Raw genomic sequence first — 72,089 nt, 5'->3', positions numbered from 1 at the left:
CATAGGAAATGCAGGGCTTTTCACATAGTGTATGGACACCTAAAATGCAAAGAATGCTTTACACAATGCATTTCTAATTAACTTCTTGGTACAGAAGATTGATCTACACACCAATGGCACTCTGGTGATTTTAATTCACCTTATCTTGTTAATTCCACATCCTCTTTAAAACAGTTTCCAGCCACTGAGCTAAAAATGGATTTAAAGAACTCAGGATGATAAAACAAAACCCTAAATATTTATCTTGTTTACATGACTCTTTCCTCCAGGAAAGGGAAAAAAAAAGGGAGAAAATGGGAGAAGAAAAGATTTTAAAAATAACAAGTATCCTTATAAAGAAAATTAATAAAGATGAAAGTAAGTAATTTCTTTTTATTCACAAACTTAGTGGGACTGTGATTGCCTTTTTTTTGTTTCCCAAACAGGCCCTTTGCAACAGGGTGGAAAACTAGAATTGAAAGAAGGCATTTCACAGACATTTTGCAGACACTAAGAAAACGCAATGAATCCTTCTTGACAATGTTGAATTGCATACTTGGACAACTATTACCAGTTTGATTCAGATCCTTGTACTGGATCCAGCACAGTACATTCCATTTGCATGCCAAAAATGTATTGGGTGTCAATAGCAATAAGGTATAACATGTCCTTCTTTAATGCACACATGTAAATTAACTGTGTTCATATTTTAAGCCAAGATCTGAAAGCAAGGCTGATTTCTATGCTCAGTGTTAAAGATGTTCATGTGTAAAGTAGCATCCTGCCAGTTTCTGAGATAGCCTATTATACAGAGGCAGAAGATTTTTCCTTTATACTGGAAGATAAATGAATTAAACCTCCTTTAAACTGAGGAAAGAGTATTCATCTCCAATATTATAGCTAAGTGACATTCTGCTTTAATACAACAGTAGTAGAACTCTTATTGAAGAATAGGTGATGACTTACCCTTTGCCCCCTTGAACAAAGAAAAAAAAAAAAATAAAAGCAAAAAAAAATAGTCCAAATGTGGATTTTAAATTTTTTTAAGTTCATGTATGTTTTAACCATATGGCTGGCATGTAAACTACTGAAAAAGAAATTGATCCCTGTCCTGCTATGAAGTCAAAACCCCAGCATGCTGCTACTCAGAAAACTGCTCTGTAAAACCTGCATTATGAGGATCTGTATTTATTGCCTCAGGAACTGCAGAGAAAGTTTTCTTAGGTATTTCCTAAATGTCAGTCCTGGAAGCCATGAGAGCTGCTTTGATTTCTTTCTGACTTATAAAATAACAAAAGTATTAAAGACCCTGTCAAACCAAGTCTACTGGGAACATCTTTCTCTCTTCAATTTCTGCCTCTGCTTTAAAGCAGGAAAGTATAAAAGTGAGGGAAGAATATGGTGCTGCAGCTGAAAATTTACTCAAATCCTCAGATTGTAAAACAGAACAACTTATTTTTCCACAGACATTCACTCTTCAATGTTTCACTGATGACCAAAAGCTCATTTTTGTCACTTACGTGTTCAGCTCTAAATAATTATGAACAGGTATATTAGGTTTTAAAAAGAAACATTTTGTAATGTTTTAGTATGAGGATTCATATATCAAAAACTACCTGAAAAAAATCTATCTGTAAGCCTAGTGACTGGGAGAAGTAGAATATCATCATAAATATTTTTGTTAATGTTTTATAAGTCATAAATACATCACATATTTGCATCATTTGTGTACACGTGATTTCATATTGAAGTTTTTTCCCTAAACTTCAAGAGTTCTTTAAGGCTCATCAGATGGTCAAAAGTATAATCTTAATCACCAGTAGTTTAAACAGAATTTGGAGACTGCACAAGAACCCAGACAAAACCCATGATGAACATTTTATGCAGAGAATAATGTGAAGGCACCAAGGTGCCTGACATGGTCTGGAACAATGGAACAGATCTTGGGAATGTGATGTCCTTCCTTTCATATCTCACAACACAAACAGCTCAAGCTCAGAACAAGAACATGAGAAGCAGCTAAGAAAACCAGAGAGGACAAGCATGAAAGGGAATATTGAAATGGATGAGAGTGAAAATCACCAGTAAGGGAGAGGTTTTATGTTTGACTAGATCCAGAAGGGTTAGGAGAGTAAACAAAATAGCTGGATTGGAGAGGAAGTGCAAGCTATTGAATCTGAGGTGGAAAAAAACTCCCAACATGAACACATGGGTAAAATTTTCTTTTACAATTATATCTTACAAATAGTACATACCATGTATGTGATGAGTAGTCAGGAACAGTCAGGGTTGAGGTTTATTCTGACTGAAAAGATCTGGTAAAAGCCTGAAATTAGTTATGACCATTTCTCCTTAGAGGTGGTGCCTTGCTACTTTCAGGTCACCTGAACAGCGATTTCCCTTTGCCTGTGTCAATAGAACTTGCTCTGGGAAGAATGGTGATTCATAAAAATGCTGCAGCCTAAGAAGTCTCTAAGAATCCCACTTCTGTTTCTATATATCTGAGGTCAATTGAATACAATGTGTCATTAACCCACAATACACCAAAACATGCACTGAAGTTGGAGAGCACATTGAGTTCTTTGAAGGGAATGTAAATGCACTCATGTTTGAATAAAAGCACCTGCTAAAGCACTCTAAGAAAAATGTGTTTTGCTTTTCATTCTTTCTCCTCTCCATTGTCCAGCCTCCCAAAATTATTACATTTGTTATCTACATTATCAACAGTTGTTAAAACAGACACATAGGAATGGAATTTATCACGCTCTCAATTCCCTACAAGAATTAAACAATGTGTAATACTTTGCTTTTTTCCAGGGTTTTGTCATTCTGATATCAACATTAAACCATCTGAATTAATAGATATGCAAGCTGAAATGAATTTGTATGATAAACACATCATCTCTCAGAGTTTCAAAGTTGTATAATGAGCCCTTACATGTACGTGACAAACAATTCTTTTATGTGTTGGAAGTCAAAAGTGTAAATTACATCTGTTTTATTTAAGGGATCTTGTGCTTTGTCAAGGTCACCAGTGAATAATAGACACAGAAGATAATGGTATTTATGATCTCTTCCATCTCTTTTTATTGATAAACAATCTTTTCATTCTCTTCTCATTTATTCCATCTTTATGAAAATCTGTTTCCATGAAATTTAGTAAAAAAAATTAATTATATTGACATAAAGTCCTAGAAACATGGCAAACAAAAAAAAAAAATCCTGAGATCTGATACACCTAGACATCCCCACTGCTCTAATTCCTTAGCAAAAAGAAAAAAAATTAGTTAATTTCTTTGGCATTTTTTATCATCTTTGACATAATGTCTCCATGAAGGAAAGAAATGTATGTGTCCTATCTGAACTCTTAAAGAAGAAAAGTACACTGGAATTGCACCATTTCTTGGAAGTTATCAGAGATGGTATTACTACTTTTTAGTACTAAAGTATAGTTTCCCCTTATCATATTTCCCTATTCACTTTTTTCATCTTATCAGGTTCAAGTCAACCTTCAGTCATAGAGAAATTTTAGTTAGTTAAAGTGGTTTACTTTAGCATATGCATTGTTCAATTTTTAACCATTTCAAAACAAATATATTACCTTGAATCTTAATGAACTATATGTCTTATTATTTTTTCCTCCAGAAAGGAGTCACTAGGAAGTGCAGGATGCAACTTTACTGAAACTTGAATAAATTAGCCATGGCTGCATTTTGCATTGTTATCCACTATAGAAAAAAATTTATGAACTTTATAATGGAAACTTTCTTTTTCTTTTTGTGCAGTTCTGGGGTTTATATAAAACCTTTAATTGCTGGACTTAGTGAACCATTGTAGTATAATCTTGTGCATTGGTGTTTGTGCTTATAGGCTTTCCAAATTGCAAAGTAAAACCCATTAACTTGAGCTAGAGCTACTAATGAGCATAATTTAGATTAAACACACTTTATTTCAGACCTCAGGTGAAGGAAGAATATGCACAGTCAGCTCCTGTTGCACAGCTGATGAGTGGTAACTCATTAAGATGAAACTACTCTTCACTGTGTGGCAAGACCTGAGGGAATTCTTTCAACCCTTACCTGGCAATAACCCTTTGCATACATCTTTAATTTCATAAATAGTTTGAAAGAAACTAAAAGGGTTACTTAAAAATGTTGAGCATAAGGAAAGTTGTAGAAAAAATTCAGGAGTGGAAATGGAATAGGACTATTATTTCCAAAGAGAATATATTTAGAGATTCATGGAGTAGAGCTCATTTTTTCCCCCTTCCAGACTGCTCTCCATGAAAACATGCACTTTTTATACAATATGTAACATCATGCCACAGAGCTCAATGATCTACTACCTATTTAGAAACAACAGAATGGACCATTAATATTTTATGTAGTAACCTCTGAAGAAACTTCCATATAAAGCTAAAGCTTTATAACTTCAGAATAAAGTCTCTTGCAATCCACTTTAAATATTCTGTGGAATCCATAACATGACTAGTACATTTAGCTGTCCCTGATCCAGAGCTCAGACTGACACTTGTAGAATTGACAGATTCTTCTGGTGATTTTAAAGGTTCTCCTTTGTGGTAAAATGTGAGGGGTTTTGAAGGGTTGATTGTTTAAGAATTTTGTATTGTACCTTAACAAACTTAATCGATCTAATTTGCTTTTTCTTAGCAGGATAACTCCCAATTCTTAAAAGGGTAAAAGAATATCACATTCAGTTGTTACTCTATGGTTTTTGTTTTGTTTTGTTTTTTTCCATAAAAGTATGCAGTTGTGCAATGAATAAGAGGTAAAAATTGAGGAGAACTCAATTTGGATTTGATGAGGGTACACAATCAGAACCCTTTTTTCTTGAACAAGGGATTTATTTATTCCTTTGAGGTTTTTTTTTTTCACCCTTGACCTTGTTCCTATCTTGGTCCTCCTGTAACATTCCCCCAAGTTTTAGGGCTCAATTTATCTTCAATTTAGACACTTGTGTGCAGCATATTTCAGTCATTAATGTTTGGGGTTATTTTTTTCTTTCCTTTTTTAAGAAGGCTACTGAGAGCAAGTGGCTTCTAAACCTCATCCGGGCAGATCCCATTCAGCTCTGACATTCCTTGTGCCTTTCCTAGCACTCTTCATGCCAGACAGAAACTGCAGGGCCAGATAAACCCAGCAGGTCCTGCTGGGAATGTGAGATGAGTAAGAAGATACTGGTATGTCTGCCAGATTTATGGCTGGGGTTCACTTCAGGGAAATTATTGTATCTCAGCCAGGGCAGTGCATCTAGGCTTCTAACACGCTGTGGCTGCATAAATATTCCCCATGAAGCCAATTCCCAGTGTTTTCCAGAGGGAAAATCCTGTCACCTCAGTGTGTGGAACGTCAGTAACGATGATTGTTAAAACAGAGTTTAATCCCAAGACTGAAACACATCAGTGCTCAGTATATGACATGCAGAACAAAAATGCAATAAAATCAAAGTTGCATTCCTGGATTAAGGAAGTTTTGACAAGTTCTTACTTTTAAAAATAAATAAAATTAATGAAGATGTAGTTTATTTTTCCAATTATTTCAAAATTAGTGATGTTTATCTTGCACTTTAGTGCATAGCTATTTCCTTTAAATTCACAATAAGAACAAAATATTTTCAATTATAAAAAATAGTCTAATTGAATGTAAAATACACCAATTTTCAGTGTTGGTTTTTCAGAGATAGATTGATATATATTATTGTGTAGGGATATTTTTTCCTACAGAACTCAAAAATTTAGTATTTTTATGACTACTCTGTGAAATTATATTAGCTATGCATACAAAGACACATCAAATGTATAATTTCCTGACTGGGAGTTTAGAGTCTAAGCTGTGGGCTTGTAATGCACCCATTTACTTCTGATCTTATTGCTCTAGGCTACTTTTCTTGTCAGTAGAGCACAATGGGCAGTTTGTGGAAACAATCTGCTGAATAATAAGAGCTTCACTGAAACACCCTAAGATTATTTATTTTAGAATTATATTGTAGGTAAACTATGGTAAAAAAAAAATAAAAAAAAAAAGACATTTGCATTTTTTTAAGTGCAAATGTCTATACTTTATGCATAAACTTATGTAGTCCATAGGGAAATGATTTTACACTGTTTTTCTAATGTACCAGTCTTGGTGTGACATCTATTAGAGATATTCTATCTTAAAAGTGAATTAAATCTGAATTTTAAAGGCAAATTAATGTAGCAATTTTATTTCAAATGCATTTGCTTTTGAAAATTTGATTGAAACACTGCATGGTCTAAATGCATTCATGTATGAGAAAAGAAAGAAATATATATATATATATATATATATATAGATGAAAATGTGAAAGCATGAAGGAAATATTCAGCCTATATATATATGCATACGTGAAGGAATTATGCCTATATAAATATGAACTAATCTCTATATATAGTGTACATCTCTCCTTCATAACCATTGACCTTAGGCAAATCTGTTTATATTGGCCATTTGGTTTAGCCTGTATGAACTATGCAGCAACTGTTTTTAAATATAACTAAATTTAATAGGATACTTATTGTAGAATAATTACATTCCAAATGTTTACTGAAAACATGTATGATTTACAGAGCTCTGATGATTCTTTTGGAAAACTGTATCTGTTAAGTTTCAATAAATACTTGTTTAAAATCAGACATTGGATTTTCATATACATTACTGCCAAGCTCCATATTAAACATATTCTGGCCATGACTGATTTATCTCTTTTATTTTTTACAGATGGAGGGTACTGCTTATTTTCCTGTGGCCAAGATGTGTTCAAATGAAATAGACAATTCAAGCAAGACAATAATTCCTGCATTATATGTTGTTAATTTATAGTAATTAAATGATTTTTTTCACAAGTATAATAGAAATTTTAGTTAATATATTCAGTATCTCTCATTAACTCTACCACAGGTTGTATAAATACACTGAAAATCGACTGCAAAACACCTGTCCTGGTTTCTGTCCAATGCTGCACTGCACTGAGCTACACTCTGGGCAGATATAAAAAAATCAGTTAAAATTTACAAACATCCAAAACTGGATAGAAAGTTACATTAGATATCATAAGGATTGAAATTCAACTGATTACATGAAGAGATCAAATCCAGGTTTGTTGCTCTTTACCACTCTAATAATTTCCTTAGAACAGACAATAGAACAGAAAATGATTCCTTGAAAAGAAACTTCTGTTGTCACTTTATCAACAGAAAATACCTGATTATTTCCATTTTATTTGGCTTCCTGTAAAATTTCTTACATCTTCTGTTCACACATAATGGGAAACACTTTCCCAGCCTTGATGGTCTTTTACAAGCTTTCTGTACATTTTATTTCTCTAAGTGTGTGAAAAGATAGAAAACTGATACATTAAAAAAACCCAAAAAGCACATGTAAAATTGCACATTGTTGAATAGGATATTTGGTTTATTGTATTTAAATTCCTGAGAGAAAGAAAATGTTGTTCTGACTGTTTGTATTACCCAATTAGTGAAACACTCTTCGATATAATTTAGAAATAGTAATAAAGGAAATTGACATTAGTTCAATAATTGGGTTGGCAAAGAAATTGTTACAGATACAGTGTTTTTTTGTATTCTTTAATTTTCCCGTTGAAATTTCTTCATCAAGTAATTCTTTGATTGTATTTTTTCTCTTAAAACCTGATATTCTTCCAAAATAAAGACAAACATAATGTAAAAGATAAACTGATTTCAGCTTATAATTGCTTATAATCAATCATTTGTTAATAAGGTATTCACATGTAGTTCAAAACAAAGTGTAAGGGAAAGAAGTGAAAAAAATCTGATAAGATTAACAAGGTTTAAAGCTCTAATCAACTAGGAAGGCAGTAAGTAAGTAAAGCAGGCAAAGTTACTCGAAGATTTAGGTGTGGAAAAAGTTGGCAATTTCTCTAAAGCAAACATGCTCAAAACATCTGGAATTATCACCAAACAGAGGGTGAACAGAGTGGAGAGGAGGGCTCCAGGCATAGCTCCATGAATCATCTCAAGGAGGATATCAGGAGTGAAGAAGGAATGTTACACATGAGAGATCAGGCAGAGCATCGAAACCATTCATTACAGAGGAATAAAAACCAGTGACAAATGTTTCTTTAGTAGTAAAGGAGAGCCAGAAAGCAAACAGAACAGTTCAAAGTCAGGATTGGGAAATTTTGAGATAGTTTTGATAAGATCTATTACCTTTTGGTCTCTGTGTCCAATGAGAATGCTACTATATGACGTGGGAGTTAAAGCAAGCTGGCTGATAGAAATGAAGATGGAAAAGTTATATTAAATAATCAAAAAGCTCCAAAAAAACCAAAAGACAACTTAAAAGATTGTGGCTAATGGCCCAACAAAGAAGGTGAGCACCCACACAGACACTTAATCTCTTCAACCCCTGTAGTGGATTGACCCTGGATGGATGCCAGGCACCCAAAAAAGCCTCTCTAACACTCCCCTCCACAAGTAGACAGGGGAGAGAAAATATAATGAAGAGTTCATGGGTTGAGATAAGGACCAGGAGAGATCACTCACCAAATACCATCATGGGCAAAACAGACTCAAGTTGGGGATATTAATTGAATTTATTACTAACAAAACCAGAGCAGTATAATGAGAAGTAACATAAATCTTAAAAACACCCTCCTTTCACCCCTCCCTCCTTTCCAAGCTCTACCTCTTCACCACCAGAGCACTGGGAGACAGGGAATGAGAGTTCCAGTCAGTTCATCATGAGCTGTTTCTGCTCATGAGAGAGGAGACCTTCCCTTGTTCCAGCATGGGATCCCTCCCACTGGAGACAGTAAGACCCAATACCAAAAACTGTGCCTTTATACACTGTATATATGGGGGAGGTGTATATAGATACACACCAGTGAACAAAAAAAAAACCAAAAAAAAAAGAACTATTGTTTTCTATTGCTTACATTTTTTGTTTCCAATAAATTAAATTTGACACACACTAGAAAGAAAAATTCCAACAACTATTGCCCAATATCTTCAGCAAAGTCTTGTTTGCAAGAGAAATTTAACTGTTATTTTGCTTCAGATCCTTTTATAGCTTTGGCCTACAGAAGTTTTCTTACACCTAAAATGGCCAGGAGTGAATAGGTCAATCCTTCAAACTCAATGGGCACATTCAACATCTAAGGAGAAAAGCTATTAAAAATTCTTGAAGAAATTGGAGTATTCATGGAGGTGAATTGTTAGACAAGAGGGAATTCTGTTCCATGTTCTCAAGTTCTGCAAACATTAGAGGACAATCTAATGGCTCCTCTTTTACGAGGAGGTTGCTGAGCTAACCTGCTCAAGATAGATTTGATGTTTGCTTTTGGTGGACGTCAAGCCATGAGGCCTGTAAAAAGAATTATGATGTTTCAGCCATTTTAGTATCAACACAGTTGGTGTATCTATTACCTTGGCTTCTTTGATGGGAGCTTGAGGGCTTCTGTTACCAACTTCCTCATATTTCAAACACCGGGTGAGCACACATCGACTGTGGATTTCCCCATCTGTGTATTTTCATAGCAAGAGAAAGAGAACTCTGTTTTCTGGTTCACCTACTGAAGAAACAAGATTTAACTAGTGGAAAATGCTGCTAAATGGAAACATGGAGGAATTAGGCATTTTTGGGAAATGTGCAGATTTAATTATAATCTCTCTCAGAAACTCTGAGTAGAACGACCAAATTATCAGGTGTCCCTTTTTTGTTATGTCATATCATAACATTTCTAACATGATCTGACAAATGCTTTGAGGTGAGTAGGTCTCCACAGAGCATTTGTTTCAAGAAGGGGCTTTGCTAAAGGATCCAAAACTTACCTACATTTATATAAGACAAATAATTTACCTACATTTAAAGAGAGAATTTGGCATGATAACATTAAAAGTGTGAACTGTATGGAGAATTACAATATTTAAGACAGTCAGTGCTCCAGATGTCATCAGATATCAAGTCATGTAAGCAGGGAGAGTGTGAGGTCCTCAATAGGACCTACCAATAGGAGTTGCATACAGTAAAGTAGGAGTGTAGTTTGGAAGTTCACATAATAATCCATGCTCTAAAAAACAAGCTGATTTTTGTCTGTTGAAATATATTCTTTTTCCTTGTTGCTAATAAGAAAAAATAAGTTTAAAATTTATATTGATAATTATATCCTAAAGTTTATTATAGATGCTTATTATACATGCAATATAATACATGCAAATAATACAGGGAAGTTGTTTTGTTCTTGCCATTAATCATCTGGCCAACCTCCATATGACCAAAACACAACTTTTTATTTACCTGTTTTCTCATTTCCTACTATATAATGTCGGTAATTACAGATTTTCATTTCCTTGCAAAAAAAGGCCATGTAAACTCTTTTTACAGATTGGATATATGATATTGTAATGTCCTGTTCAGTGTCCTTGAAAAACAAATTCTTCCTGGCTAATATTGTTATGCTGCTTTTGTTTGAATCTTTTTGCTCTTTCCCTTTCCCCTTATGCATCCAACATATTCAGCAATGAGCAATCAATCTTAGGCACTTAACTGAATGACTTAAGGCCTTTTCATTCTCTGATCATAGTCTCTGGTCCAGTAAAAAGGGTAAAACCATCATTTACTGCATTAAAAAATTAGCCTAAGGTTTTTTGAAATAGAAAATTAACTTGTGATATAATTTTCTATAGTTCTCTTGTTCACGTCATGAATGAAAATAAAAACTTACTTTTAAATAAAGAGTAATAACAGTCATTGATTTTTCTGTTTAGAGTTTATGTTGAATCCATGAAATTTTGTACTTTGAAATGTCTTTAGTGGATTAAACACAAAACAGAAGAAATTAATATTGCAATGCAATGAGAGTACAATTATTTGCATGCTTTTAAGCAACTAGTTCTTTTGGCTTCATAAAATAATAACTAAAAATATAGTGAAGGCAAAGAAATAAAGCCAGGGACTGGTATTATTGTGGAGTGATTTTTTTCACTTTTGGTCATACAACATGAAATTTTTCTTAAATAACTAAATTGAAACTGAACTTTTTTTTTTTCCTGAACAGCTGTCCCTCCACATAAGGAAAGGCTGATAACTCTCCATTGCTCACGTCGGTCTCTGGTCCAATCCTTGAGATGATGGGTGGAATTACACAATGGAGGGAGAGCTTCCCTCTGTGACTGACCTTTATAACCTGGCCCAGCTCCACTTTGACTAAGCACATGCAGTTTGTGTGTATTACTGAGGATCAGTGCTCAGGAAATGCATGCAGGAAGCATGGAGACAGCTAATCCTGAATCATTCCCAGTCATTGCTCCAGAGGAGCTCAGTGACTCAGGTCCTTCAGCCTTTCTGTTCAGATGCTGACCTTGGATAACTCCCCTCCTTTGATTTATGCTATTGCTGCTGTTTACTTGCTGGTGTCACCACAGGTCTCTCTCCTGCCATTTTTCCTTGGCATAAAGCAGTACTTGGAGTGTGGAACAAAGAGACACTGTCACTTTCATTGTGGGGCTCTGTTGGGTAGAGTGGAGCCTCACAGCTCTAGCAAGGGAATGGACCTTGATGCATCTGTGAGCATCAGGAGAATAAACTGCAAATGGGGAAAATCAGTAACAAGTCAGAGAGCCAGTCTGACACCATAACAATGGTAGGAGTGTGTTAATGAAAATAAAATAAAACTTATTGCTCCTAATGTAGTCACCACAGACACATGCAAAATGTATATTTTATTCTCATTTAAATCTTCAAAGTAAAGCTTAAATAATAGTTTAATAATCCTTCTTCCCAGTAGAATTTCTCTGAATAGATAAAAGCTTTCTGCTGCATGACACAAAGTACTGTAAACTGATTAACACCTCTCAGTATCCTGCAAACAAGCTATATTCCTGTTATATATATTAATGATGGAAATTAGGAGTTGCTTTTCTCTCAGTCTCTTGCAATGGATGCAGTCATTTAAAGTGCAGCTTGTTAAAGGAACTATTTCTTAGTTGTTCTTTTATTTATAAAAGTTTCTCAGCCATTACAAATAATAAATAAAAAAGGCAAATAGGCTGAAAATTGATCTACACTTACAGGTTATAAGTGCAGCATTTATGAATTTTATTTTTCAGACACTTTGAAGACTGCCATTAGGACAAACACACCTGTTAGAGCTGAAAATGCTGCATGTTGCAATTATACTTCTATACTTTAAAAAGCTATTTTGTCAAGAATTGATACAAAAATCTGTGTAGTCTTTCAAAGAAAATCTTTTAAAACAAAACTTGCTGAAACAAAATTTGATGTGTTTCAATCCAGTCTCCATATCATATATTGAATTCAAGATCAGTAGGCTGAGTTTATTCAGGTATGGACAAGTAACCTGAGTCCCAAGTGGCATGTCTGATTTACAGAGACAGAGGGATTTTCTGGAACTACAAAATACTTTCCAGACCTAGTGCTGGTGGTATTTATATTGTTTTCTTAACAGTTCAGATTTGGAGTGCTGATCTCATGGTCAGTGTTTTTGTGGTCTTGTGGTCATTGTTAATAATTCAAATGTAACTTTTTCCTTTTTTATTTTCTCCAATTGTTTCATTCCACATTAATTCTTATGATATTTGGATTGGTTCAGATGATTTCTTCACCTAACCCACTCATTTATTTGCAGAAATATTCAGGATAATTAGAAGAAAAAAATGGACCAGTATGGAATTGGTTGTACAACAGTGCAGTGCCATTAAAACAGATAGTATTGTAGCCTTCATCTTCATGATTTGTTTGCATTTGCAAGGGAAAAGGTTAAATATTTTTCCCTTATGAATAGATAAGTAGTCTGCAAGCATTTAATAACCCTTCTGGCTAACTGGCTCAGATAACTGAAGTCCATTAAAGCTGCTGCCAACAGTTCCATGCACAGTCAAGTTTTGTTGATCGGAGCAGATGAATCATTAATAAACTAAGGAATCCATCAAAAAAACGAAAGTACAACCAGCTGGTAACTGATTCCTGGCTGATCTACAGTGTCTGCTGGGTCTGGGGGTTTGTGTTCCTGGTATAATTCAGTGTAAGACATGGCAAGAGTGAGGAGTATCACCAGTACCTGACCCACATAGTGTGATTAAGGTCTGCATTATGTACAGCAAGTTATATGGGATACTCACACTGCTTTATATAAATCAAATTATGTGGTTAACCTTTCAAAAGTCCAGCTTTATATAACAGCACAGGTAATATATGCTGCTTACTACCTTAATGCATAAAAGTAGAATGTCTGCAATCTGTAACATATGTCCTCAAAGATCTGAAGTTTCCTGATTTTAGGGTGTATCACATTAAATTTCCCCCATGTAAATTCCAGATGCTGCTAAAGCAACCCTTTATAGCATGTCCTGGAGCCTTGGCCAGAGTTTATTTCTGCTTGGAGCTGAAATAAACAAGGTTTCCTTTCTCTGAACAGAATGATCTTTTCTAAGTGTTTTTCTGCCAGATTCTGAGTCTTGGTCCCAGTCCAGTGTGATGGAGATCAAGGGAGGAAGCTTTTCTCTCAGCCAGTGCAGGTTCCTGCTGTTTTGTCAACTCACCAAGAAAGGTAGAGTTGGTACAAAATCAAAGTCTATAACAATCATGTCTGTGACAAATACTGAATTTCCTGCTACTTGCTGTGTACTCTGTTCTATGGCAGCAGGATGGAGCTTTGTCTGGAAGTGATGGAACTGAACTACTTTAATAGATGCCTGCCCCTTCTCTTTTAACTATTCTGGTTTGATTCATATCTTGTTCCAAGCATTATTCAGGATGAGGATATTATATGTCATTTTCTCCAAAAATACCAAAATAATAATGCTGTATTTACTCTTGATCATCATATTTCATAAGTGTTACCTTTTTTTAGATTAAACTTGCCTCTGTCCTTCTCTCTTGTATGGTAAAGCTGCCTGTTAGCAAATCCATCAAGAAATGAGTAAGCAACAGTCTTGAGTTAAGGTCCCTGCCTGAGCTATGGAAGGAACTGAAGAAGGAAAAGGATATCCAGCCTATTTAAAGTGTGTTTTTGTCACTAACACAAAGGCCCAATTCTTACTAAGAATTTATTCTATGATAAAATAGAGAGGAAAGTGACAAATATCCTGGCTTTACTGTGATAGAACTGTGCTTCCCCAGATAACACCATTTCATCTTCATAGTCATTATCACCTAAGCTATTCCATTCTGTTCCAGTTTTTAGAGCTACATTTTGTTTCCATTCAAGGTGAAGTCTTAAAAAAAGTAAGATATTGTCCACAGCCATGATCCAAGATCAATAGCCACTATTTGAAATATAATTTTAGGCTCAGTAAAAGACATTTGCTTGAATCTGATATTGTTTGAAATTTGAATATTTTGTTTGAAAAATAATCCTGAATCTGGAATTTAAAAGAATCCTGGAAAATAAAGAAGGCAATAGCTATTTAAGGAATATATATTTCACATTTACGTGACTCATGAGTCCAAATAATGTCAGTGATATAAAAACCACTAACAATTACCATTTTATGATCCCAGTCTGCCCCATTTTCCTTTCATAGTGTGCATGTTCTGATAGTTTAAATTCAAAGTAAAAACTCCTGTTACATATGAAAATTAGCTAAGGAAAACCTAGGTTAAATATCAAGAGGCATTTTAGCAGTTAGGAGACCATGATCTTCCCTGTTTTATGGGGTACTTTTTAGCACAGCAGCCCTATAAAGAATCCAATATGTAAAGGAAAGGGAATAATCATTCCTGGGGATGTTCCTTGTGCTAGGGATGTGTAATTGGGCAAGTGCTGTCCACTCAACACATTATCATTCATGGTTGAAATATATAAAAAAAAAAAAAAAAAAAAAAAAAAAAATATATATATATATATATATATATATATATATATATATAATGCTCTTTGTTCAGCTCTGGATGTTTCTATTCCCTGTTCCACATCCACATTTCTGCCAAGGTGCCACACAGCAGATTCTGCTGGATGATATCAAGTCTGAAATCTAGCCCATTCTTGAAAATTAATGAAAACACATGTGTTATAGTTTGCACTTAATAAAAAACCCCAGCTCTCAAAACTTGGTAGTGCAATGTCCAGCTTCAGTTCAGAGCTCTTGGTGAAGATGGTAGGACCCAAAGGGGGAAAATAAATTCCATAAAATGAGATCTGAAGTAGTTTCATTCCTGATCTGGGAAAGTCCAAGGGCAAGGAGCTGGAAAATCCACATTGTTTGAGTGTGACATGCTTGATTGAGGGCTTCAGGAATCTGTCCTTATTCATTCAGGATTATCATCTGGCAGTCCTCTCCATATGAAGCAAGACTCTCCCTTTTGAAGCATGGCTTACAAGAAATGAGCCATTTTCCAAATGCTGTGTGCTACAGATGTCACTGACACCATCTAGAAATGAGAGATTAATACCATCCACAAGCTAAAGGAGTTCAGACACAGCACTGGCTCACCTTCAAATTAAACCACACTGGGCAGAGCACCTACAATAACTCTAGTTCCACAACACCAAAAAAAAAAAAAAAAAAAAAAAAAAAAAAAAAAAAAAAAAAAGTGTTGAATGGCAAAAAATAACCTAAGATGTCATTTGTGTTCAGCTGGAGTCACCAATATATGACTTTTTTCTAAAAGACATTGTGTAGTTTATCAGAAAATCCACCAACTGTCTATGTTTATGTCAAGAAGGATTTTGTTCAACCAGAGCATGTGCACAGTCAGAGGAATATTTCTATATGAGAACCTTTCAGTAATTTTTATGATATTCAGGTCTTTCTCCTTGGAAAGATCCAAACTGCCCAAAATGTATTGAATGAATCAGAACAATTTTATATTATATTTACAGTGTATTTAAAAACTTTGTATTTTGTGGTGCTTCTTTTTCTAAAGCAGTTCCATTACAAAAGAAGATCCTTAGTTGACAACAGATCAGAACTTCTTTTGTAAGAATTTCCATTACTTGCTTTTATTTTGGCAATCAGGGCATTTCAAAGTGTATCTCAACAGCCAAAATCTACAGCTCAGTATTTGTTAGAACAAATTCTTCTCATGCAAGGGTACAGCAAGCCCATATGATATTGATCAAATTCCTGTTTCTTTCAAAGCCCAGATAAACAAGCAAATAAACAGAAGAGTCTTTGATTGTTCACATAGTTATGAAATAGTTCATAATAGAATATTTTAAAATTATCAAGATTTAAAATGAATGGCTTTAATGGTCTGATAATGAGACTAGAAATTGTAAATAATGAATGAAAACATATGACAGGTAGATGGACTGCAATGGAGAGATGATTCACTTCTGTACAAGAAAGGAGCACAGTTATTGGGAGAAACCCTCCCACGAGTCAGTTTTATGTTTTTGATACCTGGCCTCAGACAGGGATAAAAAAACAAGTATTGTTCATGTCCAGCCCCATCAGGAAACAATCTCCTCTTGAAAAAGTTTCTTCTGTCCCCACCCTAGGGTCAGAGCACATCTGAGCACAGAGTTATGCTGAAACACTTTGATACAACATCACCACGTAATTGTAAAAGGCTCTAGCAAGTTCTAAGAACTCCAGTGCTCTGTTAACATTATTAGAGTGGTATGCCACTAAATTTGTCTTACCAATATAGGCTTGGAACAGATTTCAGTGTTTAGAGAGCCTGACATATAACAAGAGAAAGAGAGAAAGAAATGCCATGTTGCCAAGGATGCCAAGAGAAGAAAGAAAAAGGCAAAGAGAGAGCAGAAAGTAAGGTACAAAGCTAAGTTTATAGTATGGCTGCCTGCCTACTGCATGCTGTTATTTTTATTCCTAAGTACTTTGACAGTACATAAACATTTATATGTACTTTGACTTACTTCAGCAAGGAAAACTGTGAACTAAAGTGTCACAGCTGATGGCCTGGCATTGTGCTTCCTGCCACAACACACAAAACTGTGGGGAGGGAACTTGTAAGGTCATTGAAACATCAGAAACAGCCCTAAGCATGAAAAAGGCAGACTTCACGTTCTTGCACTGATAATAACAATCCAAAATATTTTCTTATTTATAAGGAACACCTGTGATTTACCAGTGCAATAATAGGTCCTAAAGAAGCCAAATGTCTTCTATAACTATTCAGTCTAGTGTCACTTCTTGGGTGTGATTGTGGGAAAGGGTTAAAGCAATGAAAAAATAATTATTGCAAATTTTCCCTCACAGCCAATATGAATTCAAATGTAAATTATCCTGGCCACAGACAGTCCTGATTTACCAGCTTAATCAGTGCTCATTTTTTCAATCTATCCTTGAGATGGAAAGAGTTATTTCATTCCAAGGGAGCTCAGTGGAATTTAACTTTAGGTCAGTAAATCGGCTGAAAGAACAAAACAGAGCCCTCTGTCCCTACTTTTAAACATTCCCTTTATTTCTACAAAGTGTTAAATGCATGGAAATGGGTAACTTGGAGGACCATGCATGACTGTTCCATGCCTTTTTTCTAGGACTCCTCTATATCACTGATTTCATACACTCACCAATAGTCTGCTGTGGCTTTAGGCAGGAGTCAAAAGGAGTAGAAGAGAAAATTCTGAGACTCAAATAATTGTCTCAAAATTTGAATATTGGAAAGATGTCATATTGGTATACTATTTTGCCCTCTCACAGAAATTCAAGGGAGAAAAAAAAAAAAAAAAAAACCAGAGAAGGTTTTGGACTCTACGTTGAAGAAATAAAAATAGACACAGTAATTTATTTCTCTAGTAAGATGTAATTTCATAAAGGGTGGTTATCTTTGCAAATTTTCTCTTTTTTTTGGGATTAGTGTGTTCTTTTTCCTGTTCTTCACCTACCCACTTTTCTTCCCCACTGATCTGTCCATTACACAGTTTGTTCAATCAAGTTCCCCTCCAAATTTTGGTGATATTCTGGCAACAAATGGCTCTGGATTTGGTTTCTAAAAAAATCCATTTTTTAATTTGACTTTTCAGGGAGATTAGGTTAGAAAAATAGTCATTAAAATACTTCCTGAACTGGAATGAATGCAGCTCAGATTTGTCCTGATAGCTATAATCAGAATGTAGTCCAAATTCCATTGCTATCTCTAGCACTTTTGGCAGAACAAAGATTGAATCAGAGACAAAAAACAGGATGCCATCAAACACATAAACGTTTTTCTTTTTCTGGATGTGTTCGTTTAGCCACAGATACCTAATCAGTGAGCAAAACTGGCTAAATGCAATATTTACATAACAGCAATGACACGAGTCACATTCTGTGGTGCATTTATGCAAAAAAATGGATGGCCTCTATATGAGTAATTCCAAGATATTATTCCTGAAAGTACCATCCATTGACCATATTTTCTTCATGCAAAAACTATAATTTTTTCCTGCTATCCAAGCAAAATATATTGCATACAATTAATCTGAATTAAAAATTTTAGATGTTACAAGTTTTCAGCTGTATAACAAGTCTTCAGAAGAGTGTGTTAGAGTACCAGACCAAATAATTTCTTAAGGTTTCTGCAGGAGACAGCCATATCTTTCTTTTGAGAAGAATTTCACAGCTGAATGATAAATCCTTCTCATACTGCTTGTTTCTTCCATACATAAATAAAAAACTCCACAAATTTAAATAGCACAAATTTTCTTGCTCTTTAAAGCCAAAACTTCCCTAAAAGACTTTGCAACACTAACAGAAAAACTGTAAATTGTACTTCAGCACCTTCAATAACTTGTTTCTTGATTTTTCCAGTGGTGTATCAAGCTGTGGTGGAACCTTTCTGGATATTGATGGCAGCTTTGCAGAGAACAAGGGAAAGTTTTCTGCTGCAATGGGGACTTAAGTGCACTGATCTCCAGTAAATCTCCTAAACAGAATAAGAAGCTATTCAATTTTTGGTCACTATTACTGACTTGGAACTGATTCTAACAAATAACCCATATTTAATTAATAAATATCTGAAACAATCAGTCCTCAGTTTCAATACCTTTACCATATATAATCTAAAATATTGAGAACATATCTATAATTGAATACAGTTATTGTGATTCTATGCCAACTATTAGCTCATGCATAAAACTTGAATGTAAAATTATAAAATAACCCAAGCCAAGGGAAAGGTAGATGTTTTACCCAAAGCATCTCTAAAAATTATAAATTTGTGTCACACTGTAAATAGACCTATTTTTGTTTTACACCTAATATAAAATAAGAGTAATAATATTTATGTTAGAGCAGTGCAAAAAAGCAGGAAACACTGCCATCATGTGAGTAGACACATACAAACAAAACATTTAGCATAACATTGATCAATAACATTTTTCTGCCTTCAATGGTAAAAAAAAATCTATAAAGCAACTAAGGGTGCTTTGATAAAATGCACAGTGTACTTGCATTTTGGGAGGTAACTAAGAAAAGCTGACTGAAATGTGGATGTTCAAGTAAAACAGGATTTATTTTTTGCTCATGCTCATGCCCATTTCAGGTCCATGGTAATTTTTATTTTGCCTTCACTGGAGCCAAGATTTTATCCAATACCTCGAAAAGGAAACTGAAGAATGTAGCCTGGCTCTCAGCACTATGGATTGTCACACAAGGATGATGGCAGCAGCAGCACCATTTTGTTGAGGACTATTCTAAGGAATCCCAACAATCTAGACATGCCCAAAATGTCACAGCTGTTGCATCTGTCTTTACCAAATATATTTTCACCATGCAAAATGCACACTGCATTGTGCAAATTGCCTTCAAATTAGCAGTTGGAAAAGGCACTGCAACTCATTTATAACACATTTCACTAAGCACAGATATCACTAATTTATTTTAGTTTCTGTATCAAAACAGGACTTAGTTTAGCTTCAGCAAAATTGCAGATTAGAAAGCTGGAGAAAAGAGCATTCACTTGCTGGAATGTTTAATTTGTTCAGCAAAAGCAGTACAGATTGTAAATACCATATTGATTTGCTCCAGTGTTTAATGCATTTAATTGCTTGAAACTTTTTTTTGTACTTGGTTTTAATTTTAAATAAGGTCCTGCAATGCAGAAATCAACAGCTTCTCTGAAAACACATCCTTAAAAGTTAGAGCAGAAGGGTCAAAAGCCATACTGATGTTGCAGAAGATAGTTTAACCTTGAAGTGATGAGGTTTTTTCCTAATTATACACCCAGTGACTGAAATGCTGCTTTTACTATGTATCATGGTTTTTTATTTGTCTGCTGGAAATCCCTTTCTAGTTCCATACAATACTTTCACTGGTCCTAAAGGTGCAGATTGTCCAAGTTTTGATTCTGAAATTACTTTCCTTATTTGAATATGAATAGCAGATATGCAGTATTTTCATTTATGTAGAACATTAACTTTTTCTTAGTGTAGAGCTTTTTCTTCACCTCTTACAAAGTCATTTTTCACAACATTTACAATTCAACACAGGAGGTTGGGTGGCCTGATAGGAGAAATTTGTTCTCATTGAATACTGGAGAAAGGATAACAACCAGTAGTATGGGAAATTGGAATGTGTGATTTATTCTCTCTCTTTTTATTTTTCCATTTTATTCAAGGATTATTGTCATGATAAACCTCCTGATTACTGTGTTTTCTTATGAAAAATAAGTGACAGTAGGCATCTCAAAGCTTCCTCTCACAGTTTGAATTTGGAGATCCTGTTTCTATTTCTAGAGTATTCATTTGCCAAGGATAATCTCTCCTAGTTCAAACCTGCTTTGGTACAAGAGGGTTTTCTTTTCTCTTATATACAACTTGTCTATAACATCTTATTTATTTTGTTTCAGTGTTGAGGTTACAAAAAATGTATTGAATTTTTTGGGAAAAAATCTATACTCTTTTACTCTAGAAGTGCATGTGATTCAGCTCAAATTCATGCTGAAGGCTGTAATCATTGTAGCATTTTTATTTATCTTTCCTTTTCTTTAAAAAAATATCTTAATTTTCAGTGCAAAATGTTATTTGAAATCTCAACATGCTCTGGAAGCATACAATCTCATTAAACTTTACAGACAAAACTGCCATTTCAAATATTTCTTTAGGACTGAAGTTGAAGAGGAGGAGGGCAATTTGTCCCTGGGTGCCTGTGAGATGAAGAAAGCTTGAAACACATTATTGCAGTAGTGCAGATGGCCATCCACTGCAAAAGGTGTACCATTTCCACAAGGAAAATTCTTCTGAAACTTGTTTTGAAGTAGCTCAATTAGGCTCTGAGAAAGACTGATGCAAAACAGGGTGAGACTGGGCTTGGGACGTCTGCAGATCCTGCAAAGAGAAGAAATAGAGATTAAAAACCAAACCTGGGGTCCAGGAAAAAAAAAAAAAAAAAACATTGCCAAGGGGAAAACAGGGTTATAGCATGAGCTGCCAAAGATTTAATGCAACACAGAATTTCTTCAGCACAATTCTTCATTTGAAGAAATGTGAGGTTCAGGTCATTGATCACATTGCCCTGTGGTTCCCTGTTTGAACAGGTAGGCAGAAGTTTCCCACTGCTGCATGACACGGGAGCCCAGAGCTCTCTCAGGTGCCTCAAAGAGCAGGAGGTTCATGAGTGTGGGCACCTGAGAAAGGTCTGAGAGCTCAGGTTCAGGTCCAGACTCAGACACATAAAGATGTCCTTGTTAATGTGTGACAAGTGTCACTGGAGTCCCCAGACCTGGCTGTACCAACAAAGGGTTGGGCTCTCTCGCGTGGGCTGGGCAGGCAGTGACATTTGCTCATTCTCAGCACCACAGCAGCTGCACAGGAAGGGCACACAGCAGCACACAGCAGCACACAGCAGCACACAGCAGAACACAGCAGCACACAGCAGCACACAGCAGAACACAGCAGCACACAGCAGCACACAGCAGCACACAGCAGCACACAGCAGCTGCACAGGAAGGGCACACAGCAGCACACAGCAGCACACAGCAGCACACAGCAGCACACAGAAGCACACAGCAGAACACAGCAGAACACAGCAGCACACAGCAGCACACAGCAGCACACAGCAGCTGCACAGGAAGGGCACACAGCAGCACACAGAAGCACACAGCAGCACACAGCAGCACACGGCAGCACACAGCAGCACACAGCAGCACACAGCAGCACAGAGCAGCACACAGCAGCACACAGCAGCACAGAGCAGCACAGAGCAGCACACAGCAGCACAGAGCAGCACAGAGCAGCACACAGCAGCACAGAGCAGCACACAGAAGCACACAGAAGCACACAGCAGCACACAGCAGCACACAGCAGCACAGAGCAGAACACAGCAGCACACAGCAGCACACAGCAGCACACAGCAGCACAGAGCAGAACACAGCAGCACACAGCAGCACACAGCAGCACAGAGCAGAACACAGCAGCACACAGCAGCACACAGCAGCACACAGAAGCACACAGCAGCACACAGAAGCACACAGAAGATGCCACACAGCAGCACACAGCAGCACACAGCAGCACACAGCAGCACACAGCAGCACACAGCAGCACACAGCAGAACACAGCAGCACACAGCAGCACACAGCAGCGCACAGCAGCACAGAGCAGCACACAGCAGAACACAGCAGCACACAGCAGCACACAGCAGCGCACAGCAGCACAGAGCAGCACACAGCAGAACACAGCAGCACACAGCAGAACACAGCAGCACACGGCAGAACACAGCAGAACACAGCAGCACACAGCAGAACACAGCAGCACACGGCAGAACACAGCAGAACACAGCAGCACACGGCAGAACACAGCAGCACACAGCAGCACAGAGCAGCACACAGCAGAACACAGCAGCACACGGCAGCACACGGCAGCACACAGCAGCTGCACAGGAAGGGCACACAGCAGCACACAGCAGCACACAGCAGCACACAGCAGCACACAGCAGCTGCACAGGAAGGGCACACAGCAGCACACAGAAGCAGCACAGCAGCACCCACGGACCGGCACACAGCAGCACACAGCAGCACACAGCAGCCCTGGCCTCTGCAGCAGCAACAGAGACCAGGCACAGACAGCCATGGACCATCTCTGCTGGCAGCAACCATCTGTGTGCTGGAACTGAGTCATCCCCACGGACATCCCCACTGTCTCCAGCAAGAGGGAGGTGTCTAACTTGCATGCAAATATCTATAAATTGGCATTTAAATGCAGGCATTTTTCTTTGCAGGTGAATCCTGACCTTGATGTTTTCTCTTCATTATTTGTTTGCACTGCAATTCAAGCACCACTGAGCTTGTCAGGCAGTCAGTGTAGCCACATCCTACCTCTTTTTATTCTCCTAAATGACTATGATCTGCTTGCATTGTGCTGCCATCATTTCAGCTCCTCTTTAGAGGTAAACATAAAGAGTTCCCCTCTGGCTGAAAACTGGATCTGACAACAGGCTCTGGCACCATTGGATCTGATTGTTGGGTGCCTGTTTGGTGTAGGAAGATAATGCATCATATCAGAGTGGTCATAACATCACAACAGGAAAAGGCCAGTGCTGTCCCTGTGTGTTTGTTCTTTTGCATTGAGTACAGTGCTACACTCCTTCAAAAACAATCAGTACCTTAATATGAGCATCACTGGGATAATGGATGCACAGAAATTTAAGAGAGCTTTACCTCCCATTTGATTAGTGCTGCTCTGAACTCCTTAGAGTTAGATTTGGACGTGTACATTACAAAACAATATTTAAAAATCCTCAGATCTTCAGAAGCTGCACAATGTCATTGTGGTTTTTTTTTAAACATAATATTCATGAACATTTTCCATGAAAAGATTTTTCTACCTTTTGATATAAGGAAAACTGACATGTTTTTTTTTAATAATGGAAACATAATATTTTGTGAAGAGGTAAATGGATGAAGAACTGACAATGATTATTTTTATTTACATAGATAAGGTTAAAAGATTTTTAAATGTCTCTGTTTTGGTGAAGGGAGAACTGAAGTGATCATTGACTCCTTGTTTTTCTTTTTTTTTTTTTTTTTTTTTTTTCCTCTAGCTATATCTTCTATTCATTACTGTTTGTTAAAATAAAAAAGCCCATCAAGGAGAATAAGCAATAGCATGTGGCTTGGCTTGTCCTTTGCTGATGTCAAGCCAAATACTGAACTGTAGCAGTCTAAATAAATAGTTTGAAAACAACCATTCAGCTCTGAAGAACAAACTCTTTGATATATACCATTAATTATTTGATATTACATTTACACAAGTAAACTGAGCATGCAGGAATCTGAGTTCAAGCCCTGGAACAGGGTACTGATGCTGGTGCACATGCCCTGTGGCACAGTTTTTGCTTATCCCAACTATCATCCTCCCAGACAGTGCTGAGAACAGGACTTCTCCCAGAAGACAGCACACATGGGAGGGCTCTGTCTAGCAGAGGAAAAGAGTGCAGCAGTATGGACATGCACTATGTAAATTTGGTGCCCAAGGGCCAAATGACCCTTAGACTATTTAATTTTCAAATACAGATGAAGTTCAGTGGGAAATCAAAGAGGATAGCTCAGGCTGCAAGTAATAAAACTTCTACAAATAAACCTTCACATAATCAGTATTTGGGTCTTCATGCAAGAATTGTTTGAAGGAAACTCATGCTCAGAATAAAATCTGCATTTATCAGACAAAACTTTCTTCTTTGTAATTTAGCCAATATTAAGTGAAGTTCTAAGCTTCATCAGGAATTAGGTTTGTTTATCTGAAGATAAAAAATTGCAAATGTTCCAAAGAACTTAGTGAAGGAGAATTACATTACAGAAATGTTAAACACATTATGCTTCCATCATTATCACCAAAAAAAAAAAAAAATGCATGAATGGTAAATTTTACATTAGAAAAGTGATTCTAGGTTTTAAAATTTATTTCCCCTATAAAACACAAAATAAATTTACAACTTTCAATTAAAGTAAGTTCTAAATAATTTGAGCATGATTTATTGTACCATATTCATATGTATAAAAGGCTTCAAGGACTAAAGGAAATAAGAAATGTATTTAAAGCCTAAAATTCTTCAGTGTATTTAAAATATTCGTGGGTGGCAGATGCACTTTGGGCTACAATGATCCTAACAGCTGGTTACAACAGCTTCCTCCAAAATTGAGGCTTTTTTTTGTTTTTCAGTCAGATGTGTTTTTCTCTTTTACCTAAAGACAAAGTTCTTCCAGATTGCTGTCTAAACTTTAGAAAAGTTGAGTAGATGCCAGTGGAATTTAAAAACAAACAAAAAAGGTACACATTTTTTCCTACCTACTTCTTGACTGTTTATCTTGATAGCTGTGGTTAATCTTCATTGAAAGACAGCCATTTTTAAAGGGAAAGTCAATGTTATGCATTTTTAAATGAGTCAAATATTGAACCAGAACAATTCATGTCCTATTCCCAAGAACATGGTAGTGGGTGAAAAGAGTAAAATTATCAGCTGCTATGGTATCTCTTTTAAAAGGCTCTCTTAACAAGATAAGTAAATAAATCAGGGAAATAAGTACCTTGGGATATTGTGAAGTTTAAAAGAATAGCAATTCCAGGAGGAATCAGAAGACTCATCCAGGAGCAAGGGCTCTGGGGACTATAAAACATGGGTCACATTTCCTTTGAGGAACTGACCAACCCAACAGGTGTCAGAGAAATGTCAGCCTATGCTTTCACTGTCCTTTTACACTCTCCACAAACACTGATAGTGGCACCATTAAACATAAGATACCAGAAGATGTGGACCTTTCCTTGAACGGAATAAAGTTGATTTATTCAGTGAAGATGCTCATCATTTGCTGTTTGCTTGCCATCTGTTATAGGATAAAATGCATGAACATATTCATTTTGAGCAGTGGAAAAATATATACAAAATATGGTACAGCAGACTCAAAATCCCCTTCATATTATTGCACATCTGATTCTATAGATATAGTAATTTTAAAAATGAAAATTTAAAACCCTTGTTTAGGAAAAAAAATAGTCAGAAAAAGAAATAACTAAATAGGTCAAATATTTGTGTAAGGTAGGGAAAATGCTGAAATTTACTTCTACCTGACCACCAGTGGCAACTCCATAGCACAGGACAAACAAGAGATTGCCAGAAAAGTTGCAAAAAAATGAAATTTAATACCATTAATAATTTACCATTTTTACTCCATCAAAATGAGGAAGCCAGCAATAGATTCTATGCAATCACATAATGAAAGCAACTGGGGATCACAGTGGAGGGAACTAGTTAAACCAGAACTTTTCACAGTGAGAGATTTTGAGCACATCTGCCTAAAATTTAACTGACCACAGAGTATGGGGTATATAAACAAAATCAAGAAGAAAATTCCAGAAACAGAGCTTAGCAATTACCCAAGATTTCTATGGGCACCCTAAAAGATGAGATAGTTGAAATGTTAATAGTAATGTGCAATCCCTTGTAAAAATTGCTGTGATATATGATGACAGGAAGTGGCAAAAACTTCCAGAAAGCCTCCAGGCAGTTCTGAAGGATACAGCCCTCCAAGACTGATACTTGGTCTTGGCAAATTACTAGAAACTGCAATAAAGAAAATAAGCTATGGATACCTTTAGATATAGCCTGTTTAGGAAGTGTCATTAATACTTTTACAAAAAGATTTCATGTCTTTAAAACCCTACAGAGTATCTTAAAAGAACCAACAAAATGATAGGAACAAAGGTGTTTTGCTGATGGAGCTTTGCTTGGATTTCCAAAGGCTCTTGGTAAAGCCTCTCAGCATTTGAATCTAAGGAAACAAGGAGAAAAACATAAAAAGAATGTCCTTGCTCAATAACTAATTTTCTGAAAGGATGGCAAACGTAAGGCTGAAATACATGACCAGACATGGCAAGAGAGGGATGTTGGCACAGTTCTGTAACAGCTGTACTGAGATCTGCAGGTTTGTTTTAGAAATAACTGATCCAAGGAGGATCAGTAAAGTAAGAAAGCTTGCAAAGGTAGCTAAATTAATCACATAAATAGAGATGGGCAGTGGCTGTAAAGCCTTGCAAAAGAACTTTATGAGACTGAGCTGTAAAGTAATAAAATGGGAGAAGAAATTCAAAATGGGTAAACATAAAACGATGCACTCAAAGGAAAAGAAGTCCAACATCACATATAAGAGGATGGGCTGCAGGTTGATCATTGCAACACCAGTTGTAAGAAGTTGGGGTTATGAGAGTCATAAAAACAGAAGTTCAAAGCTCAGTCAAAAAAAAAAAAAAAAAGTCAAAAGAACAAGCAATTAAGAATTACTGGACAGCAAATAGAGAACAACAGAAGACACTCTGTACATTTGTCTTGAAATCTGTATATCTAATCTCCATATCTCCAAAATTATACTAATAAAACTGGAAAAAGTGCACAAAAGGGCAACAAAGGTGTTCAGCGGACTTATATGGTTTCTAAGATAATTTTTGTCTCAAGAAATGATGACTTGGATGTATAGCAAAAGTCTACACAATCAGGAGTGTAGAGAAAAGCTTAGGGATGTATATTTCATTTTCTTCCAGGATAGAAACAAGACAAGACAAGTGAAGTAAGGAGAGATCAAGGGTAAAACAGAAAAGGTAACACTTCATGCAGAGGAGAGTGGATGTGTAGAACTCCTCTCTAAAAGATGGTGTGCCTGCCAAAAATTTACAGAATTACTTGGAAAGTTCATGAGAAAAAACCATCACAGAATAACTAAACTTCATATATCTTAGTAAATTCATTGAGCTGAAAATAGCTAGGAGCTGGGAGGGACTATAGAGGAGTTTCCTTGTTCTTGCTGTTATCTTGGTTGGTTTCAGTTTGTGTCCATTGCTGGAGGCCAAATACTGGGTTGGGGGAATAGTTCTTCTAGGCTGACACCATAATTCTCACGTTTCTTTGTTAACACATATTTGCAAAAGGGAATAATATGGACCTAATTCATGAAGACAATGAGATACTGTCATCAGCAAGGAATATTCATGTTGCACCACTGAAAGAAGTTCTTTTGGTAGGAGCTCCTTTATCTCCCACAGAATACTCTGCAGATGAATGAACAGAAATTTTTGACTTCTGAAATTTCCTGACATATTTTTTTTAATCAGGTCTTCTTAGAAGCAGATTCACCAGCTGCCACTGTTGGTATGACAAATTTCACTGTAAGTCTGTTTAAAGTGTGTTTTGCTTGCACTAATCAATGTAAAACAAAGGGTAACTTTCTTACTTCTTGTATATAGAACTTCATATGCTGATTTATTTAATTGTATTTTAATCCCATTAGCCAACATTATAATTTTTGCTCTCTCATAAGAAAATAAATTGGTAGCAGAGAACATAAAAAGAAAATTAATTGACTCAAACCTCAAAGTATTTCAATGTCTTGATTGTTTTTTTTATTATTTTTTTCTTTCAGTTCAGGCACACAAAATACAGGACAGCAAACAATGGATCAGACACCAAAGCACAGTAGTGCTATGAAAACTTCAGAAAGGGCAGGCATCTAAAGTCTTGAAAATTCTCCACTATTAAATAACAAAATTTAAATGTCTTATGTTTCCATCACTCTATTTTGTTTTTTTTCCTAATAGTGGGGAAAGGTAGTAAAAAAGATTCAAAGGCAGGAAAATAAATTTTTTTTTTTTCCACTATATATTTTAATAAAAGCAAAACAAACATTAATTCTATTATGGTCCTCACTCATTCAGAGTGCTACAATACTTGTTTTTTACAATGAGATGTTTATGTGCATGCATACATATAGATGTCTGTTTAAAAAAACTGTATGTAAGGCCATTTTCACCATTTTTAATACCTCTGCAGGAGTAAATGGCAATTGTGGGAAAAGGCAGAATCAATAATTTGTTGTTTAAAAGGCATTACATTTGTGCTTTTCCTTTTTAACTTTACATCACTTTTCCAGATGCAAAGAACTACAAGTGACAGTCTTACCAATGCCTTTTTAGTGGCCATAAAATTTGGTTTTCTTGGCTATTTAGAGGTAAATGTGCTAGTAACATAAACCTATACCTAGAACCAAAGTCAGCTGTAAATCTGATCAGAATCAACTATTTTTTTTATTCATTTTTAACTGTAGAAATTGTACCTCTAGTGTAAGAATCTGTGGCTGTTTGACTCTTTTCTGGAACACTTAGTGCCTTCACTGACCTAATATTAAACATCAGGAAACAGCTATGAAAGCTGTGGATGTAAATCTGTATGAACCTTCATGTCACATGAATGAGGAGAGAAATATCAGCAATCTGGACAGCTGCCTTGTTACTGTCCTTTCCTCATCCCTGAGGTACAGTCCAGACTGTGGTATCAACTCACTGAACAGCATTTTTAAACAGCACTGTGTAACTTATCCCACTTCCATGTGTGCAGCAAAAAAAGTCTGGAGTCATGTTTCTTTTTTTAATTCCTTGGTCCTCATGGGTCGCTTCCAGCTTGGGATATCCTATGATTCTATGACTCTATAGCAATATTTTTCATTTTTAAAAATAATTTGAGACTGGAGAGGTTTCAAAAATATATGGAAAACATGTATGAGTTGGACATAGAACTCACAGGAGAAGACTCTGCAGTCTGTAGCATGCAAGAGAGGATATTGCAATTGCAAACACAAAACAAATCAAGCAGTCTCACTCTCCTGTCCTTGCTGCAATCCCCTCTAGGCTCCAGATGCAGCTGAAATGTAGCAGCAGTTGAGAATACATCTTTTATGATCGTAACATATAATTATCTAATCTATGCTGTATCAGGTCCAGTCAGTATGGCTGACTTTAAAAAAATCAGAAATAGATATAGCTGCCAGCAAGGCAGTCAAATGAGATAGCAACATGCACACTTGTAAAGATCTGCATGAATGGAACATTTCCAACAGTGTGCAAAGTAAAAATAAGTTCTACTCATGATAATCTTTTCTCCATTCTGCATTCATGCTTATCTGAATGCAACAGGTTGAGGAAAATAGTTATTAAACTCCATTTAAAATTTCTTTATAAAATGTAGGACATTTTTTTCTACCAAGTAACTCTTCTGTAGCAAAGGAGTAGGGAGACAGCCCATCTGATTGATAGAGACCAGAGAGAGAATATGCACACAGAGCATGCCAGGCAGCAAACCACCCTCTCTAAAGCAGGGAAAATTGCTTTCTGGACACTTAGCTTTTGACTGAAGCAGACGTACTTTGAAAATACTGAAATATTCTGCTTTTTTCTCTTTAAATGTCTCACTGCTGGACTCTCCTTATTTTAATGATAATACTGCACACAAATTGCACCAATTAGTATCCATTAATATCCACCTCTACTGTCACTAGTATGTGCCTCATGCATAGCCTGTGTCAGTTCTCTGATTATTGATTGGCATTTATTACCCTGAAAGACATCACAAGCAGCTGAAATCAGCCTATGGTTCCTCCCAGATTTTGAATTATTTTACTGCCACAGAGTATATGGCCACTTTTCCAACTGGCAGCTGTGCAAAGCTCAAGCACACAGCAGTAATTTATTTGGAAATTGTGTTCTCTGTAAAAGGGATTAGTCTAATTCAGCAGAGAGAAGTGAGTCCATGGTATTGCCTGTTTCTGAACCAAACTGCCTATGCCTTGTGATTTTTTTGAGGTTGGAGCATGTTTCACTCTTGCTCAGCATGTTGGTTTTTCTCCCTCCTTCAGCTCCTTCTCTCTGAATCTACTGCTTCCCATTCACCTTTTCAACAGCGACTCTTTATCCTGATCCACTTATCTTATTTCTTTAGATGTAATGTTTGTTGTACTGAACCATGGATAACTGCATTTTTACAAAGTGTTTGTATCTTTCCTTCTTTTGTAGAATTCTTCTATTTTGAAACATTGCAATAATTTCATGAAGGGGTTTTGGGTTTGGTTTTTTTTTGTGTGTAATGATTATGTTTACTTTTTGTTTATACTTGTGATCAATATAGAATATGAGGTAAAGGGATAAAGGATGTATGTAATATTTATTTGTATGCCCTCAGAGAGCTTTGCTTTCTCTCTTCTCCAGCGCCTTTACCAATCCCAGCTTTATTTCAAGCAGGCTTCCCTGAAGTGCCATAAAGAGAGTGGCTTTTTAAAGCTGGATAGATAAAACACATAAATCATAAATGCTTCTGAGACTTCCCTGCAGACATTCACCCAAGGAACACAGATTTTTGCATGGGGAAGTAATTTGAGTGGAGAGCTGGCCAGGTCAAGTCGAGAGATCCTTCCCGAGCCTCTGATGACATCATGATATTAATATTAATATAGGGGACCTTGGAGAGATCCTGGCTTGCATTTAAATCTGGGGGTCTTCTAAGGTTTTGGGGGAGAAGACAATGAAGTCATCAGACAAGCTCCCATCTCAGAATTTTAGCTGGAAATCTGTGTTTAAGATTTAGCTTATTTCTCAAGATCAAATCCTGCTGTGCATGATGTTAGATCCCTTAAAACCCAACAGAAACAAAAAAATTCACTAGAGAAATTATCCAGCCTTTTTGGCAGGACAGGACCTGCCTATAGTGTCAGCTTTGAGCAAGTTAATTGGTTACCCAAGATTTCAGAAAAAAAAGAAAAAACCTGTTCACAGCCCTGTGACTCTCTCCTGACACCATCTGACCCCTGCCCGTTTCCCATTCCAAAGAGAGTGGAGAGATTTGCCTCCATGCTGAACGAGTTTCTAAGCATCCTTCTCTGTCTGCATCACCAGCACAGTGTGTGCTGTGACCCTGCAGCTGGTGAGGCAGCTCTGCTCTGCCAACAGCACATTTGTGTCCTGCAGCATCCTGACAGAGGAGACTGATCCTAGCCTGGGGAGAAATGTAGGGTATGGAACACACTCATATTTCCATATGTCTGCTGACAAGACTTTTTGTTTCATTCTTGTATGAAATCATCACATTCATAAGCATGAAAATGAAATGCCAATATGTTTATCATTTTTAACTCTCTTAATGGTATTAGGCAATGTCTAGACACACAAAAAAACTGCAATGCAAACTCCCTCTTCTACAGTGGCTAGTTCTCAAAGTTCAGTAACAGCTTTAACAAACTGTAAGATCTAATAGCTTTTTTTGAGGGCAGCACTATTAAACTTCCACTAGCTGATGGCAAGTAAAGTTGTACTACTGAAGCTTCTGAAGGCATTAATTTCCAAATCAATTTTAGTGATTTTCTCTCAGCAAGTTTAAAATTAGACACATAAATATATTGTTACAAATGCCATGTGTTTTGGTCTGTAGGAGAGTTAAAAAAGAAGAGCAGCTGAGTGAAGCAATTACAAAGGACCTAAATTGAGAGAGGGTGAAGAAATGGGATGATAAAAAGGCATCTGAAATTTAATATTAGAGGGGTAATATATCTAAATCTATCTCTCTCAATATGTGTGCATATATGTATAGATATAGATACAGATGATACAAATATAAATAGATATAGATATATAGATATATATATACATGATAGATAGATATAGATTAGATATATAGATGATATAGATATAGATGATATAGATATAGATATAGATATAGATATAGATATAGATAGATATAGATTAGATATAGATAGATATAGATATAGATATAGATGATATAGATATAGATATAGATTAGATATAGATATAGATATAGATATAGATAGATATAGATATAGATAGATATATATATATAGATGATATATGGCTCACATATTAATAATGCACATGTACCAGTGTTGGAAAAACAAAGCCTGAACTGAAAATCAATCTCTGATAAAAAAACTGTATTCTACTGATGTTATGAGAAATTTGGGATTCAAAGATGATGTTGAATAAGGCAGCAAATCCAGTATATATTCAACACATATTGGCTCAGAAGTTACTAATGTTTAACTAGGGATGAGCCCACTGAAAAAAATCTTGATTTCCTGGTAAACCGTTGAGGAAAGGGAAAATCTTTAACAGAACAAGAGCATTATGAAATTAGTCAGGCTTGTTTTAATAGAAGGTGCTTCCATCTGCAACTGCAACATTTGTATCCATGCTACAGTGACTCAAGATCTCAGGGTTTTACATTAATGTAAAGTAATGTAACAGTTAAAAAAAAAAAAAAAAAAGAAGGCAATTTTGGCTTTTCTTTTTGCAAAATTCAGTATCTGATGAAGCATCTGATGTACATGAGTGAATAGAATGTCAGAGAATGAACAAATGTTGCATTCAAAATTTAAAACGTTTGCTCTTTTTTCCCAAAAGCATCAAGATTTTTGAAAGAGTCTGGGACTGGGGGCTCCTTAAGGCCATCTGCTTTCCTGTAGCAGAGCCCAGAGGCTGCTGCAGTCCTACCCAGCCCTGTTCTCTGAGGAATGGTGCATCAGCTGGGAGATGACAAACAGACCCATGTACACTTTCATTTGTCCCAATGTAAAGAATGAGGGATTGGCTGTTTGCCTAGAATATCTTCATAGAGAAAAGAACATGGATAATTTTTGTTTGTAGATGTGACCATGGTAAATTAATACTCTGGAAGAAGACAGGAGCAGATATCATATGACACTGAGGTTTAGACAAGACTGCACAGTGCTCATTGGAATATCACAAGATAGCCATAAATATTTACTTTCAAAAAAACATTAAATGATAAATAACAAACTCATTAATAAGTAATTGAATAATGAAACATTCATACCCTACACCTTATTCAATACCACTTTTGCTTTGCATTTGCTGATATTTGCTAAGATTTAGGATAAAACTGGTGAAATGTAAAATCACCTACAAATGGTTCTGAAAACACATTTGATTCCCATACCACTGACCACTGGAAAGTTTCATAGAGAGAGAAAATCTTGTTGACTAGGGATGGTATTGGTCTTCATCATTTCTTCAAACTAAAGATGATTCTGTAACATTTACTTATGTTCATTACTTTTTCCCCAGAAACAGTCCCTTTGAGCAATTATATTTCTCTAGATTTTCCTGAGCACAGTATTATATGTAGCCATGTATAATGCAGCACTGTTTGCCTAACCTCTCCCTGTCTGCTTCTGTTGCATTTTTTTTGGAAATCTTCCAGAAATCTCTGTTAAGAACTGTGTACAAGATCAAGAGAACACTTGAGCTTTGTTGGACTACTGGTTGGGAGGCATGCATGAATTGCATTCCCTGTATAAAAACATGTTAAATATGAAACTCAATAAAACAGAATTTCATGATGACAGTACACAGCCACTCAGTTGAAATCTCAAAGGTACAAGATCACAGAAACAGAGAAGCTGCTAATGCCCCAAGTACAAAAGAAAGCACAGAGTGCTGTCAATGAGTAATCCCTGGTTCACATTTTTCTGAAGAACATGATAGAAAGATAGAAAGACAGAAAGATAGAAATTGTGCATGGGCAAACATATGAAAGAAATAAAAGTCACTTTTAGGAAAATAAGAAAAATTAAAATTGATTACTTACTTGTATGCTGTGGATCGTGATGGATCATTCCATCAAATGCTAGAGAACAACCTGTTAAAATAAAGGATGGGATAGAATTATTGAATGTTGCAATAAATTTCATCAAGCTCAAGCTTTTGTTAAAAATAATAGATGATGGGTTGTTAATCACTTAATGAAGAGTTCAGCCACTCTAAAAATATCCAAATTTACCATTCCATGGACAGTCACCACAGTTCTTAGACACCCTTGACAAATTACAAAGCATCCATCAGAAAAGGAGAGAGGATTCCTCTGATCTAATTCAGCTGACTAAAAGTTAAGCATCTTTTCTAGTCTTGCTTAGGATCAGAAGTCCCTCAGTACACCGAAACAGGCTTCTTAAAAAGGCTGAGAGGCATCTAAGATTGTCCATTACTTATTGTCCATAAATAATTATCTGGAGCTACTCATGGAGATGATATGGTTAATTTAGCCAGGGCAGTTAAACATGTCCAGAATAAAGTAATGAATGAAACCCAGGTGAATATTTGACCTCTCTGTCTCTACTGAGTCACTGAATGCAGGGTGTCCTCATCTTTCATCAGAGTGCAATAAATTGGGTACTTCAGAAGTTTGCCACTATCTACTATAATCTGCTAGCTCACAGAATCAGTTCCTGTTTGCTCATATCACAATTCCAATATAAATAGAGGATTGATTCCTCACCAGGGGTATAGTTTCCTAATACAATGAGGCAAGAAAAAAACCCATCATCTTGAAAGCTTAGAAAATGAAGAAACAAGCTACAGAGTTTTGTACATTTCATTTTGAAACAACAATGGAAAAAAGTTGGAAATCTGTCCAAAAGACCAATATAGTAGTCTAGACAGGAAATATTTAGGGCATGAACCACTATTTTGGCCCTTGATAAAGTAAAAAATCTGAATTGTTGCTTTACTAAGCTTATTTAATGTGAATGATTTGGCAACTGCACCAGTAAGAGTAGCAACATTTAGCCTGGTGTGAAATTGCAGATTCTTAAAGATGAAACATGAATTAGGTGTGAAGAAATGAGTTTGAGAAACTGTCTTTGACATTGCTGGAGCCAGGATTTCCCCTGTGAGTGGAAGCAATACCACAATCTTACAGAAGCATTATACATCTGCTTACACTCATTTCACCCAGGTGTGAACTGATTAGAGTTGGATTCATAAGCATTTTCTAGGAAAAAATGTACACTCAGCATTGCAGAATTGCTTTGTAAATTTAGATTCATCTCGTTAAGAAATAAATTGTTGTTTCAGTGCTCTAAAATAAATCCTTTTTAAGCAGCTTTCTAGCTGAGTTTCTTAGAAGTTTGAGATGCTTTTAAAAGCTAGAAGTTTAAACAAAACATTTGTTCTTCACAAAACAGAATGTCTTAACATATTTTAAATTAATCTTTCATTCTTTTGCTTTGTTAGAAATCTCAAACCGCCTGGGTTTTTTCCAGAAGAAAAAGTTTATAGAGTTTGAAATCAACTATGAATCTCCTAAACAGTTTTTTTTTTCCTTTTTCAAGAGTTATACCAGATATTAAGTATCAGAAATATCTGGCTTATAATAGAGACCTAAAATTTCCTTAACTTTTTTTCTTTATTTTTATTTTATGATCTAAATGAAGTTGCAGCTAGAATTATATAGATTTTTTTTTCTATATGTGGAACTGGAACAGAATGTGCAGCAAGTACCAAAAGAAACTTTTGAAAGTAGTTTAACTTAGTATCACGAGCACTATTATGTATTACTTATTTAGCATTTAAAGTATCCAATTTACATAGGACCAAAATACATTTTCTGTGGAAATCTCACAGCGAAAGCAGTTTCTAAAGAGAGGTTTTGTAGTTAAAGATTAATTGGATGTTGGCCAGAAAGTTCTAAGAAAACACTCCTGTGCATGTGCATACATCTGTGCAAATAACAGCCTTGCAGCAGCTACTGAAAGACCTTGCCTGACTGAAGGGCCAGGCACAGGGTCTGGTTTCAAGGTGGGGGATGTGGAGCTGAGCCCAGCTGAGCTGAGCTGAGCTGTCCTGAGCTCAGCCCTCCCCAGCACAGGGTGTCCCTGGGTGGGTGCTGAGACACCAAGCCCTGCCACCAGATGGACAGGAGGACTCAGCATCTCCCACCCTCGAGCCCAATTCTATTAATAGTGGAGTATTTCTCTTAAAACCACAGCAAATAACAGCAGCTCCCTGTTCACTGACACTCGATCTCTGCAGTAAAGCAGCAGCAATTCCACCTCGGTGGGATCGAGTTTCAGCTGGGGCATGTGAGCTGTGCCAGAGCCCACCATATGGTGCTGGGGCTGCTTTTGTGTAGCTGCAGGAGAACAGATGATACTTGATCTGATCCTGGGTCTGCCAGGACAAAATTACCCCATCAAAATATTATGAACAAGTTTGAAGCAGTACTATGAACTTGCACCAGTTCTGCACTTGGTGATGTGCGGCTTCAGCTCTCTCAGTTGATTACTGGAAGCTGCAAAACCATCTTAACATTCTTTGAAGGGCTATTTAATTCTTAATTCTTAATGCTGAGTTTCATGTGTAAAAACACAGAATACGATGTTTTTCATTGTAGAACTGGAAAATGAGAGAATACTCTTGATCTAGCTAAGCTACATTTTCATACAAGAAAAAAACCAAATGAGGACTTCCCACTAGATACATATCCAAAATGAGAAATTCAGATTTGAAACCTAGATCTCATTTCTTAAATGGCATGGCTTTCAGAACTGAGTCAGATCTCCCGGAGATAAGGGAGGATTTTGGACTTGCTCTTGGGTCTATCTCCTTGTAAAGAGTTTAGGGAAAAGAACCAAATTAGTATTTTCTTCTTTGCCAGCTGTTTCTTCTTTTTGCTTTTATGCTTCAGTAAGGACTGCAGAATGAGAATGTGGAGGCATGGAACTACACCTGCAGCCCATGGATACAATCTCCTCACCTGGGATTTCCAGACCAAAGAGAAATTCTGATTTCTTTTGTCTGACCCCTCGAACTCATTGAACTTGTGTTTAATTTCAAAACATTTCAAGCAGTGCTCAATGGAGAATGAGAAATCATGTTGGATTTCAGATCTGGGGTTCCTGAGAGACTCAGGGACAGATCACACCCAGGTAAAACAGGAAATTAGGGTAGGTGAAATATCTTCAAAACACATCTCTTTAGAAAACAGCCCAAGTCATTAAAGAAGTTTTTTTCTTTTCTAAACATACCTACTAATTTAGTTCACTCCGTTATTTTGGTGTTTGACTGTTTTATAAGAAAGCCCTTTTTAAGAGATGGAAACATCCATACAATCAGTTTCTGAAGGGCACATAGCCTGTTAGCTGCTGCTCATTTGTTTCCACTTTTTCCTCTTCTCCACATTATTTATTTAAATACTTCAATGAGCTTGATTTTAGGATCTACATATTTCCATGTGTGGCAGCAAGAATTACTTCTCAGGTCATGCACTAAAGAGTCTGGACCACTGGGTACGGTGGTTAATATCTCTGAAATCCAATCCCACTTTTCTTCTGTCAAGTCTTGCATGGCTGACAGCAACTCAGCAGTGACGAAAGGTCAATGTGGAAGTCAAAGACTTAAAAATTCTAGGTCTCATTTGTCTGGAAGCCATGGAAGTCTTATTTCTTTTTCAATATTTAAAAATGAGAAGGCCTATTAAAGAAATCTGCTTTAAAAAAGGTCTATATATATTCCTCTGTAAAAGTACATCTCTGGATTCAAACAGAAATAAGTAAAAGGGCTCACGAGATAAGCTAAAAGTGATACCCAAAATTTTTGTCACTGTGGGCAGACACACTGCCTTCTAGGATAATGCTCAATGGAATTAGGTCAGTGCTCAGCTGTCTGTCCATGGTTTGAGGCTAAGTCCTTGGCTCTGGGTAATGTACATTTTGTACTGCACTACTGGTGGCCTCTGTGCTTATTTTGCCCTAGAGAAATGGGTTTGCTGTATCTTGCCTGTTCTGCATTGACAGGAAATTACAGCACTCTCAGTTGTTGGATCCATTTTGTCAGTGAGTCTCCTTTGAGGAGGAGTGGAAACTACTTTCAGTCCCATCTTTTTTCTCCTTTTGCTTGAAGAAAAATTGTAAGGTCAGAAAATCTGAAAAATATTATCCTGGGACAGCTATGTGCAAGGAACAGATGTAAGAGACCCCCCTAAACATGCACAGAATTCACCTCCCTATAAAACCTAGGACAATATTAGCTCTTTCAGGAGCAAACCTGAAACTAGGCAATATCCTAGTTTGCACCAGCAGGTATTCAGAGGATTTGGTAGGGTTTGGACTTTGTTCTTTTGTCCTGGTGATTTGTATAAGCTCTGTGGAGATCCACAGAGTTGAGGAGATACAGAAAGGGATGCACATGTTCCTTCTGCTGATCACCCTGGAAGCTGTGTACACACCCAAGGACAGACCCTGCAGAGTTCTTGATCCTGTAAGGTCTTTCATAACAGGTTTGTTTTCTCTGCAGTATATGGAAGTTGGTTTCATTCCCAAGATCTCTTACAAAAGTCTTTGTCTGTGCACTCAGGCTTTTGGCAGAATAATATACTTCTAACTAACTGGAAATAAACAAATAGATGGACTTGTATTTTCCTGTTACCCACAGAATAATTATTGCACAGAATACACTGACAAAATATATCCTTTCCCATTTTGTTTCCATCTATTTCTTTCACACTGTGTTTTGAACCATGATGAAGACGAATAATAGAATTTTGCAAAGTGTAACAGCTGCACTGGAATCAGGATAATACCACAGTGTGTTTCAGTCATTTGTTCAGAAAAAATATTAATATTTTTTACCTCCTCTTGTGGATGTTTAATTTAGAAATTATTTAATTTAATTATTAAAAATGATCTTGTTAAATAAAGAACATTGCTGTGGTCCAAACAAATCATGATGTTATTACAGCTTCTTAATTAGAACAAATCACTCATCTCAATTAAAAATTAATATGAGTATCAGGAATTAAACAAGCTTTTATTCCTCACTCATCTTTACATTTAGGAACACATCTGGCTCTAGTTTAAAGGTATATTCAGTGCTAAAAAGGGTGAAATCTTGTCACTAAGGTCTTCAAGTTCCCAGCCTGTCCTTTGCTATCAGGCTCTGAGCAAGGCATGGTCCCATAATTAACTTCACAGGAGAAGGGTCCTACAGAGGAGCTGCTAAAGGAATAATCTGCAAGGGGCAAATATGCACAGGGTGGGCACCAAAATATTGCCAAAACAAGAACATGCTGTGTCCACCACTCTGCTGGGCAATGAGGAGACCCTGTGGGTCCTGCCCCCTGTGCAGGGTCAAGAGTTGAACTCCATGATCCTGAAGGTTCCACTCCAACTCAGCATCTTCTGTGATTCTGCCACTGGTTCCATGATTCTCTTCCACAGCTTGCTAGATTGGGCCTCAGGTGCTACAAGACCATGCACAAAGCAATTTGCTTTCAATCAGTTTAGTGGGGAACCTTATGGATTGCCAGGAGCACACCTGAAGAAGATAGGATTTTCATTTTTTTACATAGAGGACTGAGGCATAAGACTAGAAGGAAAAATTTAACCCCCAGAAAGACTCTTTTAACAGATTAGAGTTTAAGGTGTTGAAGATGTGCAACACAATTTTATCAATAGGGATTTTCAGGCATCTGACAGGACAATAAAGTGTTTTCTGGAAAGAGCAAGATTAATCTGCAGTAAAGAAAACATGAAAACAACATGACATTGTTGGAGTGAGACGTGTTTTCTGTGGAGAATAAGACAATTGCTCTCTCACTAAGTACATTTATATCTCCTATAAAATGAAAGAATGTCAAAAAACTGAGGTAAAAGAGGCAAAGGTGTTCCACCTGAGAATGAATAGCAACACACAGTGAGGGTATATTTTCAGGAGAAACAAAAAGTAGAAACTAAAAGAATAAACCAAAGTCAGGTAGGGGAAGCTGATTAAATGTAAAATAAAGACAAAAAAAATCCAAATCAAACATGCCACTTTTTTGGATGGGAAACTATCTGACACAAGGCTTGTGTGTAGGAACAGCAAGGATTGAAAGTTTGAGGATAGAGAGATAAATGCATATATATGTTCTTACATAGACAGACAAGTAGGCAGATGGAAGGCCTCTGTTCTTTTATTTTCAGTCACTAGCAGTACTGCTTCAATGGAGAGCTTGTGGAGTCACTTTTTTCATGGGAAACTATATGCATGTGAAATGGAACAGATTAATTTCAATAAAAAGACATGCAAGATGTTTATTTAACTAAAATAGATGAAATGTGTCATTTTATTTCTTCTGCTGGTACTGAAACATATGGACTTTCCTGAATAAAACTTCCCTTGGGGTAATCAAGGTCAGCTATAAGTCCTCATATAAATACACAAATGTTTACCACAAATCACTGCCCTCAAATATTTCAAACTAAATGATTCCTCCACTAGAAACACCCATTCATCTATTCCTAGTTTAGTCCTGAACTTCAGTAGTGAAGACTTTATGGATGAAAACAAGACTTGATTATTTAAATAGGAAAGAGGTACTATATCTATATCATATTCTGAGTAACTAGAAAAAAATATTCTGTATAATATAAACAACAGGAAATATGCAGGACCACACACATGAATAAAATTAACAGGATAATCCTTAATACTCTACATGATCTACTGCTGTTCTAGGCCACACAGCTTGATCACTTGACCTTTATAGTGGCTCTGATCATCCCAGATATCCAGGACTGACTACCTAAGGAGCTTAGTGCAGCCGTGGAGGGAGAATGAAAACAAAGCTATGTAAAGAATGCTGGTCCTGATTACTCATTCAGTATTTGCATGTGTTCCTGCAGCCAAACTGGAATTGAGTCAAAGCTCAAAGCTCTTCCACTTGAGCATGAAGATTGCATTGTGCCTTTCAGTGCTTCATTACTTACTACAAACAGGTGAAAACTGGACAGCCACCAGATGCTGAGGAAAAAAGATACTCAAATGCAAAATGATAACTTAAAAAAATTAAGGAAGGGTCTTACATTTTCCTTTATATGAAATTCCAGTGAAAAATAGACATTAAAAACTGTATTGTAGCTAGTGAAAGTGCTATCTATAATTGTTATACTGATTCAAAGTTTCTCTTTCCCAGAGAATAAGGAGGCTTTTAGGAAGCTCTGACAAGTACAGGACATTCAGAGGACCTCATCTGACTTAGCAAAGATTATGCATATATTTATAGCTCTATTTACATTTCATTGCAGAGCTCTACAGTGTCTATAAATTCCAAATACACAGTGACAAAGCAAAAGAATTGTATGCACTACCTTCTTTATCCAGACAATTTCTATCAGTACTTTTTAGTTAATTGAGGATAATAAATATATATTAGATTTTATGACAATTTTTTCTTCCCAGTAAGCTGACATACACTGGAGGTTATAATTTGATCCAGAATTGGAAAATGTAAGCTCTATTAAAATCTTTAATTATTTTTTTCTTACTAGAATGCCTGGATCTTATTTTAAACAGTTTTCTTTCTGATATATTCTAGCAAAAATTAAAAAAAAAAAAAATAGATCTCCTTTCAAATTTAGATTCAATCTCTAGCATGAATAGGTTAATTTACCTTAAACACTCAGTGGGCTCATGGTTGAAGAAGGAACCAATTACTTTCTGTGCTTTGCTTCTCAACCTGGAGGCTGGAAAGGCCAAACTCTGATCTCCTACTAAACTCAGTTAAAAATGGATGAGTTTTTGGCCAGAGCTTTCAGGTCCAAGGTCCTTGTAACATGAAAGGCAGCTGAGTAGGCAGTTGTATTTGGAAGATGTAGTGTGTGCAGCCAAACCCCCTCCATCTCCCCAATGTCAGGCTCTGGAAACCTTTTGTAGCAGCTGATCTTAATCTGAAACACTCTCATATTCAGGGGCATTACATGGGAATGCAGCACTCAGAGACACTGAGCCTACACTCACCTTTACAGCCTTCATGCTGCAGTGCAGAGATTACCCTGGCAACACCTGAAAGACAGGCAGAAAACTGCAGGATAGGCATGCCAGTACATCCCACCCATTGGGGAAGCTGACCAGGCTGCACTAAATAAAGAGAGATGGCAGAAAGGTCCATGCACTGCCCTGGAAACTGCAGGAGCTTCTTTGCCTTTTGTCCACCCTCTAAGCTGTTCTTTTTCCTGGTAAGTAATGATGCCTTCTTTAACAAATGCCACAGTCAATTGCCAAAACATCAAGCAGATCAATAGACTGTAACTCTGTATCTTGCACAGATGTGCTCTCAACATTTGCAATACGTTGCTTGAATTGTATCACAGACAATAATCAGCTGTTAACCGTTTATAAACAACATATGAAAATAATATAAAGCATGAGGGATTTTTAATAATAAGCATAATATGAAACAGAACAAGATCCAAATGCAACTGTAGAGATATGCTGGTTTTCCCATTCAGTGTACAGGGGTATTTGTATTCTGAAGCTTTCAGAATGCCAACCACCCTAAAATGAGCCACCACCAGCAGCAAGCTAAGCATCAATGGTTTAGAGGGTTGCTTTGATTCCATCAGTCTCTCATATTTTGCTGTCCTAAGGTTATCCCCCATCCTGAGCTTCATTTGAAATAATTGGTTGAGGCTTATTGATTCCTTTACATAATGACTTTAACTCAGACATTGCTGATCCCAGGGTATCAGTTGTCAGAGCCACTTAGATAAAGCTCACACATTGTACTAAACTGTTGTTTGAGTCCAGGCTTTGCTTTGGAATGGTGGTTCAGAGTCAGTGCTGCCATGTAGGTGCTGAACCACAAAGCTGAGCTGTGTTACCCTTGCCTTCTTCTCAGTGTGTGGTTGTACAGTGTAGGACACATTGGGGTTGGTCTCTCTGAGGAAAACTGGCAATGTGGAAATAAAGAAAAAAAACATCTTTACCCACAGTTTAGGATGCATTCTCAAACCATTCCTAGACACAACAGAGTTTAATCCAAAGGGGTATGAATATTATCAAGTGAAAAAGAAGACCATTTAAGAAGCAGTTGGAATCCTTAAATCCAGTGTTTTACAATCCCTGCTCCCAGTAATTTAGGTCGAGTAAAGGGGACTTTTGTCCTTAGCCCAAGGGGTGAGTTCCCAGAGTAGTGGCACAGCACAGAGTCCCTGCTGCCTTTGCAGCCCTGGAGCTCAGGCTGTGAGGCAGCAGCTGAGTCTCATACACTGACAGGTCCAGCCTTTCCTCAGACTTCCTGGAGGTTCATGGCAATCACTCTTAATCACTGTTAATCACTTTTCTGTCACTCAAGTGTTAAATAAGTTCTTGGTCTAATAAGTTTCCAGTCATATGAATAGAATCACAGTGTCACTGAGGTTGGAAATGACCTGTAAGATCATCAAGTTCAACACTTAACCCAGCACTGACAAGGTCTCTAAGCACCACATCTAGAGGGTTTTGGACACTTCAGGAAGGATGAATCCACCACTTCCCTGAGTTCCAAAGCCTGACCATCCTTCCATTATTCTTAATATCCTATCTAAACCACCTTGGAGCAACTTGAGGCTTTTTCCTCTTTTTTCATGATGAGATATGTGGGGTCAGGAAGTCAAATGGGGATGCAGCTTCCTCCAGCTGTGCCAGAGTCAGGCTCTGTACTCTCTTCCTGTATGTGTATGGCTCCCAGCTGTATCCACCAACAGTCAAATCACAAATGCTGCCCAAATTATGGCCTTTTGACTGGGAGAGTAGATAACTATGAAAGACACACACTGTGCCTGAGCTGCTTCCAAAAGTCAGAACTGCATCTGTGCCCTGGTGGCTGCACAGAACGGGGGGCACAGCTCAGGAGTGATGCCAGCATGTCCCAGCAGCACAGGCTCCAAGCATCACTGGCAGCACTGCAGGGGAAGCTGTGCAGCTGGAAGCAGCAGCCCATGAAGGCATGCCCAGAGGCTGACAGTAAGGGTTTGGAAGCACAGCTCTCAGGGAGAGGCCACAGTCTTGGGGCTGAAGTGTGGAGGGAGAAAAGTTTCCTTGAAGCAAAATCTAATTCCAGTTCTGGAAAGCTGTGAATTCTCTAGGGAAGTTACAACTGTTTTGAGGAAACAGGCAGGAAAAAAAATTACACTGACAATAAAAAATTACGGAGTAAGAAAAAAACAGATTATCAGTAGTGAAGAAATCCTTATGAAAGGTCATTTATTAGAGAGAGAGGAAAGAACCGAGATCAGAATCATGATCATAACAAAATCCAGCCCAGGGTGGTACTTTTAAATGGAAAACTTCTGACAGATCACAAGGGGAAACAGCCTGAAAACTCAGCTTTCCAAAGGCCCTCATGTGATTTTGATTTTAGAGTATGAAAAGTGCTGAACCCAAATGGCAGGACATCTGCTCAGTAAAGTCTATGAAAATGTTTTCAATCTCCACTCATCTCTCACTTACAATGAATTTCTTCATAGTTTATAACATTTCTGCCAATTTCTTCATCTCTATTCTCATATATTCATGTTGATATAAAGTCCTAGACAAAAGTTTCTTTTACTAGTAGTGTTAATTATTTACTAGATAATTGCAGCTTTTCCACCATCTCATATTCAGGTCATGAAACAATGTCTACTTTAACTTACACACAACATACTTCACATTTCTGTCACAAAATTTGACATTTCCTTAAATAACATAAAGCATAAAAATATCTGGTGACCAAGCAGTTAAATTTTCATTTTATTTTGCAGATCCAAAAGTGATGAAATGAAGTAGGCTTCACATTAATTTCAGCATTCAACTCGTGTCTGAGCCCAGTCATATGCATCTGCTCTCTTTATATGCTGATGTTTTTGATGCTGTAGATGAAATATGGATATGCCAAATTCTGTAACAAAAATTGTAATGCATGCTGCCTATATGTCCTAGCTGTATGTAGAAGTTACTAGTTGCATCTTTTATCAACAACTTTCTGATGGGCTCAACAGTCTATTTCATTGTATGGTTGTAGTTGTGACTTTAATGAAAGAAGCCCAGCATTAATCTTCACCTTAATTATCTCCTGGTATTAACACTGAGTAATTGCAGCAGTCCTTGGGCAGATCTGAGACTTGCACCAGCAGGTGGTTTTGCTCTGCAGACCCCTGGCACTGGTACAGACCTTCTCTTCTATCCCTGTCCTGCCCCTCCCTGCCACTACTCCCCCTGCTTTAGTTACTTTGGGACCAGATACCTGCAGAAATGACAATTAAAAAAGGTGTCATTTAACAAGAGAAGCAGCCAGTGTGTGTCTGTGAAGCCAGCAGATGGATATTATTTGACTATTTGCAGTGGTGTAAATCAGTGATATGGCACTAGAATACAGTGGGAATACAGGGAGCAGCAGAGGAATCCAGCTCAGTGCATCTGTGGCCGTGTTTGTGTAACAACCAATTACTGCCAACTATAAGGGACTGTAAATTTTCTGAGACAATCTAATTAAGGCCAAGCCTGAATAAAGTCTATGAAAAAACAAAACAAACAAAAAAACCCACACGCTCCTCTCAACCCTCCCCCAGCTCCCACAAACTGGGGGAGGGGAAAGGGAATGAAAAAGAGCTGAATGCTGTGACTGATCCTGAGCAATATCCTTCCAGAAGAGCAAAAGCAGCTTTTACAGCAGACATTGTGATTTTTTTGGAAAAATTGCAAGATATCTGCCTTGTAGTCAGATAAACATAACACCTTGATAGGAAAGATATGCCCAGAACTTGCTTCATACCTCAGGGAAGTACTGTAAAATAAATGAAAAATGGCACTTTTGACACAGGGTGCTTGCAAGCATCCATCAGAAATTGCACAGTAGCAATGATGATATGGTGTAGCTCAGACTAATTTTTGAGCAGTTTCAGTTTATAGTTTTTATAAGTTGTCAACTTACTTTTCCTAAATATTATATTATATCATCTTATATTTTTGCTGCCTAAAAATTTCAAATGGAAAATTAAAGAAAACACAAGGCTGTATTTATCAGATTTCTTGTATCAACCACAATCAAAGTGTTTGGCCTAATTTATTCTAAACCATCAACATATAAGAAAGCATCTGTTTACCAGCTGGCTTGGTAGCTGCCCAAACTAATCAGAATGACCCCAGCTGGAACAGGCTGACCTCCATCAAGCTGAAGAATTGATTTCTCTGGTGCATACATATTCTGCAGTGGTTTTGAACTACAGCCTAGAAAGTGATCTTCTGCACCATATTAGTTCCATACATTATTTAGGAATGTTGCTACTTTTCTTACTTTCTAAACCTGCATTTTTAGGCACAAAATAAATGGTCAATTTTCTTATTAGGAAATTCATGTTTCTATAATACAGGGGAAAAAATAGCACCTAACTTTATCCTTTAGTTACTATTGGCACAGTATAGAGATTTTTTAACTATAGTAGTAAATGTGATACTAGGCAAGGTAGAGAGAAGCTTCCTCAACATCTGCCTTGGGATTTATAACAGTAGTGTTTTGTTCTGTCAAACTGTTCTTTGAGTAGGAGGAGAGGTTCACATTCCAGGTGTGTGTTATTTCCTCCTTGACACAGAAAAGAATGGAAATAAAAACAGGACAGTGTTCACCTTTGTGCTAATATATAAATCCTTATGTACACAGTGATAATAAATGGGAAACAGTGACCAGTAAATCTAGACTCTAACATCAGCTCCTACTCAGGCACCTTTTGCATAGTTGCTGCTTCTAAATGCTGATCCAATTACTCACAGTTGTGAAAACTTTTCTAAAGACAAATCAGCACAGGGTCCTTTATCCTGAAAACACTGACCAAATATATTATTAGGTTCTGGGGACTGATCCAGTTATGAGTAACCTCATACTTCCCCTCTCTCTCACCACTGCACATTTGATTGAATGTTTTGCAGTGGTAAATGACCTTAAAAGTTACAGCCACAATTTCCATTCATACATGTGAAACATACATGAAGTTAGAAAATTTTAGATTTGCCTTCCAGTTCTTTTAAATACTTGCCTCAGTGGAAAAAATTTGCAAACCTGATTGCAAAAAAAAAAAAAAAAAAAAAACCAAAACCAAAAAAACCCAAAAAAGTAATAGAATATTTTCAACCCAGTTTAGACAGGCAACTCTTATTATACAAAGTGTAGAAGAGAAAAGAGGTCCAGATTGTGCTTTTTTCAGTAACCACCATCATGTGCTTACATTGCTGCAATAAGTAAGGCTGTCATATACAAGTCACTTGGGTTTGGTTTGAGGTATTGAGGGGTTTTTTGGGTTTTTTTCCGGGGAGGGTTGGTTTGGTTTTTTTCTAAATTTTTATTTTGAGTTTTGGTGGTTTTTTTCATAGAAGAGTTGAAAGAAAGAGGTGGGGAGGTACAAAGGAAGGGAGAAAAGAAAATGAAGACAAAATCAAGGGAAGGGAGGGAAGGAGAGAGAGAAATAAGGAGAGAAAGAGAAGGCAAAACACCTTTCAAGGAATATGTCTTGTTTCAAGCAATGCCTACTTTTATTAACTAGAAACACACCACAACAGTTAAAAGGATCCTGAAACAATGGAGATTCAAAAAAGATAACTAGCTCAAAATGCTGAAAATGAAAACCAGAAGAAAGCTCAGTATTAAAACCTTTGTTGGCTTTAGCTGGACATGAAGTGATCTCTTATGTTTGCTCTTTCAGCTAATCCTGACTCCCTAAAGATTCAGAAGGCTTTGCTGGATATAGGCTCAGCCACTCAGTGACTTCATGCTGAATCCTGCTCTATGTAGTCATGGTTAGAAAATCTCCACTGCTGGAAATTGCTTCTAAACAAGGGCAACTCCTTTTTTATTTATTGTTTGAATCTAATCATATGGTTTCCTGCCTTGCACATCTGGTCTTAGATAGATCTGGAAATGTTAGCTTTTTACATTGTTAACCCCACCCTGTAGAGTTGTAAGGACTTGATCCAAATCCCAGTCAGCGTCTTTTCTCCTGACTACAGTGGAACTGGATCAACCCCCTTCTGAATTGCTGCCTCCAGTGAATTGGAGACTAAGAAGAAATATCTGAGGAAAAAAATCTGTTCTTTCTTGTGCTGGTAAGAAATCAGGCCTCCTTAATCAAAGAACTAGCACTACTTTTGTGTCACAGAAGTCTTCATTTGTCCCTTGGTGTTCATTAACTTATCTTTGTCTCCTGAAGCTCTCAGTTGCTGCTAAAATATGATTAACTTAGGATATAAACAACAGACTTGATGCTTTTATTATGTGTCATTCTATGTTTGACTTGTTTGTCTCATACACAGATTTATCTTATCGATGTATTCCCCTTTTAAAGAATCCTGAACCCCATCATAGTTGAATAAAGTGAGTTTATGAAAGGAAAAAAAAAAAAGAGAATCATGTCTCCCGATGCTCCATCATGTTGTATAACATGATCATAATAACACATTATTAGTTCAGGACATATTTAGATTGAAAACCTGAGTCAGTTATGTTTACTCAGAAGAAGAGTGAGAGCTGTTGTGAATGCCTTAGTTTCTATTTGTTCCCCTGTCATGACACCACCTTTTAAAAGCAGGCAGTAATGTGCTTTTAGGAACAAGCAGATCAGTATGAGCAGCATCCCACTGGATAAGGACTCGGGTTTGGTTGGTTTCTGGGTAGTTTCTGTTCTTAGGGCAAGTGTTCAAGGTTGAGGAAAGGAACAGGGAGAGAAAGGATACACCCCTCTGGAATTTTCCCATGAAAGAATAGATACATGCAATGTGCCTGAATGAATTAATATCAGCACGAAGTTAAAGCTAACAAGCATGAGGTTAGCACTGCTCCCAAGTCACCTGAATAGACCAAAAAAAAAAAAAAAAAAGGGAAGAAGAAAAGAAAAAAACAAAGTCTAATTTTTTTGTGCCATAATTTAATCCTATTTGAAACTAAAATTCTATGTGTTTATATTGCAGAGACCACATATATCCCAGTTGTAAACCGTTCACATGGTAGTATCTGGTACCATGAAACAGAAGTTATTTTCATGTTTACCTGGCCTAGGGTTCAGAAAGATAAAAAACTTTGGCTTTGAGGCTCTTCCTATCAGTTCCAAAACTCTGCAGCCACATGCCACAAAGAACTGATACAGTACAAACCCATTCTGCTGGTTCAGATTTGCTTAAAACATTTTGAAGGATTAACCAGGGAGCCGTCTGCTGGACCAGGGAGCATCTGTTCTCGTACAGCCAGAAGAATCTGCCACAGAAGGACAAAAAGCCAGTGGCTGCAGCTCTGGCTGGATGGGTTTGCACACGTTCTGAGCCACATTCGTGTGTGGAACTGCCCCACAGTGCAATCAGGGATTGAGGGATTGCAGCAGTGAGCAGGCTGTTCACTATCATGGCACAGCTATCTTTGAACAGTTTTGCTTCTCCACCACCACCAAGTATTTCCTTTTTTTACTTGCCAGTAAACATTCCGTGCTGACAAAGTGCATCAGAAGTGTGACAGGCTGTTCACAAAGGCCTGTAACAAAAGAGATACAGTGAGGCAAATAACAGCAATTTCTGAGATATGTGACTTCATAAATTTGCTTATTTTCAAGTTTAAGACTGTCTGTGACTTGACCTTGATAAATGAACTGTACATATTTTAAATAATTAATACACTTTTTGATCCCAGTCCATATTATTAAAAAAAATTAGTTCACATCATTGGCCACATATTCATTCACCCTCCTGTTATCTCTGGCTGGAACTAAGAGTCACAATTTTCTTCTACACAAAGAAGATCAGAAAAAGGGATATTTTCCAAAACTCACTTAAATCATTGAACATCTTCCTACTGATGTCAGTGAACCTATAGGCTTTGGCAACTGGAGGGCAGAGCAGAGGACACAACACCTTCCCCACACAGAGCTCAAGCAGGACTCTGAGCAAGTGTGAGCTCGCCCAGCTGTGCCTCTGGGGGTGAAATCAGTTTAGTTGCGTGAGATTCATTTGTTTGTTTTTTCATGAACTTTTTTCTTTTTCTAAAAAAATTCAGCTTGAAACTCCTTCTTGGGTGCTGAGAAAGAACACTCAGCTGTTTTTATAACAGTGCTCAAGACTTCACAGAAACTACTGACTCACATTCGTACCCGTAAAATGGTTTTAAATATTGCACCAGGGACTAAGCAGGAAAAATGTGTTGTAGTTCTGGTGATTCAACCACGGATTTCATAGCTACACATCATTAACACCATAAAATGATCTGTTTCATTTCTTTTTTCATTTATATTTCTCTCATATCTCCTTTGTCAGATCTCCAGAGATTTTCCTTTCTATTCTCTGTACTGTTAAGGTTGGAAAAGAATAATTTTGCAATTACTTATTCACCTGAATGTAAGTTTTAGCTCCTACAGAAGTGTGATTGCTTTTTTTTTTTGTTCTTTTTTTGCTCATGCTTATCTCAGTCTATTCTATGCAAAGTTTTTCACAGGTATTTCAAAGCAAAGAATAAAAAATTCTGTGTTAAAAAGATGACTACTATGAAGGAAAACTAAGCAATTTTGAAGAAACACAGTAATGTTCTAAGAAATGTATAAAATAGGTTGGATATTACATGCTTTTTTTAGAACACCAAAATTTTATTTTAGTACTCAGGTCTTGATATTTTAGTGGATTTCCTTTAGTCTTTCTATTCATACATATATTTATATCATGAAGTAGTGTGTTATATGGAAAGCAATCCAGAAATTATTATGGCAGCATTCAAACAAAAAGTGATATACACAAGACACTGTTTCTAAAATAACAAGAGTTGTCATTTAATAATTCTGGAAGAATTACCTAGTTCACTGAAGGCCTCATGTGATGCTACTATTTTGGGACAAGCTGATATTTCTCTGGGATGCACAGTGTGGTGCCCTGTGGCTCTGCCCTACTGACTCTATTTGCTTGGCCATCCACTGAACACACTACCCATGTCCCCAGCAGAAATTGCAAGTTATATTTGCAGACAACCCAAGGTTCTTCACTATGTTTTATCTAGGAGAAAAGACAAAACCACTTGTGGTACACAAAGCCTCCAAGTAAACAATTGCCCTTATTCTCAGTCAAGATAAAGAATTAGTTTTCCAAGTTATTTTTCATGTTAGGTCACACAGATTCCTTTTTCCTTGACAGTTTTCATATTCTGTTACATTTGTCCTTCTACCATTTCCTTGGTTGTTATTCTACAAGGAAATTTTTGCAAAATGAATGATTCCAATTGACTCCTGTAGGGTCACAGTTCTACTGGTGATGTCAAAGCCTGTACTCTGTTGAATGCCTAAGACAATTTGTAACACCATTGCCTTTGCAAAGCAAATTTGTTCACTATTGTAATATTAGCTACTATTAGCTATTCTCTCTGAATATTTGTTAATTTAAGCATTGATCTTAAGGCAGCAGTCCCCTCTGTGTGTGGAAATTGCACTAAACAGGACTTACAGGAAAGTCCTTTAACAAATTCATCCAGTATGGGCAAACCTGATAAAGAGTAATTTCCAAAAGTCTGAGATATAACCCATTTTGCAGTTTGGGAACTGAGCACTGTCTTCTAAGAGACTACTGGAGCTCTTACTTACCTAGATGGAATTTGCCTGTCTCTCTAGCTCATTTTAGGTAAGTAGAAATCCACTTAATAATCTCTGTTTATTGTTTCATGCTGGCTTTGGAGGCTAAATCAATGCAAAGCCCATTCTTTCCCACCTCAAGATGCTTCTTCCAATTTTCATGTCACACCCTTCCAGCTGATCCAACCAATGCCACTGTTTGTATGGCTGTGCTGCAAATTGGATTACTTGAATAATCCAGTTTAAAAACAAGTTTAGTCTGAATTGTATTAAACCTTTTTTGCTACTGAAGCCAAACTATTTTAAATAGAGGTCTTTTGTGATGTGAGCAATGGCTTGACCTCTGTGCTTTCCATTTGAAGTCCAGAATGTGTCTGAATGACTTTTCTGGTTAAAGAAACACATTAACAACTTACATTCTCAATACTCCAGACTTTAATTTCTTCAGATTCTTGGAAAGAAAAACAAAAAATTTGTGGAAGAACAATTTGGTTCATTTTCCTCTCAATGACCACATCAGAGTCAGTAGAATCATGATAAATAAACATCTGTCCATAGCCCTTCTTGAAAGGGCTGTTCACTGTCTGCAAGCCCTCCATAAATCACAATCAGAAAAAGACTGATTAGTGAGTAGATTGCAAAGCAAATATGCAGGGTAGGTACAAATATACCTTTAAATATATGCCAGAGTGAGCTTGTCTTTTAGGGGGCAAATAGTGCTGAAGCTTCAGTCACAGCAGTTGGTGCAGAGGGGCTGGAAACCAGCATGGCTGAGACTGCACAGGACTGTGCCACAGGACATCAGAAGCACCATAACCATGGAGATGGTGTGCTTGTGGCCTGGCTTTTGAAAAGATTAAAGCTGAAAAATCAGTGCTAGAATTCCTTATGCCCTTCTACTCTGGCTGAGAAATGGAGAGCCACGGGTCCTGATCACTGTTCCCCGAGCCTGCAATCTGCTGCCTCATTCTGCCATATGACTGGCTTCATGCATGCTACAAGCAGCACCTGCTGCTCTGTGGAGTGCCTTGGGGAAAGCCAGGAAAACTGAATACACATTTTTTCCTCATGACTTCATATTAACTAAAAGCCTGTGACATACAAAACTTGATGTTGTTACAAGCTCTGCTTCTGAGTAATAACCTCTCCCTCTCTCAAGGGGAGATAAAAGTTTGAGCTCAAAACCAGGGCTCCAACTACATACTAATCTGATTTTTTGTCACTGACCCATGCAAAAAAAAAAAGATGCCTGCTTGCAATATATCACATTAATGCACAGGCTTTTTTCTTTTTATAGCAGAAATTATAAGTTGCCCAACATTTATGTTAGGATCTAGAAACTGTGTCTGGAAATAATCCTTGGAAGAGCAAACATTTTGACAATCCTTAAGTGTCTTGCAGATAATAATTATGTCAGATTTTTATTTTGTTTATACTGAAAAAAAATGATAGCAACAGGAAATAGATAATGTAATAAACTATGCCTTTGTTATATAGACAAGAAAGAATATTATAGTTTTATTATCTGGCCTTCCAAGGACAAGACTAATACTGTTTGCAATCAGAAACATGTGTCTCATCAGCATCTTTGTGGTCAGATTAGAAAAGCTGTGATGCCCAATTTGTAAGGCCACAAATCAGCATGGATAAAAGTTCCAGTGGAAAACAGCTACAGTAGTAAAGCCTAAGGGGAAAAAATACTTTGGATTCACAAAGCTTGTGTGGACTTTTATTTGTCTTCCTGTTTCTTATGCATACATAACAATAGTTTTCATTAGCAGTGGTTAAACCAACAATCATGAGGATAAGCTGCTATGATCTCATGGATAAAGAGACAAAAGATTTCATTCTACTGTTCCTTGCTGGCCCGAGTGTATGGCTGATCCTGAAGATCTCTGCAGCTCTATATGTAGAGTTTTGTAGACATGCTCCCAAATCTTGGAGTTATGAGTTCCAAATGAGTGTATGAATGTGATGGGGGAGAAAGACAGATTTGACATCCAGTGTGAGAACTGGATGTAAGACCACACAATAAATCCACTAAGTTGGGAACTAGAAAAAAAATGGATTTGCCTTTTTGGCAAAGATGATGCCACTGGCCCAGCCATGGGTGAGTTTTGCTGTCAGTGAGGCCAGAGCATGTCTGGCTCAGGGGCACACTGGGACCCTGCCCAGCTGACAGCAGCAGCCCATCCCCACCCTCCTCTGGGGCAGGAGCTGGAGCTCTTCCACTGCCAGAGTCCCAGGAAAGCTGTAGCTCCTGGATTTGCAGGTAACCTGCCCTCAGCATCACTGGAATGAGCCTGCACCCCTGGGGTCTGCACTGGCACACCATCTCCTCTTGCAGCAGAATTAGCAACAAGTCCTGAGCTGGAATTAACAGCACGGTCCACCACACACATTGCAATACTTGACACCAAGAGATTACAACAAAATGCATCAAAAATGCAAGAAAGGGCACAACAAATGTTCAGGCATAACTGTAGTTCCTCAGGATAACAAATTCAGTGGCCAGGATGTCCTGCCTATGAGCTTTTCCCTCTCCTTCAGTTCTGCACAGCATTTCTAATTGTACTCCACTACATCTTTGTGTGCACCACAATCATCATTAAAGAGACAGCTTTTCTCAGCAATGCCACCCAAGGGTATCTCATCCATCATTTTCCTTTCTCTGGGAAGGACATAATTGCTGAATCACTACACTAAAGTTTTTTTATATGGCAGCTGCTATAATTTCAGTTCTACCCTTGATGTGTTTTAAAAGGCCAGCAAAGGCAGATATTTTATGTGTTTAGCATCTTTCTAATTTACCAAGATAATATTAAATTTAATTTATATAAAAGATACATAAATTACTGTATCCAAGAGACTAATAAAATCTCTTAATTTGTTTTCTAAATTACAGCATTTGCTCCAAAATAGGTTTTAATGGAAACAGATGACACTAGATAAAAATGTGTTTCTATGCATGCAGATATATCCAGCACCTTCCTCTGGAGTGCTGCTCCTCACTGAACTAATGATGCAGATTCTCTGTGCCTTCCACAAAAATGCCTGGTCTCCTACAGGATTCAGTGTACACTTTTATCTTCAAGTATGAAAGTTTCACTTCTGAAAAGAGAGTTCTTCTAACACAGAGTTAATGATTTGGAGTGAATTATCACAGTGAGAACTACATAGATTATGTCCTCTGAAAGATAATGTCATCTGTTTCCATTATTTTGGAGCAAAATCTGGTAGAGAATTAAAGTACAAGCACAGTTTTCAATAAATTCTGTATTTTAATGATAAATTTGGACTTCAAAATATTTAGGGAAACAAAGTCTGATTAGAAAACCTTTTCTTTCTAGATTCTCCTGTACTCATCTGGTTATACAGTTCACAGGATAAATAACCATTTTTTTTACAATTTTTTTTTTTTAATATACAGGCTGCAGGTTTAGTTTGTAAGAATGGGTTACTTTTAAAAAACAGAAGCTGAAATCTGCAAGAACTTCTTTGTCCACCTCTGTGTAATAGGAAAGACTTAGCCCTTAATGTGGTGTAAACACCTGGAGAAGAAAAAAAACCCCATGAAAGGTCTATGAAATCTCCATAGAAATCCCTACACGTGCATGAAAAGACCTCACAAACCGATGCAGATGCCTCAGCACTAAATGATTAACTGCAGAATCCCATTCAAAAATAAATTACAGGCAATAGATACAGGCCCAAAAAGGCCTGCTCCACAGGGAAATAATTTTCTCTGTTCATTGTCACTTCATATTACCCATCCATCATTTGGTCACCAGTTTCAGCTATTCACTTGCTGCCAAGTCTATTTTCAAGTTTGCACATTCCTTCTGTGTCGTTGCATCTTCCCTCTCTCCAGGAACTGGCTCTCCCAGCTCCAGGGTCAAATGTAAATTGTGTCTGGGGTCTTGAGGGAGTGTGTTGGTTTCTTGGGGCTTTTTCAAGCCATATTTTTTCCCTTTTGTGCTTGCACAGCTGCTCTGTTACCTCACCCAAGAAGAGCTGGTGTCTCAAACAAGAGTGAGAAGTATCCCTGTGGCCTTTGGGTGGGATGACACTACCTGTTGTCACCTTCTTAGGATGCTAATTAATCCCTTTATATTGGCTTACAGTAGGATACAAGTGTTTCTTTCTTTTTTTTTTTTTTTTTTTTTTTTTATTTTTTTTTTCCATGAAATAGGAATATTTTCTGTCTTATGGTTTCTGAGAATTTCTGGCCAAAATCCTGTTCCAGCTTACTGTCATGTATCTGGAATTTTTCCACCATGTTGAAACAAAATGTAACTTTCTCCTCTTCTCTCTTCAGGAAGCTTCTCTGAAAAATTCTGTGCAATATTATTGTGTTGATTAGGGCACCATTAAATGGTTGGGACAGCATTTTCTGTTGTGTTACCTGTTACCTGCAGTAGAAGCACAATGTAAAGTTATTTTTAAAGGAAATATCAAAAACTGAATTTACTGCCCTGACTATACCTGTTTCACAGAGTTTTTAAAGGATTTTTTTCCTGTGAAACTGGAGAATAAACAGCACCCTTCCTTTCCACTGAGTGCTTCCTTGACTGTTTCTGTGCTCTTCATTTTGCTTTCTCACTGTTTGGTATCCTGAGACAGCAGGTATAGCTGTGCCCAAAAATACTCCTTCTTTTTCCATGCAGGGAAAAAAATTAATATCAAACTTTTCCTTGTTTGCCAAGATATTCTTACACAGATCTTGAAACAATTTTTTGTCCTCTCTTCTGCAGCAGTTGGGTGGAGAGGCTTTCCTAATTTTTTTAATCCCATTGCAATTTATTTCTGATCCCACTTCCTGCTGCCTTTTAAAAAGATATAGATTTGGCAGTTGTGTTGTGACATTTTATTATTATTAGCATTTGGGTGAACAAGATTCAAGCACAATTCTTAATGAAACTTTAGCAATGATGGTATTTTCACTGACAGCAATCACATGAAATTTTAACTGTAAGATACAGTTCTTGCTCAGTGTTTCTCAACAGCATCATTAAAAATGTACAGCTGTCACAGAGGATTTCATTTCATTCATTGGGTATTACCACAAACACTGTGGCTCCATGAAATGACCAAGAGAAGGTGCTGGCTGCAGCCATAAGCAGCTGAAATGGAGCTCTCGGTGCTTGCCTCTGCCTCTGCCCTTCCTGCCACAACCAAACCTCCAGTGGCCACACAGACAAGGACACCACCCCAGGTCAGCTGCACTGCTCAGGACAAAGTGCTGAAAGCAAAACAGCTTGCTTGGAATTTACCCAGAGTTTTCCTCATAACTGGGATATTCACAGAGAGCCTCTTCCCCCAGAAATCAGGGAACCATAAAGCCTTACCCCCACCTGTCTGAGTAACTTTCTCCCTGACCTGCTTTTTGCCTGCCTGAGAAATGCATAGCTGTTAGATCCATTAAAAAGAGCAAATAAAGAAAAGGGACAGTGCTTCCTGTTAACTGTGCTGTTGAGGTTTTTTTTCCTGTGCCTATAAACAATTTGCCTTAATTTCCCTGTTACCAGACCTCATACTTACCCTTTTGCTCTACAACTTGTCTCAATTTAGGCCACAGCTGTCTCTAGTCTGGGCTAAATTCTAAACTAATGGATTTTAGTAAAATAACTCACCAGTAAATAATCAAAACAACCAGACAACAAATCTCATGACTTGGGCTCATTCTCTCAGTTCTCCTTGCTATCACTGTCTGTTTTTTGGCTTCACTTTTCTGTTCTGTCTTTCTTGATGGGCCACTTGTTTCCAGACTTTTCTCTTTTTTTTTTGGTCTTCTTCACTCATCATCTTTTTCCCACTACCTGTCCCACTACCTACCTTTTATGTCCAGAGCATTGCAGCCATTTATTACAATTTCTAACATAATAAAACCTGTCAATTCAAATCAAACTTTTAAACAATTACACTTCACAGTGACAGATAACATTAATTAAGTCATTGAGCTATGCTAGAAATACCATCCAAGGAAATTAACCTATTATGGCTTCCAGCTCCCTGAATATCAAAGGTGCAATTTGTTTTTTTTTTGGTTTGGTTTTGGTTAAGTTGTTGTTTTTTGTTTGTTTTGGATTTTTTTTTTTATGGAGAGGTTGTTAAATATAAAATACTCATTTATTTGTCATGCTCTACTACTTGAGTCATTGTCCAAAGGCACTTCAGCTGTTTGATATCTTCCATCCATCATTTGGACAGTGAGAAATAACCCCTCAACCCCTAAAGTGGCTGCTCCATGCAACTGGAATTCACAATGCAGGGAATGCTCATTGTGTCAACTGGCCCTGCTCTGCTTTACAATATGTCAACACTTTGTGCTGTGTTTATCAAGTGCATGTCAGAAGCAATTGAGGTTCAACAAAAGGGAAGAGGAATATGCAAGTTTTTACAGCTGATTTATTAAATCATATGATCCAGGAGGAAAAAAATTTGTAAAAAATGTAAAAATCAGTCCAAACAGCTGAGTTTTACATGAACTTACTTGACCCTAACTGGCCTTAGAGGAGAGGAGAAAACATTTTACCTGTATCCCCTTCTCCCTAATGCACTAAGTGCAACCATGCTCCTCAACCACACTAATTGAGGTAAATGGGAGGCTTAGAGTAGAGCTTTAGTAATCCTTTGTAGCTTGAATAAAAGTTATATTTGTTCTGACAGCCAAATTAAGAAAGTTCTGATTCAAGCAGTGAGTTCTCAAGGTCCATTCTTTCAAATGTGAAGAAACACAAATGTCAGGATAGGCTGAATTTGAAATTTGTGGCCTAAATAAATTCAGACCACTGAAACAGCACAGAGAAGGAAGAGTAAGGCAAGAGTGAAAGCAGATAGCAGGCAGTCTGCAGGCCAAAATCATGATTTGTTAACCTATAACTCAGCAAGAAGACAAAGAAAGGAACTGTGGTTTATGATGAGCCATCAAGAGGTAACTGAGTATGTGCGTATGCAATAAATTCTGTATTCTCTGAAGGTAGGAGACTTTTTCCTTCTTTATTTTCCCTCCAGCAGGGAAATTGGATAAACACAAGCAGGCTAATGCTGGTGAGCCTATTACTTCTTCTGTATATATATAAAGCTGCTGTTCTGATCTTCACAGCTGTATTTATTGTTTAGCAGATCCGTATGCAGAGAAATAACAATTTCTCACATGTACATCACTGGCAACCCTCATCCACCTAAAGCTGTTTCCAATGCAAATAAGTAAAATATTATATCAGAGATGCATTTGGTTTTAGTTTCATTAAAAAGCACCTGAAGATTAAGCTTCAAATCATGCTGTTTGTTTTCTATGTGTACTTTATTACAAACAATATTTTGAAATACTTTTGCTATGAAAAAACCACCCTGGAGATGAGAAGTCCTATAGGAGCTGCCACAGCAGAAAGGATAATGAAATTAATCTCACCTGCAGGCTAAGGAGTGGAAAATTGAAAACACATTTTTTGAAAAGTAGGTTAAGATATCAAAATTTGATTGTAACAGTATACAAGTGTATCACATGAATTAGTTCCACTACCTGGGAAAATGTCCAAAGGCTTCTTATCAGGAAAGCAAATACTTTGCTGAACCAACCCACACTTCAGGGAGAATGTTACTCAAACAGAGATTATCTGCCTAAACACCATCCCTAGAGCTCCTTGAATCCTCTCTGTAAAAAGGTATTTTCTTGTGGCATTTGTCCATCTCAGAAAAATCAATATTGCAACCAGATCTTATACTACAAACGGTAACAATAATGACTTTTACATAATTCTATGCATAATCTACTTTCTGATTAAATCAGAGCAGTTTAGGCAGTTGGGGAGCAAGAATCAATGATCACCTTAACCACACCCCCCTCAAATGAGGCATTTAAAAAGCATCAAAAAGAATCTTCATGAAAAATATATTTTTATCTGCAAATAGAAATATATAATAAAATAACAGTGAAGTAATTATATTTTCACTGGAGACTGAGCAAAAATATTATTGCCTGAGATGTTCAAAAAATTCCATTCCTCTTTCCCTGGCTTATAACTTTCTATTTGAATGCTTACATTTGATATAGCAATGACAATAACCATTCTACATTTCAGATAATTCAAGACATTTTTCTTTTATCTCAGCTTTTTGAAACCACCCCTTACATCAGAATGACACTTTTTGTTCTGTTTCTTAGAAAAATCTCCCAATTTTTCCTGACTGTGGAAAACAGAGAAATATATTTAAAAAAAAGCTTTAAACTTATAAACCAAAGGATGCATTTCAAAAGGGCATTTTGGGATTTTTTTGTTATTGCTTTTAACATTCATTTATTGATTAACAGGCCAATCTTATGATTTTAGAAGAGGAAAATGTTTTTCCCCAGTGTGGATTTGGGCCAATCTGTGATTCTCACTGCAGGATTACGGTCTGGGCTTGTCCATGGAGAGAAGGCACAACAGAGGCAGAGTAGAGCACCTACTCCTCATTAACCCCCTGAATTTGGGATAAAGCTGTCATGTTTTGGAGCCATTTACCACATTCAGATGAGCATTACAAGGAAACCTATTAACAGAACTCTTTTCCAGGACTATGAGATGGAGCTTTCTCAAATTTCTTGCCCTCACTTAAAATCCAGATTTCTGTGCATGATAATAAGCTAATAGAATTAATTCAGATTATGATCATTTGTTGGAATTTTTTTATTTTTCTGGCCAGTAAGCAACCAAAAGAATTAACAATCACATTTGTCATTATTTTTACTTTTCACTGCAGTCATATTTTAAATGAAATCTGTTTTTAATTCATGCTTGGGGATCTGGGACACATACTGAATAGTGTTAAAGAAAATTATTTATATAAGCATCTCATTCTTTCAAGTAATTTCAGTGACCATAGGAAAACAAACAAACCAATGCATCAGGCAACAAAAATACTGCTGCTGAAGCTGTTTTGTTTGTTTGTTTGTTTGTTTTTAAATTTGGGCTTTGTTGCTTGAGAATTATTTTTACAATAATATTTAGCACATTTTCAATACTGTAAAAGAATGATTTTAAATATTTGCATTTTAAATGCCTGTAAAAAAAAAATCAAGGAAGAGAGGGTTTGACCTTATTTCATTTAGGTGCTCTGTGCTGAACTGTATCAGGCTGTGCTCACTGTCCAGTGCTCATTTCAAGAACATATTTTGCTTTCTACAGGGTGTATTACATTATAGCTATTACAGCTGTTCAATATTTTCTTACTGGTCACTATAATGGAAGAAAATATTTTCACTAAAAATACATCTTTGCCTTTTAAAAATGTTTTAAGTAAACAAAACAATGTGGTAGTTTAAGGATAAAAATACTTTTCATTTATATTTCAATTTCCTTCCTTCCTTCCTTCCTTCCTTCCTTCCTTCCTTCCTTCCTTCCTTCCTTCCTTCCTTCCTTCCTTCCTTCCTTCCTTCCTTCTTTCCCTCCCTTTAATAAGAATTTAATTTATTTTGTTGTTAAAACCTAACTATGATAAGAGTATGTGTAATTTTTTCTTTCCCTAATCAATTAACCTTTGAATTCCCTATGGAGAGACCATTACTGGTCCTTTCCCTACAGAACTGCCTCCTTGCCTCTGCCCCCTGTGCACCTGTGATGCCATAAATTAGTCACAGATGGCCTGGTAGGATATAATCACTGCCATTTGTCATGAAGTTGATAGCTGTATCACTTTCTCTTGCCCTGCAGAATCTGCTTTTTGACAGGTCAAAATTTCTACCTCTGTGAGTTCTATTAGGAAAAGAAAGAGAAAGGTTCAGAGGTCAAGCCCTGCCAGGACTCCAACCTCTTAAAAAGAAGTAACAAATCTCATATTGGATGTCTAGAATCTAATGTGTAATGGTTAAGGAAACTTTGATGCTGAAACAGTGAACCCTGTGAGATTTCCAACCTAGCTCTATTCTTTAGTTACCCAGAGCAAGGTAAAACAAAAAAATGAATATTTTTTAAAGTCCATAGCCATAATGAGGAATCTGTTCCTACACTCTCCCTTCTGGCAGGTTTGATTTTAATTCTTCTCCTGCAATACTGGTCTGGGACCATGTCAAGAGAAAAGGATTTCCTTGTCTTTGTAATAACCTACTAGTTGTGCTGTTTCCCCAAGAAGTAAATATGATAGGTGGTGCATTCTCTTTCTCCTTCTGTAACTAACACACAGCTCTCTTTGCTCTTCCAGCAGGATTTAATTTTCCAAGGGCCACAAGCAGCCCCTATGGTGCTGATGGGTTTCCATGTGGGAAACAGCTCAAGACAAAGAGGTGAACAGGTTTGGTAGCACAGCTGGTGCTGGGCATGGGACCCTGGCAGACCCAGCCTTGGCACCCCTGTCTTGTCCTGGACCCTTCTGCTATTTGCCTCAGGCCATTACTGGCCTGTGGAGCAGGAGAGGAAGGAACTGAAACACCAGAGTAGATCTTAAAAAGTCTTAGTGTGAAACAAGCTTTGTCTTTCCATCCCGAGACACTGCAGGTCTGCACAGACTGTCAAACAAACTTCCTGGCTACAGCAGTTCTTTGTTCTTGGACCTACTTGCAGGTGTTCTTTTGTCACAATAAATTTATTTTTTATATCAGCCTAGTTGTAAAATCAATTTTAAAACTAGAGAAAGCCTTTAGTCTTGTAGTTTGCTTTTACACAAACTTCCTTAGTAAAAGAAACATTTTGTAAACAGCAATTACTTAAGGGTGTTCTGCCCACCTCAATAATTTTCATTAGAGAAGTAGCAAATTATCAAGTTTTGAAATTATGCTTCAACAGCACTAAGATGAAGCTTGGAGTCCAAAACCAGAGACAAGTTTTCAGGAGTGTGACAGTTAATTTTTGGTTGCTCACCTTGGAATATTTCCTTGGGAGGAATGTCTGAAAATCATAAAACCTTAAAATCTGAGCCTGTATTCCCTGGTTTTCAGACTTTCACTGCTAGATCATGCTTCTGCTAGCAACTTTGCCTCTCAGTTTTGAATCTCAAACATTTTAGAAAAAAAAGGTTAAGATTCATCTTATGAGACTGGTCAAATTAACTGCATCCAAATAAATTAGCACTTGACCTAAAACTGGCACAAAACTCACATTAAAAGATTTTGGGACTTGTTGATATCACCCTTTGTCCTTAAAAAGTTTATAATTAATGTAAAACAATAGATAGCAGCTGGTGCTTGTTTATAGGGCAGCCTGTTCTTTGGGCAGTGCTGTGTGTTCTGTAGCTGAAGAACAGTCACTTCATTCTTCTCCTACAGTAACCTCTACTGAGATATTTTTGGTTTTTTTCAGATAATTTTTCATTGATTACAAATGTTTTACTTTGCTACAGTTATACTTTGTACAAACAAACCATTTCCCTAAACCAAAGGAATGGAGCCAGATCCCTCTACACTGCATCAGTGTCCAAACCACCATCAAGTAACAAAATCATTGTTACATATTTCCATGTTTTACTGTATCTGAATGTTCAATAAAAAAAAACCAACAAAACAAAACAAAAGAAAATCAAAACAAAAACAAAACAAAAAACAAAACAAAGCAAAACAAAAAAAACCACCAAGAAAACACCAAAAGAAAAAATAACAAAAAACCCAAAAACAAACAACAAAAAAACCCCAAACAAACAAATAAACCAACAAAAAAACTCCAAAACAACAAGTCCCCAACCAACCAAAAAAACCCAAAATAAACTCTGTCAGGTCCTGCCATATGCACTGTAACATGGTAAATTAGAGACTTTCCTGAGAAAATAGAAGCTATCTACCTCTGGAAGTATTTTCAGACAAATTTAGGAATAATGTGATTATTTTGAAGTCTGGCTTACACAAAAAAGAGGATTTTCATATTTTCTTAGCCCTTTCCCTTTTCTTCTTCTCTCCATCTTTAATACACAAAACTATCTGAAAATGTTGAAAATGTTAGTTTGTGAATATAACCAAAGTAATTTAAATCATATTTTACAGCAATTAAATTCAGGACAACCCAATTCACACAATTATAGTCTCATTGTGATTGCCATGGAATTATTAAGCTTAGAAAAGACTTTTAAGATCATTGAGCCCAACAGTTAACAGCACTACCAAGTCACCACTTAATCCTATGTGCTTAAGTGTCACATCTTTTAAATATCTCCAGGGTAGGTGACTCAACCATTTCCTGGGCAGCCTGCTTGACAAACCTTTTGGTGAAGATTTTTTTTCCCTGATATCCAATCTAAACCTTCCCTGGTGCAATTTGAGGTCATTTCATCTTGTCCAATGCTTTTTACTTGGGAGATGGACACCTACCTTACTATAACTCCCTTTCAGACACTTGTAGAGACTCATAGTTTGTTGGTAATAAATAAAAATTCTGTTGCAGCACAGTGACACCCATCTGCCCAGTGTGTAATCCTCTTTGTTTCCACCTTCATTTTGCATGTAGAAAAATTGTTGCCTGTTACTTATTGTAGCTTTTTATTTTCTTAGGAGTTCGCTGGCTTGTTCTGAGAGCCACAGCTTCAAACAAAATAGAGATGATTTATTTTGGTGAGGTTCCAAGTAGGTGAACTTTATTGTCATGTTTTTGGTCAACATAAACTAAAGCAGAACAGAGAGAAATCTGAGCATATTTAATCACAGAGCTCTGTCGTGCTGCTGAGGAAAGTCATAAACAGTTGACTCCAAGCTGGGAACACCATGCCAAACATTTGTATCTGGAACAGGACTGAACGTTCCACCAGCGTGCTGCAACAGGGAGTGTTAACACAGGGAGCTCAGCACAGGGAGAAAAACGTTTTGAAAACCAAAGAAGTCAGGGCAGGGGGGTGGAATGGGCCTGGAGGGTGTTGTACATCCAGAAGAGAAGAAAATATTATGTTTCCTAATATGGGACAAAACTGAGTAAAATTATTTGCTATATAATCCATTCAGAAAAGCAGAAAGTCAAAGAATTCCCAAGGGACAGGTTTTTTTCCAGTCATAGTCAAATAAGTAATTTTGAGTGACAGACAACTGAATCCACTACAATTAGCATATGCCTTCCTTGCTGGCAATAAGATCAAACTGAGGACTGTGCAAGCACTGTATGCCCATCATGTTACTAAAACTTGTGCTAAGCACAGGAAGGAAATTATACTGCTTTGATGTTACTTTTGGCTCCCAGTCTCAGGATTTGGACAAAAAAGACTGAAATAATATTTTAACCTGCTTATAGGGATTCAAACTCATCTCTCTCAGCAGAGTGCCCTAATCACTCTGTGGTTTAGGGAAGGAAGCACACTCCACATGCCTACTGCTGAAATTGCTCCAGGATTCACTGGTGGAGGGAGGAGAGCTAGGAGAGGCAGATGGAAAACAGATTGTATTCCTGCGGTAAGGCATTAGCCTTGGAGAAACACAGTCCCTCTGCTAATGTTTGTGCTATCAGGGTGTGGGTGGAATGCATGTCTCCTTCCAGGCTGCAGCCCCAACATCTGGGATCCCAGCCCAGGTCAGCTCAGTACCATAAGTAGAAGAGTTTTGTACAGAGTTAAACTACCAAGTTCTGCACCTTAAACACTGAGTTCACACTTTCTCTCAAGTGTGGCTTTGGCTGCGCTTTGACCTTTCACTTTCAGCAGGTAAGGTGAAATCTGTTCCAAACATCACCTTTCCCATATGAACTGTCAGAGGATTTGTGCTGAGCAGGCAGACCAGCCTGGATCTGGATCTTCTGGGGATGAAGCAGGAGTGCAGCTGCAGCCCTGCACTAAATAATTTCTGCTTCAGGACAAGTTCTGGGTCATCATCCTGATATCTCCAACCCTCCCCATCTGTGACTGGAGGGTCAGTGAGTTTAATTTGGGATTTTGGCTTGTTTGGGGGCCAGGCTGACACTCTTCAGGGCACCATGCTACCTTCCCCAGAGATGCCTGCTTCTGCACCCTGAGTCTTATGCTTTAATCCATCACTTATGCAGCACTTATGTATTAATCCTGATTAAACAGCTCCTGTGCCATGAATTTAAATTTTCTTAGCCTTAAGATCTTCATTAATTCATTTGTACTGCTAAATTTCACCTTACTTCTAGCTCTACAACATGACTTTCCCTCTCTTTTGCTGCTTCTGCAGCTATTCTGGTCTTTGGCCAACTCTTAGTCAAATATGTTCAAATTAATGCAGGTGGCTTAAAATCTATTTAAATTACCAAATGAATGAAATGTAAATCAAAATCAACAGACACTTCCCCTTAGCATACTGTATGTTTTCTGTTATCAGACTGTTTAAATTATGGAATGTCTGGTCTATGTCTTCTTCTATTTCTTCAGCAGCACTTAGTGCAAGTAAACAGGGGCATTCAGCAAAATCTAATCCAAACAGAGCACTCCTTGATTTACTCCAAAACTACATATTAGAATAAAGACAAGTCTATATTTTCTTAAATCTCTGTTTTGACTAGCAAGCAATGAGTCTATGGGCCAAATTCCCCTTCCTTCAATTAGAGTTGCATATTGTTTTTTCATTCAAACGACCACACACAAATTGCTCTGGTCTAGTGCCGAGATAGTACACAGATTTCTTGTAGCAATTCATTTAAGAAAGTTGATTTCTGTATTTTATATCTTGCTCGTTATTTGAGAAATTAGTTGTTCCTTTTTTCTTTGCAAAATGCATTTTTCCAAGGGTATATTGTTGTTCCAAACTTCTACATTAAGAAAAAAAAAAAATTATTTTGCTTTTGTTTCCCTTAAGGGCTATTCAATATAATCCTATTCTTCGACAATTTAGATTAAGTTTTTGGGTTGTTTGATTATTTATCACCAAATCTCTGTCCTCTTCTGAGACAAAACCTTTGGACAGATTAAAATCATCATTTATCAGCGTAAGCACAAACAAAATCAGATACATTTTTGTGATTATTTCAAATGTGCTCAGTCAGAAAACTGCCTGTCAAATACCTGACAGTACATTCAAAATCTCTTGTAGTTTAACTTCAGCCTATCTTTTCTGTTTGAATTGAAAATTCAAATAATTTTGCTTTGAAAACATGGCACCACCCCATAGGAAATATAGAAGTCAATGTATATTAGTGTAAGACCTGAGTTTCTTTATTTGTTGACATCTGTGTATGCTCTAGAACACAACACTTTTAATCCCCAGCACTGGTTCTGTTTTGCCCCTACTTGTGTCTGCTTGATGCTGACTGACACCTCACGACTTTTAGCCACACTGTCTCCATTTCCTCCTCAGCTTGATTGCCCCATAGCTGGTTCAGCAGCCAACACAGTTAGAATCTCCATTCTACTTTAGTCAAATGGTAATTTACCCATCCAAATAAATGAGAAAAAAAAAATCCTCACAACTTAGAAGTATGTGTTAGTATCACATGTCTTCTTGCTGTTATTTGATTTATATCTTGTTAGTTCGGAGAAATCCTGTATCTCTTACACAAAACTCTGAAAACTGGGGATGTTGCCTAGGGTTTGCAGAATAAACAATTCTTAATCTACACAGTGTTTTTCCCTGCTGTACACACCCTGTAACTTAATTATATCCCAAACATGCTGCAATCATTTAAAGAATATGTGTCTCGGCTATCATTCAAGAACTTTTTGAGCTTGAAAACCATACATCTGTAAATTTGAGTCAGAACCATTTCAACCTATTTTATTGAGGCCAAAGGGAAGATAGAAGAGTGACAATTATCTAATGTTACCCCTCCTGACCCCAGAAGAATCTGTGGGAGTTTTCCCACTGAGTTCATGGAGTTGAAATTTTGACCTGGGTTAGTTCCAACCTTTGAAGAGAAGAGGGTGAACAGCACCTGCAATCTCTGTTATATGACTATTAGGACATGGGGAAAACAAATATTTCTTCCCAAAATAAAAGCCCATCTCTGTCATCTCTTTTGAGGCACCCTTATGATTCAGATGGAAAAGGAAATCTGAATTACCCCAAAGACAACAAAAGGAATTGGATTCTGAAAAAGTGATGTAAGTCTAGTGTGTTTTACTTCATTTCATGTCATGTAAAACTCAACCACAGTGAGAAATGTCAGTCAGCAGTCAGGAATTATGACTGCCCAAAACAAAGTGACGCAGAGTACTTTTTCTCCAAGATTTTCTTTTCTTTCTTCTTCCTGAAAAAATTTGCCATGATGTAGGCAACACGATGATGTAATTGTGCCAGTAAAACCCACTGAAATTGGTGGCTGTCGTTTCAGTTCATGTTCACAGGCTATAAGCACATACTGCTATGAGTAAGAGCAAATTTAGAAAGATCAGTTGCAAAATTAAATTCCACTGATTTTCTAAAAATCCTTACTCCTCCTTTGCCTTTTCTCTCTTTCTGTACCACAAGACAAATGTAAATGGCTTTCTTATCTTTCCCTTCTGCTCCATAGGTACCAGTTGCCTTTATATCCCACTGCATGAAATAATTAAATAAGTCCAAGAAGAGTCATTCTGAACCTTTTTTCCTGCCAGCAATAAAATCTTCTCTGTAAAGATTTCTTCTTTGTAAAAAATCTCTGTCTGTAACCTTGCTGTGATTTATAGCATGATTTCTATGTATTCAAAGGCAACATTTCACACAAGTGTAACCATTTGACTTTACATTTGTAAATTAGGTAGGTGCTAAGTCTGCAAATATTCCTTCTCTTGTAGGTATTTTATTACTGCTCTCTTTCCTTCTCTCCAAGAAAACTCCAATAAAAAATATTTTATATAATTGCTGTATTCCAGCTACTGGAATTGTTTTCCTCTTGTTTTACTATAATACTGACCTTCACCCAAATATTTGCATAGCAGCAATGTAGTAAGTAAATTAATTTTAAAAAGTAAGAAATCTGATTTCATTCCAACCTGAGGCAATTCAAAACCATCCTTATATTTTCTGAAAAGTGTTCTAACAGACAAGCTGGTAAGAATATTTGAGCTTTGGTGCTAATAGAAAATCAAGGTATATAGAGATTTTAAGAAGAAAACCTCTGATTCATTAAAGCTGGAGCTCTACACAACCAGTGATGCAGAATCTAGGGGTCCAGAAGAATGATAGCATCCTGGCAATTGCCCTGAAGGAAAATAAATATTTCTACCCCTATCTGGTTGTCAAACAATTTCCATTTTTTTTTCCCTACAGCTTTTTAAAATAAAATACACTTAATATATAAGACTTGATATTTGAGCTAAAAAGGGAAGAGGAAATTAAAAAAAATTCTGTTCTTAGTGTATCATTTTGGGTAGCTGAGGATGATGCCTTCAGAGATTCCTGTCTCAGCCATACTGATTATTCTTAATTTCCTTGCTGTCTACAACTTAGGTGCCTAGTTTCAAGAACTGTAGCTATTAGTTATGCTATTTATTCAATTACTCTAGACCTTAATCTCCATGTTTAGTACTGAAATCATTTTAAAAAGATATCTTTCCACATTATGTGATATTTTATAGCTATGTCTCTGGTAAATAGCAAGAGATTTCTATTGCCTGGCATTACTTTTAAAATAAAATAGCCTTTTCTTCTTGCAGGACATGAAGACAGATTGACCCTCTAGTTCTTTTAGATGATGCATATGCCTCATTTTAATAATTTGTTTATAACTCAGTTACTTTTAATAAATGATGGCATTGAAACCTCTGTGGACTGAGAGTTTTTCCTGGACAGAGGTGGAAGATGGACAACAAGGATTTGCTGTTTTGAAGCTCTCATATATGGGACAGTCTCTAGATTTGCCAATCTGCATATATTGAATAAAAAAAGCTACATGTAGTAGTTAACATGATATGTGCCAGGTACCAGAGTTATAAGGCATTAGGTCAGATATAAACACAGGAGTCACACAGCAAGGCATTGTACAGAAATAAATTGAGCCATCTGTCCCTCTTTGGGAGGAAACACATTCCCTTAATAAAACACTCAATAGATTATACAGTTACTCCATAAGGAAATGAACATCAAGAGAATTAAGCCTTCTGCAAAAAGTTGTTTCTGATGCAAACTGCAGCTTAACTAGCAATTGATGCAGACATGTACTACACATATTAATTGAATATGAATTGAACATAAAATTGAATAGAATTTGTGAGAAACCTCTTTGGGAAAAGACATTACCACTGATAGTTAATATCAAAGGACTCTAATAGAGCTGACTATGCATGAGGACCAAATTTTGGCAGTAATTATGTTTACTTGACAATTTCTACAAATATTTTCCGGTTTCATTACAGCAGGAACAATGCTAATAATAGTAAAAATGACAACATCACCAACAGAACAACAAAACCAGTAACTAACTATAATAACAATTAAAATAATCATTTTCATAATTATAATAATATAATTACTAACTGTTTCTGTGACTGTAGTATAAAAATATTCTGCTAATGATTAGGAAAACCTGTTTTCTGTGAAGGAGAAAACAAAAGACATGGATAGATCTGCTTTCTTCCATTAGCATACATTATAAACAATCTTTTAAGAAATACAGACTTTGTCTTGAACTCTGAATGTCATTGAAGCTTTAACAAAGTAATCAATCCCCAGGATGGAGATGAAATATTGTTTTCTTAGCACACTTTTAAAAACACAAAGTACTTTAATTTTGCTATTTATTTAAATTACCCTTTTTAGTACCTGTTCTCTGACCTAGGAAACTGTACTTTCTAGATGTGCAGTCTGAATGAACCAGAGAAGCTCCAGCAACAAACTTGAAATTTCAAATTCAAACACTGCATGGTACAAAAACACTTCCAACAATATTGACAAGAGTTTAGTTCTCCCTTATGTTGTCAAAGGCATGGTATGCATGTCCATTCCCTACCACCTTTAAAAGGGGTCTATAGCCAAATTTATTATATTCCTGCCATGTGAACCAACCTTTCTATTCCTTGAACTTTTACAGCTCAACAGTTGCAGAGAGTATTTAGCCTTCATCTCTTCTCACTTTGAGTATCCATCTCTGCTATTTTCCCACTTCTAAACTGAAAAAACCCACAATATGAACTGTTTGTATTGGTACTCCAGAGTTTCTCAAGTTGACAATGAAACTCTGCTCAAAAGGTGTCTCTATGGTTTACAATAATCCAGTGTGGATGTGAGTGACATAATTCTGCCAAAAAGAATTCTGACTGTGAAACTGCAGAGTCCTTACACAGGAAGGCTGGATGAGAGCTGCTGTTGCACTAAAACATCCCATACAATCCTGAAAACATTGAACCCTTGAGGTCTGCTCCAGTGAGGAGGTTCTCCAGTCTGAGGTCAGGACTGAGAGTTTAAACTAAGTTTTCATATCATACTAGTATGGATGAAAACATTGTTACTCTTTTTGCATTGCAGCAAATATTTATTAGTTTACATCCTGGCACTTTTTTAGAGGAATTAGTCTTCCTAATGGTTCTATTGTTTCCTCAGGAAAAACAGGACTGGCATTGGTCTCCTCCTTCACTGCCAACTTTATAGGCAGCTCCTGCAATATTGCACAGACTGGTGTATGAAGTAATTGTACTGTAAAATGACCCTTTTCTTCCTGAAACAATTTTTTTTTTTTTTTTTTTTTTTTTTTTTTTACTCCTTTTCACCTTCTTAATCCCTGGTACAGAAATACACATTTGAGGTCTGGAAATCCCATATCTGTCTCAAACTCTAATTGCTCAGACAGAATTTGGAAGATCTTTCAGCTGGCATTCAGTCTATAGCTTTCCCAAATGCTTTCACAATTCAATCCAGCATGAATACACGTCTTCTTTTACCTATTTTCATATGTCTTTCATTAATTTTATGGGAAGATAAAAATTTAAGAATTTGGAATTGAGACTCAGTAAAAAAAAAAAAAAAAAAAAAAAGTAGAGTCTGTATTACATTGGTTTTATATCCCAAATTCTCTATATCTGAATCTAAACTGAGAATTTTGATCTACCACATTTTTTTAGTTATAATTGCAAAATTGGTTTATCTATTCAAAATAACTCCAAAACATAAGTGTAAAAAGAAAAATTAGGTTCCGTTTCTTAAACTTTTTGTGTAAATCAGATATTTTAAAATTATACTCAGACCAAAGAAACTGAAAAGCTGGAACTTAAGACTTCAAGCTTATATTATTTATTCCAGCACTAAAACACTTTCAAAAAAATCTTGTAGTCCAGGAGATTATGGAGAGTCAGGCCACAAATGGTGTTCCTAACCTTTAACTGTTTTAGAGATTTAAGAAGCCCCAGGAGGAAAATATTTTGTGCTAGACTCCTCAAGATGGAGTATGACATAAGGCT

This window comes from Oenanthe melanoleuca, chromosome 1A, assembly GCF_029582105.1.
Source record: "Oenanthe melanoleuca isolate GR-GAL-2019-014 chromosome 1A, OMel1.0, whole genome shotgun sequence".
Lineage (NCBI taxonomy): Eukaryota > Metazoa > Chordata > Aves > Passeriformes > Muscicapidae > Oenanthe > Oenanthe melanoleuca.
The sequence above is the reverse complement of the archived record's forward strand: the minus strand, read 5'-3'. Positions refer to the sequence as shown.